General features: G+C 53.6%; 4 protein-coding genes across 4 annotated transcripts; 3 read left to right on the forward strand and 1 right to left on the reverse strand.

Annotated features, from left to right (window-relative positions):
* Positions 1 to 21,240: 21,240 nt before the first annotated feature.
* PLICBS_000070 (uncharacterized protein) lies at positions 21,241 to 22,578 on the forward strand (the record flags this gene model as incomplete). The annotated part of the gene is made up of 3 exons (XM_065599504.1): positions 21,241 to 21,372; positions 21,420 to 21,616; positions 21,666 to 22,578. 3 exons carry the CDS (start codon positions 21,241 to 21,243, stop codon positions 22,576 to 22,578), a joined length of 1,242 nt encoding a protein of 413 aa, XP_065455576.1.
* A 10,516-nt stretch (positions 22,579 to 33,094) lies between these two features.
* On the forward strand, positions 33,095 to 34,045 carry PLICBS_000071 (uncharacterized protein; the record flags this gene model as incomplete). The annotated part of the gene is made up of 1 exon (XM_065599505.1): positions 33,095 to 34,045. The coding sequence occupies one exon, from the start codon at positions 33,095 to 33,097 to the stop codon at positions 34,043 to 34,045; it is 951 nt and encodes a 316-aa protein (XP_065455577.1).
* Positions 34,046 to 34,359: 314 nt separating this feature from the next.
* PLICBS_000072 (uncharacterized protein) lies at positions 34,360 to 36,175 on the reverse strand (the record flags this gene model as incomplete). Its single annotated transcript, XM_065599506.1, has 3 exons — positions 34,360 to 35,081; positions 35,475 to 35,910; positions 35,963 to 36,175. The coding sequence occupies 3 exons, from the start codon at positions 36,173 to 36,175 to the stop codon at positions 34,360 to 34,362; spliced, it is 1,371 nt and encodes a 456-aa protein (XP_065455578.1).
* Positions 36,176 to 36,668: 493 nt separating this feature from the next.
* PLICBS_000073 (uncharacterized protein) lies at positions 36,669 to 37,735 on the forward strand (the record flags this gene model as incomplete). Its single annotated transcript, XM_065599507.1, has 4 exons — positions 36,669 to 36,926; positions 36,987 to 37,110; positions 37,183 to 37,371; positions 37,422 to 37,735. The coding sequence occupies 4 exons, from the start codon at positions 36,669 to 36,671 to the stop codon at positions 37,733 to 37,735; spliced, it is 885 nt and encodes a 294-aa protein (XP_065455579.1).
* Positions 37,736 to 71,377: the final 33,642 nt, after the last annotated feature.

Here is a 71,377-nt window from a genome sequence, read left to right on the forward strand (position 1 = left end):
ACACCGTGCAGAGGCCGACCAATGCATTCGCTACCTCTACTCGACTAGGCACCTGGCCATCGTCTATGACGGATCATATACTGGGGAGGCGCTAGTGGTTGCAAGCGACGCATCGTTCGCCGACGACATTGAGACCCGCCGATCGTCGCAGGGATACGTCATGATGCTGTTTAACGGACCTGTCGTGTGGAAGGCTGGCCTTCAGGATACAGTTACGACCTCAACAACTGAAGCAGAAATCCTGAGCCTTGAAAGAGCCGCCAAGGAGAGCTACGCGTTGGATCGACTCCTCCGAGATATCTCCGTCGACCTTGGTCCTCTGAAAATATACTGCGACAATTTGCAGTCCATCCGACTCGTGGTTGAAGAAAACCAGCGGATCACGACCAAGCTACGACACGTCGACGTGCAGAACATGTGGCTAAAGCAAGAATTTAAGAAGGGTAGGTTCCTAGTGGAGTATCTGAGGACTGATCAAATGCCAGCCGACGGCTTGACGAAAGCGCTACCGAGATCGACCTTCGAGCGCTTCCGAGGCATGTTGAACCTAATCGACATCAAAAGGCAGACGGATCTGGAAAGATGACCAACCAATGGTGATAAGGACAACAAAATAGCGTGCTAGTAATGCTGTCGCTCGCTGTGGCGCTCCAAGCAGCGTTGACCTGATCATTCAACGCTGGGGGGTGTGTCGCACAGAGAGCCAGCCTTATGTCACATACGGCCCGCGCCCTGTAGTTGTTCGCGGAAGCGCGATCCTATAACGCGGGTATTAAGGTCGAGCGCCTGCATGACTGCATGGTGCTTGGACCCCGTTGGGGTCAAAGCACACCAGCAGCCTCGGCTACACGGAATTTGCACCACAAAAGCAAAAGCTTTCCTTTGTGTATAAAGAGCAGCGCACTGTCGTGCGCTTACAGACAGCTCTTCAAGATAATTCTCATCAATTGACTGCATGCCAAATATGGATGACGTGGGCACGATCGTCTGACACAATGGGCAGGCCGCCAAGCGGGCCACCTGGTAACGGGGAACCATCCAAGAAACCGGTGCCGTCGTCGCCATCACTAGAGCTTAGCACGTCTTTAGCAGGCCCGCTCTGAGGGAGGTTATTGCCGTTGCCGCCGCCGATGACGCCGGGCAGGCCGCTGAGCGGGCCACCCGGGAACGGCGGACTACCCAAGAAATCAATACCGCCACCACCACCAGGGCCTGGCACGTCTTTGGCAGGCCGAGGGAAATTATTGTCGATACCGCTGTCGATGCTACCGGGCAGGCCGATGGGGAGGCCCCCTGGGAACAGAGCACCGCCGACGCCACCGCCAATATCATTGACATCTGCGCCGCCACCGCCGCCTCCACCTTCCCTTACATATTCAAATTGCCGTGGTTCAAGGTGGTTCGGCGGCGGAGAGCAATCATCGCCGGTAGAGCTACCACGTGGTGCTCCGTCGACTTGCACTGCTGTCAAGCCCAGAATGATTGCCACGATGCACTTCATGATTGCCTCTGCTATCTTGAGTGATAGAATAGCCTTGTGTGTGCTTTCGGTGTGTGTGCTTTCGGTGACGAGACAAGTTCAGAACAAAGGCGAAGACTTTTTTGAGCCGTAAAAAAGATGTAGAATGTACGTCGATGATGTTTTGACAGAACGGAGTGAGACGGAGTAGCGAGTTATCGGGGCCTCGATCGGACCGGGCATTGGCGATGTTAAATCCTCAAAATCTGGGGGTTCCATATGTATTATGGGCGCAAATTACGACCCTGATCCGCCGCAAAATAAGAACCTAGGTGTGACAACGAAACATAGCGTCGTTTCACTTCACGGGCGCGTTACGTCCAGCGTACATGCCCACACTATCTGCCGATGGCTGGATGCGAGACAAACAGGAAATCCCGCCATGACGCTTAGATAATGGGCTAATGTTAACTTCGAGGTCCAAACGTGGGTTTTGGATGAGGAGAATGAACCGCCGGGGACGCCGTGATATCGCTCCATCGGAAAAAAAACGAGGGCTCCTGGCCGTTGGGACAGCCGTTGAGTCCGAAATTTGTACATGCAGAAATGTACCGTCTTGACGCAGCGCCTTGGGTGAGTTCTTCGACCCAATATAAACAGCTTCAGACCCGGGGATGGCGTCCAGAGGGAACCGTAAGGCCATGCATCAACATTTTCGGTTGTGCTCACATGTATGATATCCCTTTCAGGACGCGGACTCCGTAGAGATGTGAAACGCGAGTTCCCAAGCTCCACACGGGACACCTCAGGCGCGATAACCCCATGTGGGCGGCGTGTGTGAGGGGCAAGCGCGAAAGACAAGAGCTGCTAGTACAATGTACCGGCTTGCCAAGGCCCGGAGCATTGGGCCGTAGCTGTCCTTGGAGCTGGACTCGAAACGATTGGATCAATTGTACGCCTCGCTCGATAGCATTGCCATTAGCAGAAACGGAATTCTTAGGCGAGGAAAAAGATCCAAAGGACGATTGCTGTCGATTATTTTGCTGTGGTGTTGAACCTAATCTTGCACAATGACGGGTTCCACTGAGGGGGACGTTGAGTCGGCGGGGGCGGCGGGGCCGGCGGGGCGAGCGGGGCGAGCGGGGTTCGCGACACCAAGACGATCATCTCGTCTGGCGATGCCGAGTGAGAAGGGGAGCTTGGGAGGGGATGAGGCGGCTCGAGACGCGGTGAGGGCAACGAACAAGCGTGTCAGGCGATCTTCATCTACCGGTTCCGAGCCGGGATCGACATTCGTCGTCAGGGGCGAAACCGCGGACGAGGAAAGCGAAAGGGCATTGCTATGCAAGGTACTGGAAAAACTGCAAGATCTCGAGAATGGGTCAATTAACCAACAGCGATTGATCCACAAATTGGAACAGGAGGTAGTCGACACCAAGGAAGAGCTGCAGAAGGTCCGGCAACAGCTGCAGACCCTCCAGGCGTCTGTGAACCCAACGGTAAACAGCCAAGTGCAAAGCGGCCCGCGGGCGTCTTACGCAGACGCCGTGCGAACACCACCAAACAGTCAGCCTACGAGCCCGCGGTCGCTTTCGTCGATGCGCACCAACACGCCCTCCTCCACCGACACTCTGCACTGTACGATTGACACGTCCAGGGTTGAGGAGCAAAACCAGGTCGGGGCGCAGGTAGGCAACATCCGACGAGCAATCGAAACAGAAGTCAAGGTGAGGGAAGGTCACGAGGCATGGAGGTGCGCAGCAGTGATCAATGACACCAGAAACGCACAATGGGTGAAGATAGTGGGTCGCGATGAAGCGGAATTGCGGCCGGTGAAGGAGGCGGCGGAAAAGGTCGTGGTGCCGGGGGCGCGTGTCCTGAGGGATCAACTCTACCCGGTCAAAGTCGACAGCGTCAATCGATCGGCGGTGCTGGACAGCGACGGAAATGTCCAGACGGGAGCTGCCGAAGCCTTCGGCAAGGAGAACGACGTCACGATTGCCAAGATTTCATGGCTCAGCAAGAAAGACTGCGGCAAGGCCTACGGATCCATGGTGATTTACGTGACCAAGGGAAGCGATGCGAAACGACTGCTCGACGGCACGTATTTCGACCTGGCCGGCGAGTCTGCCTACACTAACGTGTTTGAGCCGCGAGTCGGACCGGTGCAGTGCTACAACTGCCAGGAGCTGGGGCACAAGGCCTTCTCGTGCAAGAAGCCAAGGGCTTGCGGAAGGTGTGCGCAGCCGGGGCATGGTCACGGGCAGTGCCGGGCCGTAGAATCCAAGTGCGTCCTGTGCAACGGACCCCACGAGTCGTCCAGTCCAAGCTGCCGAGTACGCAACCCGCCGAAGAATGCATAGGGACCTGCGCATCTTCCAATTGAACGTGCGCAAGCGGGACACGGTGCAGCTAGGGGTGATGAACGATGCGGACTTGAGCGACTATGCAGTCCTCTCGCTGACAGAGCCGTACGCGCGGCTGATTGACGGCGCGGTGGTGACGGCCCCAATGAGCCACAGCAACTGGACGAAGATGGTGCCGAGCGTCGCCAATCCGGTGGGATGGCCGATCCGGAGCATGCTCTGGGTGCGACGAGACTTGGAGTCAGAGCAAGTGGCCGTGTCGTCTCCCGATCTGACTGCAGCCGTCCTCCGTCTCCAGGGCAGGCAAGTCCTGGTGGTCTCGGTCTACGTGCAATGCAACGGCGCGTCGGCCTTGCTGGCTGCGGTGCGAGAGGTCAGTAACCTGATCTCACGCTTTCGCAGTGGCACAGGCGAGCGAACGGATGTGGTGGTGGCGGGGGATTTCAACCGTCATGATGTGCTATGGGGAGGTGAAGGCACGATAACGAGACGACAAGGAGAAGGCCAGCCGATCATCGACCTTATGAACGATCATGGCCTCCAGAGCCTCCTGCCGCGCGGTACCAAGACGTGGCAGGGACCGAAGCCTGGCCTGGAAAGCACAATTGACCTGGTGCTGGTTACGGAAGAGCTGGCAGAGGAAAGGGTCAAATGCGCGATACACCCGACCGAATATGGATCAGACCACCGGCCCATCCAGACGGTATTTGGCATTGACGTGCCCTGCCGGGATGTCGAGCCGCGGTTCCTGTTCAAGAACGCCCCCTGGAAGGCGATCCGCGACAGGATCTCGAGGGAGCTGAAGCTGGTGTGCTGGCCGGCCTGGGGTCTGCAAGGACAGACTGACCGGTTCATGCGCATTGTCAGCGAGGCAATACAAGACCTGACACCAAGGGCGCGGCCAAGTCCATACGCCAAGCGGTGGTGGACAGTGGACTTGACCCGGCTCCGGCAGATCTACACGTTCTGGAGGAACCAGGCCAGATCCCGAAGGAGGGCGGGCTCGCCAGCGCCGGAGCTGGAGAAGCAAGCCAAGGAGGCGGCCAAGCAATACCATGACGCTGTGCGGAAGCAGAAATCGCAGCATTGGGAAGAGTTCCTGGCCGAGGACGGCAACATCTGGAAAGCGTCCAAATACCTGGGGATGAGGGGATCCGCGAGCGTGGAAGAAAAGGTACCGCCTCTCAAGAAGGAGGACGGAACGACAACGATAGGCCGGCAGGATCAGGCAGAGGAGCTTCTCCGCACCTTCTTCCCGCCGCTGCCGACGCAAATCGAGGCCGAGCCCGAGGGGTCGCAACGACCACCGGTGGCGTGGCCGGAACTGACCATGGAAGAGGTGGAGAGGAAGGTGATGGCCGCCAAGCCGTGGAAGGCGCCCGGGGACGATGGCCTGCCGGCGATGGTGTGGAAAGAGCTGTGGCCGGTGGTCAAGGAACGCGTGCTGCACCTGTTCCGACTATCGCTCGGAAGCGGCGAGCTGCCTGAGCAGTGGAGGAGCGCGAGGATCATCCCGCTAAGGAAACCCGACAAGGATGACTACACCGTGGCAAGAGCCTGGCGACCAATCTCCTTGCTCTCAACGCTGGGCAAGGTGCTAGAGGCGGTGGTGGCGGAGCGAGTATCATATGCGGTCGAGACGCATGGCTTGCTACCGGCCAACCACTTCGGCGCGAGAAAGAGGCGGTCGGCGGAACAAGCGCTCATGCTCTTGCAAGAGAACATTTACAGAGCGTGGAGGATGGGCAAGGTGCTCAGCCTGGTGAGCTTTGATGTCAAGGGAGCATACAACGGCGTGTTCAAGGAGAGGCTGCTGCGGAGGCTAGCGGCGAGAGGTCTGCCTGGGGAGCTGGTTCGGTGGGTGGATGCATTCTGCTCCGAGCGGACGGCCAGCATTGAGGTCAACGGGTACCGCTCCCCCCAGAAACTACTTCCACAGGCGGGCCTGCCGCAGGGGTCTCCGCTGTCGCCAATTCTCTTTCTCTTCTTCAACGCGGATCTTGTGCAGACGAGCATCAGCACGACGGAGGGCGCGATCGCCTTCGTGGACGACTACTCGGCCTGGGTGACGGGGAAGTCAGCGGCGGCGAACCGGGCCGGGATCGAGGCCATCATCGAACGAGCCCTGGCCTGGGCCAGGCGGAGCGGTGCGACTTTCGAGAGCAACAAGACAGCCGTTATCCATTTCACCAGAACGGCTGGACGGGGCAGCCAGGGCAGCTTCGTGGTTGATGGACAGACTGTGCAACCGAAGGACACCGCCAAGGTGCTGGGAGTGGTGCTGGACGCGGAGCTCAGGTACAAACAGCACATCGCCGAGGCAGCTGCCAAGGGCCTATCTGTCGCCATGCAGTTGAAGAGACTCCGAGGCTTGTCGCCGCGGGTGGCCAGACAGCTGTTCACAGCTGCCGTGGCGCCGGCCATGGACTACGCCTCCAACGTGTGGACACACGCTTGCGGGGAGAGGGAGACGGTCTGGTTGAGCCAAGCACAAGCAGTCGGAGCGCAGGCCGTGACAGGAGCGTTTGGAAGCGTCGCCACGGTCGTGGCTGAGGCAGAGGCGAACGTTGAGCCAGTGCTGCAGCGACATACCAGGGCTGCCGCCAAGACGTGGATTTGCCTACGCACCCTTCCGAGGGAACACCCGCTGGCGAGGCTGAGCATGAGGATATGTCAACGGTTCACGTCGCCGATGCAGAAGATGGCCATGCGGTATAGGGACGAAACAGGGGAACGGCTGGAAAAGATACAAGAGTACGCCGTGGCACCGTGGGAGAGCCGGATCCGCGTCGCGTGCGATTTGGACCGAGACGAAGCAGCGGAGGCTGCAAGCGCGGTCCGCGGCGTGGTGATCTCGACGAGCTCTTCGGAGAGGCGAGGAATGGTGGGTATGGGGGGCTACGTGGAATATGTGACCGCAAAGGGCAAGAGGGATATGTTGGCCCGGTTCTCTGTCACGCTAGGCCCACGTGAGGATCTGAACCCGTACACGGCCGAGCTGGAGGCAATGACGTGGGCATTTCGGTACGTGCCGGTGAAGCTGCCGCACAGGAACGTGGTCATCGTCAGCAGCAACAGGGCAGCCGTTCAAGTGGTGGGACAGCCTCGACAGCAATCCGGGCAGCGCGCAATCCAAGAGCTGTACAGACTGGCGAGGCTGCCACGTCTGCAGGATGTGCCTGTGTCCGTGCTCTGGGTGCCGGCAGGCCATGAAGGCTTCCGCCCGGGTGCGGTGGCCAAGGAGGCGGCCCGCGAGGCTACGGAGGAAGGGTGCGTTCGGGAAAGAGCAAGCTATCAAGCACGAGCCACGAGAACGAGGCTGCTGCTCGGCCAACAGCAACAGCAGCGGCCAGGAATACCCATCGGGGTAGGACGGTATTCGCAACGTATTGACACAGCGCTTCCGGGCCAGCACACGCGGGCCATCTACGACACTCTCAACGCCAAGGAGTCCAGGATACTGATACAGCTACGAACAGGAAAGTGCAGGCTCAACAGGTACCTGCACAGCATCAGGGCTACAGGGACGGACCAATGCAGCTGCGGCCAAGCACCGGAGACAGTCGAGCATTTCCTATTTCGCTGCAGGCGCTGGAACTCGGAAAGAGAAGGCATGATACGGTACAATCGGACTAAGATGGGGAACTTGTCTTTCTTCCTGGGAGGCAAGTCTGGATCGGATGGCGAGCGATGGCAGCCTGACATGGCGGCTGTCCGAACGACGATCAAGTTTGCAATGGCAACAGGAAGGCTGGATGCAGACATGTGAACAGGCGGATCTGCGATGAATTGGACAAATGGACGGGAATCAAGCGCGAAACATCCTAGTCGCGTAGCCTCGCACTGACCGACCGAGCTCCAGCTGCCGATGATGGGACGCTGGGCACTCGGGGGGAATGACCTCAGGGCAGGACAGTCAGATCGCGGAATGAGGCTGCAGGCGCCAAGGAAGGAAACAATTGTTGGGCTTTAGGTGTACGGCTTTATGGCAGAATGAGCAAATAGCCTCTCGTTATGGCCCTTTAGGGATAATCCCTCCGGGCGTAAATAAAGTACATTACATTACATTCCCATCCGAAATCGCTCCACATCAGCGCGACTCGTGATGGCTGCCAAGTTGTGGGTCGATAAGTCGACATTAATGCGGAAAGGACGCCGGCCTGAAACAATAATGCCGCTCGCATCTGTTCATGCAAAAGAGAAATCAATTCCAGCCATGCATCGTCAGGCTACAGTGCTCTTATACCATGCCAGGGCTCTTTCGAAGGCCCCTATCTCCCGGACACCTCTCTCTGCCAGTATCATGAAAAAGCTCTACATAAACGATAGTCCGCCTACTTTTTGTTTTCGTTATCCCTGGCATAATGCGCATAAGCGACATCCTGAGCTACCTTTATGTCGTTTTCTTTGGACAATGTCTGGCTACACCGTTTGTCAGTCCATCTTCGGAAGCTTGCTGCTGCTGCGATATCAGTAGGAACGTCATCTCATGCACACCATCGATAAGAAGGGCGGAATGCGTATGCGCGGCCGTGATCTGCCCTCCCAGTGCACCCAGTGTTGTACATGGGTCCCAGCCAACTGCTGGCACAAAGATCTCCGTCTACTGCTCAACTAATCCAACGCCTCCACCTCAATATTCTCCAATACTGCCGCCTCCACTGCTGGCCAAAGAGTACCCGGGTTGGGCTTATCGCGCCGCCGCCACCGTCACCGTTGAAGGTACTACTTAAGGCATCGCTACGTCTGGACTTGCGCTGAGCACTCTTGGTTGGTGTTGCAATGATACACGGAAGTGTTGCACGACTGATTTTCAGCAACGAATAGTCGTCCGCGGTTGATTGCCTGTGGGGAAATTGTGACAGGGAGCGTAGGGCTGCTCTGAAAATACGCGTGCTGAAACAGAACTCGATCGACATCGACATCACGTCATGAAAGGCGAGACCCCCGGATTGCGGACTAGGCATTTGTGACTGGGTCCTACGTGGATTTAAATTGGTCAAGGAAAGCAAACGTCTTGAGGTTCTGTCGATCATGTCTGGGGTATAAATCGATTTTTTAATATAAAAAAAGACAAAAGAGGAAAAGAAGAAACATACACCTGGCAATTTGTGTAAGTGCGGGAAGGAAGGGACCATCAACCGCGACAGTTAGCCCGCCAGATATTGAAAAGATATAAATTTCTGATACATAATATGCCGTGACAATGATAAAAATGCTTCACATCGTTCCGTGGGTGCGCCGTCGAAGTAAGGTTGGGCTATACAAAACCCGGCGACCCGGCCAAGATTCAATGCTGTCGCTCGATTGCTGCACGTCAAGTAAAGCCATCCATGTGACAGAAAGCAGAGCATGTTCATGTATGCTCGGGAGCTAGATTCTTGTTCGCTCTGTAGATCCATTGACCAATCATGGGAACGCCGATATAACATCGTCCTAAAATGAGCGACAAGAATGAGCCACTTCCGTCTCAACATGAAAACTACAGGTTTCCTGTATCCTACCATCTGGTGCTTGTAGGTACAAGCCCCAGGTGATCTTGTAAATATAAACCATAGCCGCTTACTTGATCGAGAACGGCCTGTATTGGGATTCTCCGGCCTCAGAAGCCCAGACCTTGCTCAGGGCGAGAGAGGCTTTCTCCAACGCAGCTTGATAAGCGACGCACGACCGCAGAATATCACCGTCACCACGCGAGCGGTGCTTTTCTGGCTGTCCTCTTCCAGGCCTTGGGTGAGGCTCTGCTCGTCGGTAGGGATAAGCTTGTTGTCATCGGAGGGCTCGTCTGCGAAGCATGGTGTATTCATGGAAGACTGATCAAGCACCTGACGGGAAGCGGTGCTGGGCGCCCTACTCAGATCTTGTAGTGGGTCTCGCTGGTTCGATCCGGTCGTAGCGCGGAGGGCACTCTTGTCTGGCACGGGCGGAGCACCCCGCGGATCATCAGGGCGACGGCGTGGCAAGCATCCCCTCGGTCCGCGACAATGATGGCATGCCATAACACAGCTGGCGCTAGCGGAAGGTTTTGCTTGTGATAGACCGATACTTCTCGTGCTCCAGTTTAAGAGGAAGGGGTGATCCATTCTGCACAAGCCGATGCTTAGTGGCGAGGTGCAGATAGGCTATAGTCTTGTTAAACGTGATCTTGAGCCGTCGTTGGGATTAGCTACTAGGGTTCTCTTCTTATATTGCAGTGTCAGCCGGGAAGTCGGTGCTGTGAGGCGTTGGCTAAGAGATGGTGGAAATTGGCGTGAGAAGGGTGAGACCGATGAATATTGTAAGAAGAGCGAGCAAACTGTGCCTGTCTATAGGCTGAGTGGTCGAGTTGGAGCCAGTATAGCCACGGAATCATGGTCTTTATGTGCTTCTATTTGTACTTGCTTTCTTCAATGCGCCGTAAACCGTGCAGTGTGGGCGGCGTCGACTGTCTTCGGTGCCTTAGTTTGCTCGGTCTCGACATTGCGGTGTGGGGCCGAGGTGCAGAGGAGAACGCTGAAGGGGGGTACGACAGCTTTCACGGAGGTACCGCACGGTCGGCCTTTGTTTTGGATTGCAACTTAAGTTCACAAAACGATGACAGACGGTTCCTTTCAGCGACCCTGGCGGGCACTGGCCTAATTAGGCATTCATGCACTGGACAAAACAGCGTGTCACCAAGAAGTTACACAGAAGCCCGCGACTAATCGGAACGTATTGAAACTGGGCCAAGGACAAGAAAACGCACACTGTAGCTTAACAATCATACTACGTAGGGTTGAAACCATTCTTTCACCTAACCCTCACATGCCGTATACATGCGTTGGCATTCACAAGATTCCACTCGCTGGTACGGGCAAGGCTCAAATACTAGTTCGCTGATGAACATTGAATGAAAAGCGAATGAAAAGCCTGTACACCCGCTATTCCGATCCATGCATATCAAGTACCTGTTTGATGAAGCTTGTACGCATGTTCACTTCTACGGAAACCTGAATGGGTCATCTGAAACCCAACTGTGTCTGATACACTCTGATATGCGGTTCACACTGGGATATTTGGTTCGATGACCATTTACCCACCCGTTCGCCGTGTCAGGGACGGCAATAGAGTATGGCCAGCTTTCGCTTTGCACCCAGGATTTGTCAGCGCCCTTGGGCAACGTTGTGTGTATAAGTCTTGTCATAAAATAGTACGAAGCTGCAAATTACTGTAAGCAATGGCCAACTGATGCCAGGATTGATGCCCATGTCCGACCGTGCGGCGGCAATGTGAAACGCAGCGTCGAAAGAGGGAGGGGGGCTGCCGTGTAAATCGAATTAGACAAGCTGCCAAGACACAATGCCGGTACTGCGAAAGTCCCAGGCCTGTTGGTTGTCTCGAAAGGCACATCGAGCTGCCAGTACTGGACGTGAACCATCAAGTTTAGACAATCGGCGACCGGTTTCTGTTATTCGTTCGTCATACTTCGGTTAAATTACGTCCTCTACTGTACAGTACTGTGCAGCGACATAATGGACAGTGATTGGCCGATCAATCAGCTTAGCCGCTGTACAATACTGCTATATTGTGTATTATCCAGTACGCACAGTGCAGCTATCCGCATGGCAGGCCTGCGACGTAGCTTAGCGTATAGCGATCTTGTCGTTCTGCATGACACTGTTGCATGATCAGGAGTCGCAATGGTCATGTACTGTATTGAGTTGACTTTTGAGAAGCTCCTCTCGTGTCGCATTCCCAAGGAAGGAAGGATCGCGAGTCGCCCCTCCATAAAAGTCCCAAGGGCCATGTTCCGGCTAGTTGTCAGATTGTGTGAAGAATGAATCTTGCGAACTTTACGAATCTCAACGACAAGTTTCGAACAACAGTCTCCATACATCCGAGTATCTAGATTTCAGGATAAAAGCTTCTCAGACCCTTTTATTATCTCTTGACGCTTTGACTACCTCGGCCCCAACTTTTGGACACCGCGGTGCAGTCCAGAGTGACTGCCATGCATGCAGTGAGAGATGTGTTATTAAACTCCTACCTCTTCCCTATACGTTACATATCCCTTCTATCGTTGGATGCATGACTTACACAGCGTTCTGGGTCGGGATCTCCACCCAAGCTTTGTTCGGTTACACAGGCATTCCTGCCTTGCACGGGGTTGTCTTCGGCCCCTGGCTCGGACCGCACTTTGGGACGCGGTTAAGATAATTTAATACAGAAGACAAAGAGTCAATGTCCACCGTCACACCGTCTGATGAGTGGCAGGGCTAACAGATATCACCGATCAATTCCCATCCGATACGATACGATACGATAACTATTTAACATCTGGGAGCTACAGTGATAGCTAAAAGTCCCTATTGGGGTAAAGGACGTGCTAGACTGCTGATTCTAATGTACAAAGATGCTGCTGGATCAAGACGTATGGCAGTTAGTTGGCTAGTTAGTTGTAGTTGGGGTTTATTACGCCTGGTGGCCGCGGGCCAATAAGGCAACTATCTGCTTATGGACATGCGTATTTCTCAATCTTTGGCATGGTATACTGAAAGCCTATAAAGTACACGTCCTAACAGTGTAGGTTCGACGAAGTTTCCATCACTCTCCTAGGGTTCGGACGGTTAATACTGTTCCGGGCAGGCGATCAGGGTCCTATCTTCAGCGGCTGAAGCGATGCCTGCGACCTGTGACCGAGCCCAAAGCGCGAGAGTTAGCTAGTAAGAAGAGAAGAAAAAGGGGGGTGGGTTCAATCCGTTTTCAGTATCGAGTCCTGGTGAGCCGTCCTGTCGCCATCGCAAAGCGTATTGTTGAACGAAAAGGCTCCCTGTTAGGTGACCACGCCGCGTCGTCCGAGGGTGGCTTCCCTCCCAAATGAGACGAAAGATCTCCTTGCCGGGTCCCGGTGCCTTGCATCATCTCGTGTCGGTGCGTTGCCCATTGTCTGCACTGGAATAGAAAATGCGCCGCCGTCTCGGGCGCTTGCCCACACGCGCATTGCGGCGATGCCGCCAATCTGAGGTTATACAGGTACCCATTTAGTCCACCAATGCCCGTCCTAAGCTGCGCCAGCACGCTAGCTTCATCTCTCGACAAGTCATCGTATAGACGTCTAGTGTGCTTTCCCGGAAATGCAGTATCGACCATTCTGATGCGCTTGCCCAGGTGATCTGGAATGCTTTTGTCTATGTGCTGGATTGCACGAGCCCTAGTCAACGTTGTGGATCGCATTCGCGGTGCTGTACCGGATGGGGTGGCCCCTTTGGCGGTTGCTTTTCGCGCCTCTTCCTTCGCGGCCTTTAAGAGCTCATGCTCTGCGCTGGCAGGTATCCAGGCAAAGGTCACAGTCTTTCTATCGTCCTTCAGAGACTCAATGCAGTTGTAAATGTGCCTAAGATGCTCCTGCCCCGACTGCTGACGGGGGTTACCGAGGGAGAGAACGGCAGCTTTTTTGGTCGACATGCACACGATGTGCTGGTGGTCGAGCGCAGGTAGGTGCTGCAACGCACAGGCAATGGCTGCCAGCTCTCCCGAGAACGGATTCTTTTACTTCCGCATGCCGATAGTTGACGAGAATCGCTCGACCCTGGCGGGCCCGTCCGTCGGTGCTGGTATCTCAACGATGCCACCGATCCCGACAACATCGTTTCTTGCTGAACAACTCGATGCGATGCGTACCACTCCGTCACTGCCAGCTCCAGGCGTTTCTGACCCAGTTTCATCGGCATTGTTGTTCGAGCGAGCTCGACCCACGGTGCTAGCGTGAAGGGATTGATCGTTACAATGGAGCGGACGGTGGACCCAGAGTTAGCTGTGCGATCGATATCGGCGGCACATATGATCACATCTACAATCTGACGGTCTCATACATCGCAGACAGCGTTTGGCAAGGGGTCCTTATTGACTACATCATGGGCGGCACATACGAAATTGGGACCCGGGCACTTCCCAAATCGGCAGGAAAGCTAATACCGTCAGAGGGCGGGTTTCTTGAGTATTATTTCTACAGCAGAGCCGATGGTCCAGATTGCTCGAGGCAGCCCAGAACGTCTGTGACATTCTACAGCCCTTGGGTCGAGGCAGTTCTTTGCGGTGGCCTGAAGCAACCGCATGATTATGGCGATTGCAGAGGGCAAGAGAGCTTCCACGCTTTTAGTGCTGCAGACGGCTACACTATACATTACGGCAACCAATATCTCCAAAATGCCCTAACCCGTTGCGCTGAACGAAGCCTTTGGCGCTACGACGAATATTGGGCATGAATCGGGGACTGGGCTGGCTTGTTTGGGGATATATATTCTTTAATCATACACTTCTGTTGCAGAGCGCCGGTTGGAACGGAGCTCTGCCTCACTGAGGCCTCTAGGTCCGCGAGTTTCCCTCGACAAACCTCTATAAACCTTGTATTAGCACATAGGATATTTCATGGTAGTTCACAGTCTGGCAATAAGGTCGTGTGTAGTACCGCAGCCATACTTGGCAGCCATAGCGTGGTCGTATGCCGACGTGTGACGGAGCTAAAGAGCCTGAAAGTTTGCTGTTGCTTCGCAGCATGCCGGATCTGCCAAACACTATATCTATAAAGACTTTCATGAAGCAGGCTGTTATTTTAGATCTTATTCATACCAGGCTTTGAAACTGATCGTACAGCTCGATCAAGGCAAATTCCTAAAGTCACTTTGCCTATCAATTCCAATACCTGCAAGACATACCTTGGTATTTTATTTAACCGTAACACCTGTGAGGGCAGACCAAATGGTGAGGGTGCCGGAGTAAGTCGTCAAAGGAGACAATGCACTGGCTTTTGTGGATTCACCTGAAGCACGGTTGTGTAGGCAAGCACTATCTTGTACCCAGTTCACAATACAACACTGTACTGCACAGTACTGTATTAACCGCCCGTCTGGTGTGTGCCCCTTGCGTGTGCGGGCACGAGTATTCATAGCATAGTACAACATTGTACAGTACAATACCGTACCATTGTAGGCCGGACAATTAGCAGGCGCAGCACTGTACTACTGTGTTGCGATACGATGCATACGCAGACGCGAAAACGTTCTACGGCCTTATGCGGAAAACAAACCGAGACGGTGCATTTAATACGATATCCCTTCTTATGGCATAAACCTCCTACTCATACGACCTATTCTCATGACACATGTCTACTGTACAATTAGTGCCATACAGTGCATTATTAATGGTCCTACTGTAAGATTAGTCATGTTTTTTACTTCGTGAGTTTAGCGAAGTCTACTGTCTCGGATTGTGAACTGACAGCCGGCCCCAACAGCTAATGAACTGAAACTTTAACGCCTGGCCGCGCCCCACTCACGTCCTCCGGCTTTTGAGGGGTTGAATGACGAAACTGGGAAGGTGCTCGTGTGTCGCATTATGCATTTGCAGAACGCCAACCAACAGCCGAGGAATCGATCGGAAGCGACTCATCCGTTTTCAGGCATCCAACATGGTACTTCAGGCGGACTGCCATCAACTGTCCCGTGCCATTGCCATTTTGCGATAGTGTTATGCAACCCTTAGGTTTAAATTACTCTGCCGATCCGCCGATGGAACAATTAGCCAGCGTAGTGAACAAACCGAGAATATCATCCGCCAGGGCTGGCTCCAAATACAGATCGAGACCTGTAAGTAGCTTCGCCCATTCCAGCGGCCATGTTCTGAACCCGTATATATTGATATTCTTTGCAGCCAGATACTAGTAGTGGCTCGTCCACACCGGTACATTGGAACTTTGGGCGAAGCCGACCGCTACCATTACCATATCCGTCATGTTTGGCGCAGTACATGATAATACACTGAGAGGACTAACCTCCAGTGAGCGTGACAGTCTGACTAAGGTGCCAAGACAGGCCCATGGGATCTCAGGCCCATTGGGTCAGGCTCTAGCCCGGACAGCCCCGGGTGATTCGATGCGCGAAAATGGGCAGCCTCATGGGGTGCCAGATGATTGCCTTGCTTTTGGTAGTGACTCCCCTTCCCAGTCGTAGGTCTACTTCCCCACCCCCCTCAATTCGTCTTAACGCTAACACAATTTCCTTAAGTTCAACCTCCCACAACGATCCATGCAGGGTGTCACAAAGTCCTTACCCTGCAATGAGCGTATCGCAAGCACTTCGGGAACTAGATCTGCTTACGGCTCGGCTAATGCGGGTAATAATCGAGCCCGACGCGCCTCATCCTGCATCTTCGACTGCCATAGAGCTCCTCAGTCGAGCAACGGTGCATCAAAACATGCTTGATGAAGACGAAATGACGATCTGTCCCATTTGTCTTGAGAACGTTAGCGGAGGAGATTCAATCCTATCAATTCCCTGCAACCACATATTTCACGACAGGTGCATAGCCGCGTGGTTTGGGGACCACTGCACATGTCCAGTGTGTCGGAGGTCTGTGGAGGACCAGGGCAGCGGAAGTGATTTTATTGTACAAAGAGCGGCAGTATCAGATGGCTGACCATTTTGAGGATAATGTGAGGCCTACAAGGATCACGGATCCGCAGTAGGGTAATAAAGCTACTTAGTTTGTGGAAGTGTAGATCATGTCAAAGAACGTGCAAGAAGGAACGGAATGTAAACGTCGCGTTCATCACATTCAATGGGTCAGAGTAAACACGAAGGCGAGGAATCGATTGTATAAATCAACTGGAATCCCTTATCGATCGATATATATCGATCACGACCTCCAGTCGATTGATATTGATCAATCCGAGCACCAAATGGAATTGATCGACTATCGATTGATTGATTGATTGATTAATTCATAGACTTACCCAGCCGCCAATATGAGCAGCTATGCAGCGCACCGCTATAAATACAATCGCCCTGACCTTTTGCTTGCAGTGACGCCTTAATCCTGCAAAGAAATGCCCGGTCTCCAAGTAGTTTATTCCTCCACAGGGTGATGCCCATCTCTGCTCCGGCACGTTGCTCCCGCACTCATAGTCTTCGTTTCTGTTCTGTGTCTCCGACTTGTCAGGCCTTTCCTGGCCCTCCTCTGCTTCTGTCTACCTATAATCACTCGCTGCTATTGTATTGGAGTACTGCAGGTGGGATTGCTCGGAATTGCCCTAGCAACTCCGTCCGTATGACCATCTTTGCTGCTTGCGCTGCCATTGACGAGCTACAGAGAATGCGCTTGACGTCCACGCATGGATGCTTGCCTGCCCACATCTCGCGTCGTTCGTCCGCCCAGTCGCGGCATTCCAGAAGAATATGTCGCACTGTCTGTCTTCCATATCCGCAGGGGCATTGGTCGTTGTCGGCTTTGCTGATCCCATGGAGATAGTTCCAGAGACCGATTTTGCCTGTGCGCATTTGTGTGATTACTGAGCTTATCACTTTGTGTGTATCTGCATGGATCTTGAGCACGTCTTTTCCCGGTCGGACGCCGAGTCGGAAAAGCTCTCTGCCATGTTTGGCTGTTTCCCATGATTGCTTCCACTCTTCCATCATCGTCTTGCGTATGATGGACTTCGTCGTCGCAGTTAGGATTCGGAGCAGGGTCGGTTCTGGCAATGGCTCCGCAACAGTTCGTTTGTTGGGATCACGACCGGCTGCTTCCTTGGCCGCTGTGTCTGCTGCCTCGTTCCCTGACACTCCGGCGTGTGCCAGGATCCATCTGAACTGCACCTCCCCCCCTTGGTTCCGGAGGTTGTCGAGTGTTTGAATGACCTCTGTGAGGATATCCTGACCTGATGGGTGCTGGGGATTCCGTATCGCCTGGATAGCAGCCTGATTGTCGGTAAAGATGGCGGATTTTCCTCTGGTGATATCGGTTGCATGGACGTCAGGAGCTGTTTGTAGTGCTAGCACAAGGCCTTTGAGCTCTGCCGCATACACAGTGGAGGTGTCGGATGTGCCCATGTAGTGAGTCCGTTTTGTGCAAATGCCGTGAACCTGAAGAGCAGGCGCCACTGCGGATGCGCCGACGTGGCCATTAATGCCACTCCCGTCCGTGTAGATACGTATCACTGTTGGCTCTGTAGCGTCGCGTTCCTTGATTGCGTCCTCGGCGGATTCGTGTATACGTACGAATGGGGGAACTCACCACGATGGCACCACATGCGGTTGGCGTTTCTCGAGGCGGTCGAGCCGCACGTCGTACTTCTGTTTCAGGATGCTCGATAGTCGGTCCAGCGGGCTCCGATCGTCATTCCCTCGACGTGTTAGTCTTGGAGCGGCGCCGTCGCCCACAGATATGGCCATGTCGGCGTGTAGCGGGGAGGTCCTGATGCGCATTATGGCTTCTAGTGCTGTTTGCTCGAGCTGCTGTTGCACCGGAAGTAAATGTGCTTCTATGTCCACTGCTGCGCCAGCCGTTGTTCGGAATCCCCCTGTGATGATTTGCGCGGCACGTCTTTGAACCTTCTTGATGGTGTTGAGCATAGCACTCGCTTGTCGAACCTTTTCCAGGAACGTGCCATGCGGAGCACCCATAGAGCATTTGAGGTACGATCATTGCTCTATAAACCTGTCGGAGGTTCAGCATGCCCGTCCCCCACGTGGATGATGCCAAGGTGACAGTGCCGACAGTCGCTTTGTTGCGGCGACTGCTATCTTTTCGCGATGATAATCCCACCGAAGCCTTGAATCCAACTGAATCCCCAGGTATTTGCAAGATGCTGTGGCCATGATAGTTGCATGTGGCAGACGCAGGGGGTGCGTGGTGCTCGCCTTGGGGTCGCGAGTACAGTGTACAAGTACGTACGTTGTCGGCGAGAATTGAGATCCGTGCTTCCTAGCCCATTCCTGGGCCTTTCTGTGCATGGCCTTAAGGATCTTGCAGTTACGTGTAGCTGATGGGCCGATGGCGAGGATAGATACGTCGTCAATGTACCCAACCGACTCCGTCTCAGGTGTTTTCCAAGCTTCAATTAGGTCCGCATTGTAGAACAGATAGAGCATTGGAGAAACAGGTGAGTCTTGTGGGATCCCCGTTTCGATGGGGACCGAGGGTGCCGTGTATTCCTGGAGTTTGAGGGGCTTGCTTCGACCACTGAGGAATGATGCGACCCATCCAACAATTGTCTCGCTTATTCGCCGCTTGCGGAGGTTATGCAATAGTCGTTCTCGAGAGACGTTATCATAGGCCCCCGACATGTCTAGCAACAAGAGGGAAGCGACTTTGCCTTCGGACCACGCTTGATATATTCGCTGGAGTAGGAGGTGTATGGCGTGCTCCGTCGACGCGAGCTTCCCACCTCCCGTGTGCCGGCTAGGCAGGAGTTGGTGGACATCAGCAAGGTAGCAAGTCGGCCTGCTACAATGGCTTCCAGTATTTTTCCAAGGGTGTTGAGGAGTGCAATCGGTCTGTAAGCTTTGGGGTGAGCATAGTCCTATTCTCTTTACTTTGCTTGCGGAGGACTACGGTGATCGCCTTTTTGAAGTGCTGCGGGCAGTACCATAATTGAAGGCATGCGTTGAAGAGCTTATGGAGGCTTGGAAGGATAATATCGAGCGTTTGGCGCAGGATTCCGCTGGTGATGCTATCGACACCAGGGGCCTTGTTCGGTGTGGTTCTCCGCACAGCTCTCTCAATCTCTGAAAAGGTTATTTCCGGGCAATCCAATAGTGGGGGAGTTTTTGATTGTGTCGACCCTTCTTGTTTTGTGCCTGTCGGAAGGCTTCGTAGTCATCGTCTAGATTTGTCCGTTGCCACTGGCGACGGAGCCGTTGGGCCTCTGCACAGATATCTTTGCATTCTTGATCGAACCCCGGGATGGATCGTGGTGATGGGTCCGACCATGGAGTTGATGCATCAACCCCTGCGTCAAGAGCCTCGACGAGGGAGGAGACAAGCGCGTCAATGCCGGCCTTGTCCGTCAGTACCATGGTGTCGTACAAGACGGGAAGTCGGTCCTTGACTGTCTGCCGGAGTATCGGCGTGTTCGTTTTGGACCAGAGGCGCTTCTTCGTCCTCGGTGCTGCTTTCCACTCCCATTCGAGGGCAACGCCAATCGGGAGGCGGCCGGAGTCACAATCCAGTTTTCTGTCAACCTTGCACTGGATTATGCGGCTCGCTAGGTCCTCGGATGCGAATGTGAGCTCGATTGTCGATTCGCCATCCTTCCACCGGTGGGTGGGAACGCCTGATTTTGTGAGCAGCTCCAACTGGAAATCCTCGATGATTGTTAGGAGTTGCTGAGCACTTGGTACATCGCCTAGGCGTCGGTGCGTGCTTGACCATAGCGGGTGGTGAAGGTTGAAATCCCCAAGTATTACGGTTTCGATAAGGTGGCCCAATCCACCAAGAGATTCCGCCAGTGTAGCGAGTGTGTCGGTGCCCACTTCGTTGTACACGTTGAAAATGTCGATTTTTCCGCTGGAGTCGGGGCTTCGGATTGATAGGAGATGATTGTTACAAATCATGTTGTGTCAGACCGGCGATGGCACTTGTGAAAGCAAATGTGAATGTTTCGTCATCAAGACTGAAGTTATTATTGGTCTCTTCTTCAGATCCTCGAGATTCTTGAGGATTGTGTAGTTATCCTCATCTTTACGCTGGTTTTGTGCGTTGATGTGCAGCAAATGGCGGTGTGTGCGATATCCTTCACCACATTGCATAGGCCTCCATAAGCCTGTAGCCGTCAGGTTCGGCACACACCCAAGTACCCTCCAGGCACCCCTTTCCACCACTCTAACAGTATGAATACAAGCACAAAAGGCGTCCTCATCTAAAGATGGGGTGTATGAGCAGTTGCTCGAGTGTATTGATCGTGATCTTGATTGCTCCATCTCTGCCCATTTCTCGCGGCCATTTTGCTCGTGTGGACAAGTGAGACATGCAGCTCGCTTCACGGCCCCAGTATGCACTTATGCAGTTATCCGGTGCAACTGTAGTTTGATAGATTGACGCCCATGTGCAATTAAAACGGCGCTAAAGTATGCGGCAATCGGATACAAGGATAATTGGTTGGTGGTGGTTGGGCGTAGGGTAGAGCATCGACTCCCCCGCCCACAAGAACTTCAGGTTCAAGCAATAGAATCAACAGTTCTGGCCTCATCGTTGACTACGGGAACCCCATCGTGATTCGAGTGCTGCGTCGTCAATCTAACAGGTGTCTCAAGAATGTCCGCTTTCGGTTAAAGGATGCATCAACGACGATCTCCCAGTGGGCAATCCAACTGTGCGGGCTCCAGCACGAGCCAGTACGAATAAGTGTGGAACGAACCGTACAACTGCCTTGCCGATCGATTCCGCCCACATGTACCCCCAGTCCGGGGAGGCGGGCAGCAGGGGGGTGATCGCGCATCTGGGGTGGCGCACGGGCCATTGTATGGCCCGGCCGCACTTTGCACGCTGGTGGTGATCCCGCTCCGCCCTTCCCGGTTAAAACCGTTCCCAGAAGCCTTTTCCATAATCAAGAACACCTGCAGCTACTACCGGTTTCCCACGCTATTTCCTCGTGCATGGTGTAGACTCCAGAAGTATACAAACATGGCAAAAGAGTCCATTGTCATCGTCGGAACGGGCTGGGCGGGTTATACATTTCTTCAGGACGTCGATTCGGACAGGTTCGATGTAACTGTCATTTCGCCCGAGGCAACAAGTCCATACACGCCGCTGCTGGTGCGTTAACATTACCGTCGTTGAGCGGCCCGCTAACGGAGATTCAGGCAAGTGCCGCTTGCGGTTTGTTCGACTTTAGCCTGGCTGAAGAGCCGGTCCGACGCTACAGTCGTCGATTCAAGTACTTTCAAGCATTCGTTGACGATGTCGACTTCGCAGAGAAGCGCTGTTCTTGCAGTAGCGCCATCGAAGGGACATCGGAAAAGTTTTCCATTCAATACGATTATATCGTGCTAGCTCCAGGGTATGTCCCATCTTCTTCGTGTGAATTCGACACCAACTCTGCCTTCCAGATGCGTCACGAACACGTTCGGTACACCGGGTGCGGATGAGTTCGCCTTCTTCGTGCGAAATGTTTCCGACGCGAAAAAAGTGCAGCAGCGCGTGCAACAACTCTTGGAACGAGCATCTCTTCCTGGTGTGACTGTGTCAGAACAGAGGGCTCTTTTGCACATCGCCGTAATCGGCGGAGGGCCGACAGGAGTCGAAATTTCCGCCGAACTATCCGACTTGTTCAACAAGGACTTCGCCGCGCTATACCCGGACTTGGCGGGCAAGATGACCATTACAATCTATGATGCAGCTCACTTTATCTTGGGGGCGTTTGAGGAATCTCTACGCGATTACGCCATTGCCAGTTTTTCCAAAAGAAACGTACAGATTCTTGCCGATGCGAGAATCCTCAGGGTCAGCTCCGACACAATCACGGTCAAGGACCACGGAGATGTGCGCTGCGGGATGGTAATTTGGGTTACTGGCAACAAGCAATGCAGTCTTGTGGACAGGCTTGATGTGGCCAAGTCGGGTAGGCTTCCGCGAATACTGACGGACAACTCACTCCGCGCCCTGCAGCCAAACGGAAAACCCATGACCCAGGTCTTCGCCATTGGGGACGCTGCAGACATCAATAATGTTAGCCTCCCTACGACAGCAGAGGTTGCAGTCCAAAAGGCGAAGTTCCTAGCCGCGGCATTTAATGGGGCAGACTTCGACAAGGATTTCACGTACCAGCAAAAGGCCCTGGTTGCCTACATCGGCGGGCACGACGGTGTAGTTCAGGGAAAGGCCGGGTGGACGGGCCAGAGGGCATGGAGAGCATGGCGAGGCAAAAACTTGTTTTGGACCCGGAGCTGGAGGCGCAAGTATATGATTGTGGCAAATTGGGTGTGGAACTGGCTGGATGGTCGGGAGCTGGCAAGGGCATGAGCCGCAAATGGTTATCAAAAGAGGTTCAGGGGCGCGCCTTGGTTCAACAAATTCCGCACTATATCACCCCATACACAGTACTTTTGGATGGATTGTCAACGTAATACTCCAAATCAGGTCGGTGCGACACGAGACAGCAAAATATCGCATCATGCTACAGTAACAGGTCTCGCCGAATATCATTCATTCGATAGCTCCGACGCTCCTCTGGCAGGGAATGCAGGACCCTCCCAAGCGGACGAGGTACACTCACTGTCAGACAATTGGCTCCACAGGGATCACAGTTGGCATCGTGTAATTGATGAGAATTATCTTGAAGAGCTATCTGCAAGCGCACGACAGTGCGCTGCTCTTTATACACAAAGGAAATATTTGCTTTGTGGTGCAAAGTCCCTGTAATTGAAGCTGGTGTGCAAATATATGCAACCAGTGTTTGAGCTTTGACCTCAACCGAAGTCAAAGCACAACGCGTGCAGGCGCTCGACCTTAACACACGGATTATAGCATCGGCTTCCGCGGGCAAATATTCTCAGTGCAGATGTTATGCAATATGAAGCTTGCTCTATGTGCGACACACCCCCCAGCGTTGAGTGATCAAGTCAACGCTGCTCGGAATGCCACAACCAGCAAATCCGTCACATCATGCTACTTAGTTGTCATTTCTTTCAAGTCAACCTGCCGTTTGATATCAACCAGGTTCAGCATCGACCGAAAGCGCTCGAATTTCGACCTCGGTAGAGCTTTGGTCAAACCATCGGCTGGCATCTGATCAGTCTTCAAATATTCCACTGAGAACCTACCTTTCTTGAATTCTTGCTTCAGCCACATGTTCTGAATGTCGACATGTCGCAGCTTCGTAGTGATTCGTTGGTTCTCTTCCACCACAAGACGAATTGACTGAAGATTGTCGCAGTATATCCTGAGCGGACCAAGGTCGAGGGAGATATCTCTGAGTAGTCGGTCGAGAGCGTAGCTCTCCTTTGCGGTCTTTTCAAGGCTCAGGATTTCTGCTTCAGTCGTAGAAGTAGTGACTGTGTCCTGGAGTCCAGCCTTCCATGCGACTGGTCCGTTGAACAACATCATTACGTATCCTTGCGATGATCGGCGGCTCTCGACGTCGTCGGCGAATGACGCGTCGCTTGCAATGACAAGTGCTTCTCCTCCATGCAGTCCGTCATAGACTATGGCGAGATATCGCGTAGTGTAGAGATACTGAATGCACTGATTGGCAGCTGCGAGGTGTCCAGGTGATGGGTTTGTCAGAAACCTTGCGAGCTGGGCCGCCGCCCGCGCTATGTCCGGCCTGGTCATAACTGCGGCATATGTCAATGACCCAACGCGTTCCTGATACGCCTTGACTTCATCTTTGGAAGCCTGCCCGTTGTATCTCTTGAGAGGTACAGTTGTAATAGGAATTGTTGGAGGTCGGAGTTTCGAGTCGTCAAGTTGGAACTTGCGAGCGATCTTCTCAATATAAGCATCTTGGCAGAGGTAGATCTTCCGATTCGGTCGGTCCCTGACAACTCTGATGCCCAGGTACCATTGGAAATCTTCTTCGCGCATATCGTATTTGGACTGGAGATGCTTGACGAGGTCGTCTACAGCTGCCTTTTCTTGTCGAGGGCCGAGGACCAGGATATCATCGACGTAAACGAGGACAAGGATTTTGCCGTTGGTAAACACGCAGGGTTCTTCATCCGTACGATCAATCCCTGCTTCCCTGAGTGCCTGGGAAAACTCGTTGTACCACAGAAGTGGAGATTCTCGAAGACCATACAGTGCCTTCTCGAGTTCTGCGACCATAGTCGGCGTTTCTCCAGGCTTTAGGAAGCCTAGGTCAACGTAACCTTTTGGCAGTTGAACGTAGACGGGTTTCTCTTTACTAAGACCGCTGTAAAGAAACGCGTTTGCAACGTCAAATTGTCGAATGTCAAGATCGAATCGTGCGGCGGTTGCCATCATGACGCGAAACGTCTTTGCTGCGAGCGTGGCTGCGTACGTCTCAAGCCCGTCATCGTCTTCTTGGAGATCCCCACGCACGCATATGCGAGCCTTGCATCTCTGAAGATAGCCGTCCTGATCGAACTTGTAGTTGTAAACCCATTTTAGAGGAAATGGGGGCGCACGAGCCTTTTCTCGCTCAATCAGCCTCCAAGTGCCTCGTTGAAGAAGGTTTCTCAGTTCGTTCCTCATGGCTTCTTTGAACTCGATGCTCATTGGGTGATTGATTAAATCTTGATACCGCTTTGGCAGTCGTACCAGGTCATCTCGGTGGAATCGGTGGTCCCGCGCTGCCTTTGACACGGCTGCAAGAAAGATGCTGTGGAAAGTCTTGAGGCTTCCCTCAGGATGTTGATGTATTGGAAGTAGGGCAGTGAAGACGCTGTGGACGTCATCACCGTGCTTCCGTCTTGGTTTGGGTGTCCGACTGCTCTTGCGGGTCGGCTGGTCACCGTAGAGTTCCCGTTGGCTGCGGCGGGTGCGCGTTGCGCCGCGAGCTGCTTGGGGTTGTAGATCACTTGACGACTGAGTGTCCGGGTGCATGCTGTGACCGTCTGAGGAGGGTCGCCGGCGTGTTATCAGCGGTTTTACAACGATCGTGTCCAGAGTGATCTCGACAGGATTATGATCGCGTGACGCAGATGATCTGTGACTGGCAATGTTTGCATCGTGATCCTGCGGTCGGTTGTCTGCTGATCGTGATTGATCAAGCAGAGGTCGCGCCTGCGAGGTAGATGTGTCTATGTCATGTCCATCAGGTTCATTGTCTGAAGCGGCCAGAGACCGTTGTGCAGGGGAGCTCGATCCTGTTTGCAACGGGGTGTCTGGCGTTTGAATGTCCGAGTCGGTTGAACCGGAGGCTGGAGAGGCGTCCCTTCTGACCAGCTGCGGTGTTGGGTCCGGCGTCGGAAGAATGGAGGGTTCGCCCAGAGGTGTGAGAAGTCTTTGAGATAGAGGCTGTATAGGCTGTGACGTATCGTCAGCAGTTCCCGTGGTGGCTCTTATCGCATCTTCCACCCCCGAGTTCGAACCGTCTGGGTTGAAACCCAAGATGTTTTCATCGAACTCATAGAGAAATTCGTCCAGTATTGTGTCCCACTCTCGCTGAAGAAGTGGTTCAAGACCCTGTGGCGTTGGCCTGTACTCTACCGCTTGTTCAGTTTCGAGCTGTTCTTCTTTTCCTGGGTCGAAGAATTCGTCTTCGTTGAATCGCACATCTCGGGACAAGATGACTTGATTGAGCTTGGGGACCCAGATGCGGTAGATATTGCTGGCGTGGTAGCCAACCAGGTATCCGACGTGTGCTCGTGGGCCAAGCTTGAATTGGTTGATGTCCTTCCCGGCCTTGTAACGGCTGTCAAGGGGATATGCTTTGCATCCATAGGCATGAATCCCGTGCCATTCCGGTCGTAGGTCTTTCGTAGCATCAAAGTCGACGTTTGGTGGTCTGTACCATCGAAAGTGTTGGTGGAACCACCGGTCCATTTTCTCCTTGGGTGAGATCCAAGCGTTCCTGCGGCTGGGAAGAATGTTGTGTACCCAAACGGCTGCGCGGTAGAACTCTGGCCAAAGCTCTTGCGGAAGCCGGCCTGTCATGCATCGCATCCGTTCCTGATTGATCCCACCAGGTCGCTCGGCTCCGCCGGTCGGTTCTTTGGTGTGTGACGGCGGGAGCTCAATGTCTATTCCTGCCTCTGCGGCCCAAACTTGGAACTCGGAGTGTTTCTGATGTGGTAGGTTGATGATGGTTCTTTCGTTATCGATTCGTATCTTGCAAATCGACGCACCAGTGTGTCGTTTAATTCGTGCTTCAAAGTTCTTGATGATCCTGCTGACCTCCGCTTTCGAAGCCATGGACCAGGAGAACATCATTCCGCTAAACTCATCTGTCGCAAGCAGGACGTAGCGGTGTGTGTTGTATGCCGCAGGGAACTCGAAGATATCGAGGAATACCCGGTAAAACGGCTGTCTTGACCGGTTCGGTGATTCCCTGCGGGAGATAATCTCTGTCGCCTTGCCAGTGCCGCAGGCCGTGCACTGAACAGTAGTCGGTCCCTTGATCCGGACGCCTTTTGTCTGTAAGACTAATTGTTCTAGTGCTCGCGGCCCTGCGTGGCAAGCGCGAAGATGCCATAGTTCAGCAGTGTCTTGACGAGACGGAAGCGGAGCTCTTGAGATCGCCACTCCCTGTCGCTTCGGCTTATTGCCCTCTCGAAAAGGTGAGAACACATCTTGGAACGCGTTGAACACGGAGATCGGGGATTGTGGAAGAGTGAAGCAGGAGCGGGAAATGGGCTTGTATTCGACTACATCGAGGTCGTAATGATCTATGAGCTGACAGAGGATGTCGTTGTCCTCGTAGGTTCCCACTCGAAGCGTGTTGTCGACTCCGCAATGCCATAATCCTTTTCGTGCAAGTCTTCTTGCGCTGACGATGTTCGTGTGGAATCTCGGAACATACGCAACGTCAAGGAGGACAAGCGCGCGTGTGTTCCTTCCTTCTTCGCCGTCCAGTATGTTCTCCATTCTTCGGGTGCCTCGCGCTTCGACTTTCAGTGAGCCTTCACCGATCATGACGTAGTCACTTTCGGCAGTTTCACGGATGTCGGTAAGCAGACCTTTGTCGTTGACGATGTGCGTGGTCGCACCACAATCATAAATCGTCGAATTGTAGAGAGGGTGCTTTTCGCGCAGCGCCGCAAATACTGAGTCCTTGTTTCCGCTTGTCAGGCCGTTGGTGTCGATAGTCAAACCAACGAAGTCGCCGTGCTTGCGTGACCTTGGAATGGTGTTTTCGTTCTCATTCTGCTGATCAGACTTGGGTGCTGAGGCTTTGACCGTGTCAATCAGGCTCTTCCACTTGGCTTGCTTCAGAGCTTCCTTGCAGATCTTGACGCGGTTAGGCTTGACTCGTCTTCCGTCTTTGGAGTCACCATTGATCGCGATCTGCACAGCGGCGCAATCAACAGGCTTCCATCGGTGCTTGGACGAACACAATCCGCACGGGCAGTGGCTTTGTGTTGTGTCGGATACTGCAAACACACTGTCGGACAATCTACTTGTTACCCTGCTGCTTCGGACGTGTTCATGGAACAATTCGCCAAGGGCGCGGAGGTTGACATCCATCTTCAGGCCAAACTTCTTGCTGTTCATGATTTGAACCTTCTGCTGGCTTGCCCAGGTCGCGTCGAAGGTGGTGACCGCGGTGAGGAAATCGTTGATGGCAGATTGACCTTCGAGCTCGGCAATCTTGTGCTTTTCGCCTTCGAGCTTCGCTTTATTCCATACCACGAGCCAGTCCTCTGGTTTGATCCTTTTGGTTTGGAGCAGGACCTGGCGGTATCTCAACCGTGCGTCCTCCTTTTGTTCGTCTTCAGAGGGTGCCAGGCTCGACTTTAGGTCTCGGACGATAGTGCGAAGATCGGACTTGGAGGTGGTATTGCCCAAATAAGCCTTGTCAACTGTTGATCGGACCCAAATAGCGAGCTCAGCATAAGCGCGCTGTCGACTGGCGAATGTCGCAAGCTTGACCTTGTACTCCGCCTGGAGGCGACCGAGCCGGACCCACTGAGCATCAGTCAGATCAGCGGCCGGTTCAGGCCTTGGCCCAGCTGTCGTGGCATCCGAGTGCATAGCTACCGCCCAGAGATCATGCGCTGTCTTGTTGAGTCGCTCCAGCATTTCGTCAGAGGTCAAGGGCTCCATTGGTTCTTCGAGTGTAGGAGAATCCTTGTCGATATTGACGAAAGCGAAGATCTTTGAAGTCTCGGCCCTCGAAACAAAATCCTCGTACCAGGCAGTCCATTCTGATGGTCTGGAAAGCGTGACCTCAGATTTGGCAGCCATGTCGGGCTGGACCACCTAGCAAAGGGAAGCAATGATTGCGGAAGAACGTTGGGTGATTTGTGGAATAAGGCGCCGCGTGACTGTGTTGCGCGACGGTCGGAATCAGCAACGATTAGCTTCTGGAGTGGCTAACGGGCTCATAACTGTCAGACAATTGGCTCCACAGGGATCACAGTTGGCATCGTGTAATTGATGAGAATTATCTTGAAGAGCTATCTGCAAGCGCACGACAGTGCGCTGCTCTTTATACACAAAGGAAATATTTGCTTTGTGGTGCAAAGTCCCTGTAATTGAAGCTGGTGTGCAAATATATGCAACCAGTGTTTGAGCTTTGACCTCAACCGAAGTCAAAGCACAACGCGTGCAGGCGCTCGACCTTAACACACGGATTATAGCATCGGCTTCCGCGGGCAAATATTCTCAGTGCAGATGTTATGCAATATGAAGCTTGCTCTATGTGCGACACTCACCCACTAATTGATTACCCCCGGTCGCCGGCTAGCCAATAGAGCAGCTATCTTCTTAGTGTACATGTCAACTCCCAAGTATCGACTGGTCTCATGATTGCCCATACCGTCTCCATCAGTCAGCGCTACCCACCAATCAATCCATACCAATCAAGGAAGTCAAGTTTCAATCAAGTCGAGCTCACGTCTCCCAGTCAATCAATCAATCTTCCAAACCCCTTCGATTGAATCCGATTGACATGAATTCTTGATTATGTAATATACCTAGTAGCCAATCAGAATCAGGGATTAACTCAAATAGGAAGTAAGGAAGACAAATACTGCCATATTTAGATTAGCCCCGTTCTCCTCTTCATGCTGTAGGGTAGCTCAATCGCGTAAGCTGGGAAGGGATTGTTGCGCCCGACGCGTGTTACGCTCACCGCTACTCGTGATCCTCCCACCTCCGTGGGAACGCGTCGTCACGATCCACGGCCCCGACAACATTCTGTCGGGTTTCAGATGGCGTTGACGATTTTTGGATCTCGTCGTACAGCTAGCCTGGCCGCTCAATTCAATGCGTCCAGTGATTCAGCGACATCCGACAGCTTCGACGGCCTGCCCATTGCGACCTGGCGGGGTCGACGATTCGTCCAAGATGAGCTTCTCTGGAAGAAGGGTTCGCGGGCGCCAAAAACTTGGATAAAAGATCATGGAGTCTTCGTGAGGGAAATCAAGAGAGGCAATGCGTCTGGTATTGGACCTGATCATCATTATGTGATGCAACGTGCTGACCATGGCTCAGCCGAAAGGCTGTGGGTTTGCAGCATTTGCGACGAGCGACGCAAACTCGAGACAGTATACAGCACGAACGCAACCTCTGGTGCTATGAGCCATCTCCAAAACAGGCACCGAATATTCCCTCCCGATGGGCCATTGACCAGCTCCGATTGTGAGGATGCTCGGCCCCGCAAGCGACCGAGGACCTCCCCAATACCAAAGACACAATCGACGAAGGTGCAGGAGCTCGCCTGTGGCTTCATCGTTAATACGGACCAACCTTTCGGCGTCTTCGACGACCGTTATCTCCGAGAACTCTTGCAGCAGTTTGATCAAGACCTGTTTTCACAAATTCCATGGTCCCGGAGCAGCCAGCGAAGGCAGCTTGAGGTGGTGTTTGACAGCAAAAAGTGCCTCGTGCAACAGTCATTGCGCGAAGCCATAACGAAAATACATGTTGCCTTTGACCTTTGGACGTCCCCGAATCGATATGCAATTGTCGCTGTGTCAGGACACTTTCTCGACAAGGAAGGGCGTCAACAACAACGCCTGCTGGCGCTTACTCGCCAGCCTGGGTCTCATGCTGGTGAGAACATCGCACACACCCTTCGGAGGGTCGTGGAAGATTGGCAGATCGAAGACATGATCGGAACTTTGGTTTCTGATAATGCGACGAACGACGATACCTGTGCGGATCACTTCTTCCGCGCCATTGAACCTGCTTTGACGCACGGCGACCGTGTGGAGCGGCGCATGAGGTGTTACGGCCACATACTCAACCTTGTCGGCAGAGCTTTCCTATATGGCGAAGACAGCGAGACTTTCGAGCAAGAAAGTCAGCGTCTACTCGACGCCGACCTCATTGAAGACGACCTGCGACACTGGAGACGTCGTGGCCCCGTGGGCAGGCTGCGCAACATCATCAAGTTCATTCGAGTGTCGCCTCAACGAAGCGAGCGATTCCAGGCACTGGCTAATGAAGCCGATGATCAGGACGCCTGGTTGATCCACCAAGAATCGAGCAGAGAGTTGCAGCTGATCCTTAGCAATGAGACTCGGTGGAACTCTACATACCAAATGATCGAAAGGGCACTCAGGAAGCAGGGACATCTCCAGACCTTCTTGATAGAGAACCAGATGGAGGAAGATGCATCGAAGCGGCTGCCCGCTGAAGACGTTCTGCATCCCGAAGACTGGCGTCTTCTCGTTGAGCTTAAGGAGATCCTGGCCCCACTTTACTTCCAAACGATGAGATGTCAAGGCTGGGGCCAGCGAGGAAGCCATGGATACGTCTGGGAGATAATGACCGGAATGGAGTATCTTCTTGATCAACTGGAGGACTGGAAAGCCTACTTTAATGATCCGGCTGGCGGGGCGGTCGAGCAATACCGGGCTCTTCAACTCTACGATAGGTCAAGCCGGCGGAAAGGGCCTCAAGCAACACAGCCTGCCCCGATGAAGGGTGCGGAGGAACCATCGATGGACCACCTCCCACTCCATACAAGAGCCGACTTCATGTCGGGCCGAGCCGACCGACTTGCCTCGCTCCGCGAGGACTCGAAATGTTACATTCGTCTTTCCATAACCAACGCTTGGCAGAAGCTAAATGAGTATTATACCAAGCTGGGCAGTTCGCCGTTGTTTGCGGCTGCGGTAATTCTTCATCCAGGACGCAGCATCCGCTGGCTCGAAGATCGCTGGAGCAGCGACGAGCAGCAGGGCTGGCTTCGTGATGCGAAGGATGGTCTGGAGAGGTTTTGGACGGCCTGGTATCGCGACAACAGCGCAGAACCTGGCGCAGAGGGGTCACTGGATTATCCAGCGATCCCACGCCGCACCGACTATTCTGCCGGCCCGAGGCGGGAGGAGTCCGCATATGAGCAGTGGCTCAATAGCAGGACGGAACGACTTGCAGACGAGAGCACGGAGCTCGAGCGATATTTTCGCCTTGAGCTGCCTGTGCCAATAGACGACCCTATTCAATGGTGGATGGACCGCAGATTGTCATTCCCAACGCTGAGTCAACTGGCTCTGGATGTATTCGCTATTCCGGCGATGGCTGCCGATTGCGAGAGAGCCTTCAGTCTTGCCAAGCTCACATTGACAAGTCAGCGGCTCTCAATGGAGCCATCCACGCTAGAGAAAGTTCAATGTCTCAAGAACTGGATTCGACGGGATGCAGTCACGTTGGGTGGACTCTACTTCAACAATCGCGGAGCAATTGGCGAGGAGTAGTGTGGGATGGACCCTGAACCTACCTTAGCTAGGATGCACTTTCAAGTTGAATCAATCCGGCCAAGTCAATCAATCTGAGGCCGAGCGATGTGTCAATCATCCAATCGAGACCCCCTAGAATTGACTTGATTGAATTGAGAGCAGCGCTGCTCCATCTTCAGCTGCTCCGTCTTGCCTGTTCGTCATCGTGCCCCAATCCGCGTGTGTGATTTTATTAACAAGCAATCTTGAAGGCTATTCTCCAAGTGTTTAAGAGTCCCATCTACGGCGGCTGAAATAGTGCCTGTTGTTGAGTACACGGGTGATGTTGTGCGTTGGGTTAATACGGAATGAACGGTCAGCCAATCAAGGGCCGGCCCATGAGTGTCGCATATTCTCAAGCAGTCCTGTTGCTATCGCGTAGCGTATCGCAGCGCAAACTGCTTCCATGTTTTGGGGCCCAGTTCGCATCGTCTGATCGTGGTTCGCCTCCCAAGTAAAACGTGGTGCGTCGTGTCCATGCTCTCGTGCCCTGGACGTGGGTCATGCACCACCGGATCCATTCGAAGTCGCGCAAAGTTAATTATGACGTGACGGTCCGGCGTAAAATTGGCAAGGTTTAGGGGCATTGCGAACCCCGGGACCCTGTGCGTCAATGCACTGTGCGTGGGTGCTCGGGGCTGTAGTTGTTTTCCATCGCCAGAAGTTCGAGACCTGTTTCGCGGCGAGAGCGAGCCGAAGTGTCCTCGCTGCGGGTTTAGCGACCGCTCCGGCGAATGGTAGGCAGGCACTCTGGTATCGCGCCATTGGTAGATTGGCTTCACTGCAACCTAAACTTTGTTACCATGGCGACGGAAACTCCCTGAATCAGTATCCCAACTTAAACTTCACCCTGACCAGGGGTGGCGCTTGGCAAGTGCGTGACACACGATAACGCTCGAAGGAGGAGATGACAACATGGTGCAACTCTAGGTTTGTGGGCTTCAAACTATTCCTTCTCGTTCATGCAGGTGCTAGCGGAAAGCCCACAGGACACTCGCTCGCGGGGTAATTTGGCGAACATGCCTCTTCTGCAACTGATCGTTTGGGGGAAGTGGGGGGCGGGGCGGATTTTGTGTGGGATAGAAATTCGCCCAATGCCCTCGCATGGTCCGACGTTACTGTAAAGCCCGAAAAGACAGGCATTCACCCTCCTGTACTTGGAATACTCGACTCTTCCCAATACAACCATGACGCTTAAGACTCTTGTTGCCTTAGATGTTGGCCTCAGCCGCCCAGTGGCTGGCAAGACATTCGAAGAAATTATCTCCCAAGGTCAGGTTCTCAATGTTGATATGGGCAATGGTGCCATTATCCCCATCCTGACCGATGCCACGCACCTGACATTGCCGGATGGCGTTGCCTACTGCAAGTCATCGCAACGTTTGTTCGTCACGAACATGGGCGTCCCTCCCAAGAACGATGGAAGTGTCATTTCCATGCGCGTGGATGGAACCGATCCTCGCGTGATCTTGCAAAAAGGCCAGGTACACACGCCAAAACAACTGGCCGTGGACGCGGTAAACAACAAGCTCTACGTCGCGGACAGAGAAGGAATGCGCATCTTACGCTGCAATCTGGATGGGTCTGATCTCGAGACATTAGTCCGAACCGGCGACAAAACGGATGCTAGGGACCAAACGACATGGTGTGTCGGCATTGCGGTGTCCCCAAAAGCTGGCGTTTTCTACTGGACGCAGAAGGGACCGTCCAAGGGAGGATTGGGCAGGATATTCTGCGCACTCATGGAATCCGGAGAGGCGAGGCCGCGGGAGCCTCAGTGTCTTCTCGATGGTCTCCCTGAACCGATTGACTTGGACATTGACGAGTCGACGAACACACTGTATTGGACCGACCGTGGTGAGCTTCCATACGGTAACACGTTCAATCGCGCTCAGTTGGACGCTCGCGGGTTTGCGCTTGCGCGCGAACAAGCAGACCAAACGACTGGCTTGAAGCACGAAATCGTGGCGCAGAACCTGGACGAGGCCATCGGTCTCGCTTTTGATGAAGACGATGGCCGATGGTACATATCAGATATGGGTGGGACCATCTGGTCATTTGATCGCAGTGGCCAAGACAAGAAAGTAGTATGTAGGGACAAGGAGCGCGCTTTCACCGGCATCGCCTTAGTCAAATGATCATCGACCGTAATTCTACTGTTCTGTTTTGATGGAAACTGTGTGTAGTAAACCCGATTTAAGACGTAGTTCGCGCCGTTTTGACATACTTCTCCGGGTGATGTGCTTATGTTTGTGCACGTGGGGAAACACATTGTCGACATCGCCGGGCTCTTGGGGAAGAGCGAGACATAGATCTTGCGGCTGAGCGACTTTCACTTGCAGCGTTAGCGGTTACCTCAGTATTTCTGTAGGTTGATAACCTTTCGACGCATATTCGAGCAACGAGATCAAAACTTCTCGATATCCGATATAGTAACTAGGGAGCCGCGCTTTCAGGTCCAAACCGTGTTCTCCTCGCTGCAGTAGGGTACAGGCCCGTGAGACCAGCGGGGGGTTGCGGCGCCATTCTCATACTGAACAATAGGAGATAAAATGGAATGATCTTTCCCCCATGCTGTTTTGGAAAAATTAACCATATATCCGTCTCTAGACAGGACGTCAGACCGTTTACCCCACGCATCCCCGAGAACGTAGAGCAGCTCTTCGACGTGGAGATCAGGCGTCATTTTGCCGAATTGATAAGCGTCTTGGATCTTTTGAACAATTTCCGGTGAATACAAGCCCACCTCCTCTTCCAGCTGCACAGCATCAATGGCGGTGAGGGCCACTGTGGCGTGATAGGAACCGCCCTGTTGTGCCCTGGAACGAAGCGCCAGCATCGTGCCAATAACGCCAACAGCGCCAGAGAGCATATCCGCGATGGGTAGGGACGGGAGGACCGCCGTGCCCTCTTCAAACCCGTAAGCTTTTCCGCAGACGTAGGAGCATCCAGATGCGGCGTCGGCAATTTGTTGGAAGCCTGGACGTTCGGCATAATACCCATCTGGCCCGTAGCAGTTGAGGTCAACGTACACAATGCCCTTGCGGCGCTTATTCGCCATGTTCAGGATATCTTCCAAGCCAAATCCTTTGCGCTCCAAGGACCGCAAGCGGAATGCTTGGATGATGACGTCGGCCTCCTCAATCAACTCGCGGAGTTCTTGCTTGCCGGATTCTGTGGTGAGATCGAGTGAACGAGTTCGCTTACCCGCCGTGAGTGAAACGCTGAGAGGCTGCCTGATGTTAGCGGGCCTGCAGGTATGAGGAAGAAAGCCAGTGTTACTACTGACCTGTAGGTCGGGAAGGTTGGGACTCTGCACTTTGATAACATCCGCACCCAGTGCGGCCAAGGCGGCACCCATTGCGGGGCCGGCAATTACCCTAGCAAGCTCGATCACCCTGATGCCAGCCAGCGGTCTCTGGTCACCGCCCGACGGGAAAGGAACAGGCGGCAAGTCTGAAGTCTGGCAAACCCGACGGTAGTTGACAATTGGGTGATCCCGCAGGCGCCGGCCCATTGTCGTTTCACGCCATTGAGCCGGGGTGTAACATGTCTGGCCACAAAAACCATGTTCCATGTTCTTCTGTTCAAGTTCGGCGGCGGAATACTTGGACATTTCTGTCCGTATGAGTGCATAAGCCTCATCCCTCGAGGACGCCGCTGCGTTGGGGTCTAGGCCGTACGCCGTCAAGAAACCCGGAGGATCCAGGTTGCCCATAACCTGGTACCAGATCTGGGGGTCTTTGGTGGGGTAGATAGCCCACGATCGAAAATGCATGCTGTTCTTATTGAGGACCCCTTTGTCCAGGTCCTTTCCCACTTTGAAGAGCGTACGATCCTTCTGGATTTCCGCGATTCCTTTTCCTTCGATGAATACCAATGCCGGAGTTGCGGGATAAAGGCCGGACTTGTCGACGTCGATGGAGATTTTCCCGGTCTCAACTCCTTTCATGGCGCATATTTCTTTGCCAACGATGCCAATCATGGCATGATAGACGGCAGACTGCGAAATGTCACTTTAGTGCAAGTCACGACAACTACTGGATAAGGCGTACCATTGCCTGGGCTTTGAGTGGTCCCGGGATGATCGGAAGTTCATGGCCGTGGAAGTCAACGGCGTCGAGTTCCGCCTGATCTGGAGTAAATCCAGGAGAGACGCGGGCAAAGTACTCGAGCAGTCGCTTGCATTCAGCAACGAGGGGAGTGTACTCCAAATCGACGAATGTGCCTGGACCATAAACGTCCCTGAGAGTCTTTCGGCTTCCCATGGCGGAGGTGTTTCGAGGATTCCTGTGTTTCGTTTGTATCAATAGGTAGGGGACAGTTGTCGACGAATGCCTCACTCGTGCAGTGGTACACCACTCTTATAACGCGAGCTGCCTTCATGACCGTGGACAGGACCATCACGACCATAAATCATGGGCAAGCCACTAGACTAATCGGAGTGGGGCTACCCGCATGAACGAGACTCAGCACCGGCCTACCTCCGCACGGATCGGCCGGAGGATCCGACTGATCTCGAAGTGGGGAAACCTAGATCGCAACTCGCACTGTCTGACCCAGATAACGTCACTGCGCGGAGGCTCGCTCGATGGCTCGCATCCTGATGATGACAAGGTCCGGTACTGTATAAACTCGAGGCGAGTCGCTCTCTGTACGTCGTTCCTCCCCACTCGCTGGTCACCATATTTTGCAGCACAGACACGACCAACACACCTCTTGAGAGCTCACTTGAAACCATTCTTCCTTCCATAATCCAACATGACAATCAAGACCGTTGGCGTCGTCGGCACGGGTGTCATTGGGGCATCTTGGACCGGATTGTTTCTGGCCCACGGCCTGCACGTGCTTGTGTCAGACCCTGCTCCTGGAGCTGAGAAGAAACTTGCGGACTATCTCAAAAGCATTTGGCCAACACTTGAGGGGGTCGGCCTCGCGCGCAACGCATCTCTTTCTAACTACAAGTTCGTCGGATCCAGCCTTGAAGAGCACTACGCAGAGGTCGACTTTGTCCAGGAGGTGAGGCCGATCCACCTTGATTCAAGACGCGGGCCATGACCATACTGATCATTCAAATAGAACGCTCCAGAAAGACCTGGTCTCAAGACTAAGCTGATCGGCGAGATCGATGCCGGCACGAGGTCAGACGTCGTTATTGCGTCGTCGTCGTCCGGAATTCCAAGCTCGCAGTTCATCTCAGAATGTAAAACAGACGCTGGGCGTGTGTTGATTGGGCATCCTTTTAACCCTCCGCATTTGATGCCTCTTGTCGAAGTCGTTCCACATCCTAGAACCCATCAGGCACGAATTCAGGAGGCCATCGACTTCTACAAATCCCTCGGACGACACCCAGTTCATATCAAACAGGAGATTCCCGGCTTTGTGGCGAATCGCCTCCAAGCTGTACTCTGCAACGAGGCCTACAGTCTAGTTAGCAGGGGAGTCCTGTCCGCAGAAGACTTGGGTCAGTGTAATCCGTCTCGCCAAAACACTTGTGGGCTAATCAATACACAGACGCCTGCATGACGACCAGCCTTGGGCCTCGCTGGGCCGTTACTGGACCGTTATTGGCGAATGCCATGGGCGGTGGTGGTGGGAGTGATGGCTTCAGGCACCTGCTCGAGCATTTGGGCCCGGCGTCGCAAGAATGGATGAAGGATGTAACTGCCCACTCATTCAAGTGGGACCAGAAGAGCATCGACTCTCTGTCTGCTAGCGTGGGTCGGGAACTGAAGGACTCGGATATCAGAGCTCTTGAGAGCGAGCGCGACAACCTGTTGGTCCAGTTCTTCCGTTTAAAAAACCGAAGCCAATCAGGTGCAGCATAGCGGCTCATGCACACCATTAAGCCTGTCGTATCAAGCTACATTCTCGCCAGTCGAAAAAGTGTGTTGTGACGGAGAACTAGACAGCAAGAGTGGCTGGGACAATACTGTATCATCCCCACCTGCGTTCCTAGCTACTGGGGCCCAAAACGCGATAGTAGTTGTAATACATGGGCTTCGGCACACTTGTTAAGCCGAGTGGCCATGGGGATTGTCCGGTCGCTGGGCGTAGAGTTTTGAGCCGACTGCCGCCGGAGAAGCGCCGCGGGCTGTATGAGGGTTATCCTTTCAGTGGAACTTGACGCGATGGCATTATGGGCGGCCGGGCGGTCCGGGTTTAACCTTCGCAATTTTCCATCGGTTCTGACTAATAGTTTCGCGGCGGCCGGAAACAAGTCTCCACTCACCATCCAAGTAGCGCCGTGAGTATATGCGTGAGTCTCTGCGCGGGACGGACGGGTAAGGCAGCTGCTACTGTACAGTCCCTACTGATCGCGACCGACAGGCCCGTCGCAGCAAATTGCCGTACACTGTATCACGCACGTACTGTACCAGCCAGTCCGCCTCTGTGAAACGTCGGGGTTGTTGGGGTGAGGCCAATCCCTTTGTCACGCCATTCCAAAGGCTCGGCAGTTGGTGGCGGGTCCATGTGGCCAGATCCAATCTCGTTCATGCGGGATTTAACGCCAATGGGTATGGTGCGATCTTTCTGATCTTCAGGCTGGGGACGCCACATGTTAGTCCCGTTGCGGTTCCAACAAACCCCCCCCCCCCCCCCGGGACTGAACACTTTCACGTCATGGCCATCCTTCGCCTTGTGCCCATGTCTCACCATCCGCACGCTGCTGCCCTTGGTGGTGACGTCCCGGCCAGTAACTGCAGCCCATCCTCGCCGCCGTCTGGTCCATCCAATCTTTGACAGACATGTAGGCTTTCTGCGGTGCCCCCTCTCGGACTCCCCCCAAGAGTGTGTCTGTTAATATCGTTGTTGAGATACCTAATACCGTTCCCGCAATCGGTAGGGCCAAGTCTGTCGTCACCATCGTCATCAGACTCATCACACTACACAACGCGCCACTTGTATTTTCCCTCTAGGAGACACTCGCACGTCTCTTTGCCTCTGCCTGGGGGAACTGGGGAAATAAAAACTCTGTCGATGCGTATCCGGCTGCTGCTGGCCCTCTTGGCCTTGTCGCTGCTGTTGTATAACGACCACCTCTCTCAGCTAGGTGAGGTCGCCCGCACGTACGCTACCTTCCACAGCCTCCTGCGGCAGCATCCCGAGCTGCTCTACAGATATCCCACGCCCGCCGGCGACGAGTCACAACAATCTCAAAACGATTCGACGACAACAAGCGGCAGCACAAACAATGATGCGCAAGATGCGCTCAAAACGGATGATTCAGCAACAAGGACAGCGACGACGATACCGCGCATCATGCATCAAGTCGCTCTGGGACGCACCAACACGTCCAAATACGCCGCCGCCATGGTTTAGCTGCCGTGACATGCACCCAACCTGGGAGTACCAGTGTGGATAACAGACCGACCGATCCAGACCAACCCCTTCGGTCTGTCGGTCTGGGTTCGTCGAGGTTCCCGGTCTGTCGGTCTGGGTTCGTCGAGGTTCCCGGTCTGTCAGTCTGGGTCCGTCTGGCTTCAGCAGCCCGGTGTGTCTTGGTCTGACAGTCCGATCCCGATGTTCTACCGTATTGCCGAAAGTGACTCACTACGTGATGCCGGGACAACCTGAAAGCAGCGCTCTCCCCAAACACGAAGATTCATTACTACACTACAAAACCCCTCATGAGCCAGTGCTTTTGCAGTTGATCTGCCTCGATCACCTTTGGTGCTAGTCGGTTGCGCTCGTCTGTGATCATCTTCTTTGTCTGACTGAACACCCTCTCGCATTCAGCACTCATGCCAGGAATGGGGAACAAGTCGAAAGCCATCTCATTAGCGATTAGATACGAGGGATTACTCATCAGCTCAACCTCTTCAACTCAGTGCGATCAACTCAATTCGAGGACGGGGTTGAGGAGGTGGTTCAACTCCACGGGCAAAATGCCGAGTAAGCCCGTCGACGCAACTCAATGTCGGTGCCAAATTGATGGGATTGGAATTGATGACCACCCTGATCTCTAGCTACAGAAAGGAGTGGAAGGATTCGTCTCATATAGACGAAGCTGACAAATGTCGCCAGAGTCACGGAACCTTCTAGAAGCATCCGTCCAACACAATCATTCCCCTTTGCAAATAGCACTACTCTCAATCAATTGCCTTCGTCAATTTGGTCAACCCGGTTGAATAACGTTGAGTGGTTCGTATCCTTGTTTCCTAGTCCATGTGTACAGACAACACTTATACGCCCGTCGATTCGGATTCATGGCAAGCACCGGAATGAAGGAGCTTGTACGAGAATTCATCCCCTGCCTTAAGAGGCATTTGAAAACCAATAGTGTCTGCTGCGCTTGGGTAGTTTGTTCCATGACCATCTGTCGAGACGTCTGCAGTATCGGCGACGGCAATGAGGCCATACTTTCCGCCTTGAATCCAAACTTCGTCGGTGCTCTTCGGTAGCGTTATGTGTATGAGTCCGGTTGTGAATAGGACGAACCTGCAGATTCAGTATTACGCAACTGACGTAGCAAGTGCGTCTACTTACTGCCGTGCGGGTGCGGTATGAATCCCACCATCAAACCAAGGGGGAATCACTGTGTAGGTGGCATTGGAAAGTTCGCCAAGGAACAAAGCCGCTGCACCAGAAGTTCCAGGCCTGTTGGACGTCTCGAAAGGCGCGTCAAGCTGCCAGCACTCGAGTGTCGACATACCTCGTGAAGCTGCGATAGCCGTGACATTGAGTGTCGATAAGTTCATTGCGCCTGACTGATCGAGAGCTCCTCAATCTGTTCCAGGGATAGTGCCAGACTAATGAAACGGAATCGAAAGCTGTTGTGCAGTCAGATAATGACACGCTACTGATGTATGTGAGAGTCATGAAGCTCGTCCTCAAGGCCAGTAAAAATATGAGTTCTGCGAACGTGACCTTCCGGGACGGCAACAGACCCGGCCCTGGATTAGAATGTGGCGTGGCCTGGAAGTGCTTTGACAGCGTTCGCCGTGCAGTGTGCGATGATTAAGCGGCACCTTTTCGGCCAAATGTTGTGTCGGCTGAGCTTGTGTCATGCTGTATGAGCCCTGCACAGTACGATTCGATCGTTTCAGGTCTCGCGAACGGTGTACCACAGCACTGTGCATTGCGATAAGAGTTAAAAGCATGACAAAATGTCCAGCGACGGGATCGGCCCACTTCAAGTTCGACAATCATTACTTTCCATATGATAGCGCTTAATCGAACGCAAGCTTTAGGCGGTACTCACGGGCACAGTGGTACATTATTGGACACACGCAAAGGACGCGAAGGTTTCAACGTCGTTCATTATACTCTACCATGCGGCATTCATGTAGTAAACCAACTGTCATAATTGGTGACACGCAATAGTTGCGGAAGTACCATCTGCTGGAGTAAATTCTGGGATATGAGACCAACGTCCACGAGCTCCAGGACGACATGCAGGTTCCCATGTGCTCCAAATTACCTTGGCGTGTGTGGTCAAATGTAATGTGTTCCGTCAATTTTCTATGCAATATCTGTTCCTGTTAACGTCTTCTCCGCTTCGGCAGGGGCCGCAGCAATACCAAGCCCCGCAGCACCTTTCCCCTTATCAGTAGTTGAGTCAGTTTCCTGCACGCTAATAGCCTCTTTACTAATATCTAGGTGGTCCGACCACTGTATAATGCATAAGTCTGTCATACCATGGCCAAGCGCTTCTTTCTTCCAGCAAGATTTTCTCATTGGACCGTGGGCTGTGACGAAGTGGTGATTTAGTTCCTGAGAAGCCATTGCGCGACTTGAGCATGTTCCTCTTATGCTATTTGGTAGACCACGATCAGCAGATGAAGGCGGCACTGGAAAGTGTAACGGGCTACGCCCAGCTGGACAAGGCAGCCCCTCGTCAGTCGTCAGAGCGCCGTTGCCTGAGCAACGGCGGAGTGTATTTGCGGCTGAATTTCTGTCCTTCTTTCTTTTCTTGCCCTTCTTCTTTCCTCAACTGGAATGTAAACCCTTCACAGAAAGCCAGTATCCCGTCAGCCAGTAACAGATTTGTATCAACGCGAACGTTCTCCTTCATGCCAAACGCAAATGGAAGAACAGAAACAACGCTGCGGCGGGGATGGTAATAATAATGCAAGGCTGCCTTCGGCGGATATGGAAGCTGTGCTCGCCCTGGACAGACAAGAGAGCCAAACCAGAGCAACCTCGCTGCGCCAGTGCCCCACACCTACCGTGGTGTCCTCGAACTGTGGAAATTCATAGCATTTGCGGAGACAAAGGACGAGCATGAAAATTCTTGGGCGCACCTCTGCGACGAGTACACGACCAGCAGACAATCCTTATGTACCTTTACAAGACATACTTGCCCATACGGGCGCACTGGGCACAATGCTTCATCAGGAGTTTCCGCAACTTCGGGGTTCGTGTGACATCTGTCGCCGAAGCCAGTAACAATAGCGTCAAGAGTTACCTGCTCAATGGGATGGGCCATTCGCACTCGCTTGTGGGGGCAATCGAGACTATGCTGGCCGACCAAGACCGGGAGTTCATCGTCAACTGCTCGCAAGATTGGGTTTTGACCTGCCATACATACTCCGGTTCCAGCTCGGAGTATCAGGGAGAGCTTCGCACAGTGATGTCTGAGCTGGGACTCAAACTCATTGCCAAAGAGCATCGGCAAGCTTCGAGATCGATACTAAGCAGGTCAAGTCCTTTGCCAGAGCCGGTCGGGGACTGCAACGAGGACTCGTGGCAGCTAGGGATTCCTTGCTCCATAGAATTTTCAGCAAATTAGGAGCGGGCATGCCCTTGACGAAATGGGACGTTCACCCTCGTTGGCACCTCCGGGAGCCAAACTCGCACAATCTCTACCACCTTACGCCATTCGGCGTACTTGAAAGGGGGCATCACTTCCTTTACTGTACTGTGACTGTGATGTTTTGATGGTTCTTGAGGCTCAGTGGTCGGTTTCGGCGCGTCGGTGATTTGGCGGAAGAAGGACGGTCGCGTCGCTGAGTTCCTAGCAGCACTCGGAGACAGCATAGCTGTCTCATAGCGAGTCTCCAGCCGGAAAACGCGCCGTCGCGCCGTCGGGGGCAGCTTTGCAATGGAATATGAAGCTCTCCAAAAGTTCTTCCATTGCGCTGTGAAGGTGGCGATGAGCTCCGACGGCAAGGTGTGTGTCAGACAATTGGCTCCACAGCTAGCATCGTAGTAATTGATGAGAATTATCTTTGAGCTTTCTGTAAGCGCACGGCAGTGCGCTGCTCTTTATACACAAATGAGAGTTTTGCTTGTTTAGGCAGTAGTAGCTGCCTGTCCAGGACCGCAACTGAAGGCAGATGAGACATGCGACATCTGGCTCTTTGTGCGACAGTGTGTGGTGAGATCGCCCATAAGCGCTTCTGTAACGGGCTGGGCCTGTGTGGGTCTCGGCTCCGCTCTCGACCGGGATCCACACCAGCTCCGGAGCTCCGCTCAAAAGCTCGTGCTCCTTTCTGCAACTTTCTCTTCTTTTCTTTCTTCTTTCCTTTTTCCTTAGCTTTAGGATACTCGTTGCAGTCGCTTAGCTAGTTGACAACACACTCAGTTGAGACCGTTACAGCTTCCCCCACTAACGAAGTACTAACAGCACTAAGTGGGGGGAAGTGTTTACAGGGTAGAGTTTTCGGTTTCCAATCGATCTATACGATCGATTCCCAGCCCTGGCTGAAGCATTTTGAAGATTCCAAGGTAGTGTCCAATTGAGGTTTGAAGCACACGCGGGGCTAAATAGCAGAAAACGTGAGCAATCATCATCTCATCCACTCGATCCACAGGGGCTGGTTTATACTTGATAAATACCACTTCAGGACCGATGAAACACCTGTGTATTCCGCGACATTACTTCTCCATCCATCGAAATGGCTGAAATACCTCCGCCAGAACTGGTACACCAATTGGCATGATGGAGCGACCAGCAAAACCAGGCAGTTCTGGAGTCAATACAGGGTCCACAGGGTGGCCTAGCACGTCCTTTGCCCCGATAGGGGCTTTAGCTTAATAGCTTCCCGGACGTTGAATAATATCCGTTTCCGCAGCACACTCTCCGGCGATTGTCCCACCCACGGCGATCACGGCCACTTGTGGCCGCTTGCCAGTTTCCATGCTGCCAACAATTAAACCACTGAGTCGTGGCCTGTGCCCGGATCAGAGATTTCTGGTGCGTAATTGTTACCCGAGCTTCGTGTTTGGTCACTTAGGTGGAGCTAGAGCGGCAACCGCGGTGGTCTACATCAACCAAGAGGCGCCCAATGCGAGTGCGGGCTTAAGGTGGACGTCGCGGTACCTCATGATTGCAAGGCGAAGGGCCGTGGGCATATGGATATAGCGACTCTCCCCTGCGCAGCACATACGTGCTGCAATTCGCTGCTACACTTGCAACGTCCTTGACAGGGTTTCGTCGTATCCCTTCCTTAGATCCGGCGCAGCTCATACATGACGCTGGTGCTAAGCTGCCAAAGACATCATCGGGGCTTCGTACAGCGAGCCCAGCGGGCATGTCGCCGTTTGACCAGGGCCGCCGCAGCCGTCGCAAAGTTCCCCAGGCAGTTCCCGCCAGGCCAGACCCGCTGGTCATCCAGGGCAGCCGCATCCACCTGCGACAAGCGTCTTTAGTTGGCTTTTTGACGTTGCCCGTTTCACTTGTAGCCTCGCCCCTGTCTCATGCGCCGAGAGGCATACACCTTCTGTCAGACAATTGGCTCCACAGGGATCACAGTTGGCATCGTGTAAATTGATGAGAATTATCTTGAAGAGCTATCTGTAAGCGCACGACAGTGCGCTGCTCTTTATACACAAAGGAAATATTTGCTTTGTGGTGCAAAGTCCCGGTAATTGAAGCTGGTGTGCAAATATATGCAACCAGTGTTTGAGCTTTGACCTCAACCGAAGTCAAAGCACAACGCGTGCAGGCGCTCGACCTTAACACACGGATTATAGCATCGGCTTCCGCGGGCAAATATTCTCAGTGCAGATGTTATGCAATATGAAGCTTGCTCTATGCGACACAAACTCGGCATCGACCGGAGCCGCATCCCGCAAGCCCAACCTTGCAAAACCGGATGGGCCATCCGCGCTGCTGACTTGGCAACCAGGGATCTTCTGACTGAGCGACAAACCGAATGGGCTCCTGACATCTCCACAGAGATCGTTGAGAAGCGACAGGAGTGGTACAAGTACGCAGTGCAAGGCTACCCGCGCCGCCTCAACGACATTTTTGGCGAAGCCATTAACGACGTGAATGCGATCCGAGATGAAGTCGCCACGCAAACGGGCCAAACTCCAGTGACGGTGATAACCGATTGCCGTCAGATCAACCCGTTTAGTCAGGCGCAGTAGAACATTAAGTCACGCTTATTCTGTTGAGTCCTCATATGAGCCCTATATTCAGACGTGTAGAAATGCCAACAAATCGATTGATCTCTGGTTTTCGTTGCATCTATTTTTCCTCAGCCTCTACTACTGGCCGGGTCTGCATTCCAACGAAATTCCGAAGATGTCGATCCAGGTACCCCTGCTAAACCCAGACTTCTCTTCTGGCACAATGCCCTTCTGCAAGCTAGTCGAATCCGCTGCTCATACCAGCCTTTCAAAGCATTTGGGGTGATGATCTGAGGCGACAATCGAAAATAGCGGTCGGGTTGGCTATAGCTCATGCACGTCCAGGCAGGCTTTCTCATTTGCGAATGAGCGTAGTGAGTCTGGACGATGTGAGAACTGTGCGAATTCCGGTCTGTTGTGCGCCTCGCAGAAGGCCCGGGTCCCACAGGCTTTTTCAGTATAAGTCCACCCGTCGAAGCCGCAAGACTCAGGACAGTCGCGACTGACTTCCCTCTTCGAACAGTGTGCAGCACGAGGCTTGGTCACCGGGGGAGGTGGGAGCCAGGGAAGCTTAGGTCCTGGCTCATGAGCATCGAAACATTCCTGTGCATCCTTGAAAAAGCCGAGCCTTCTCTCGTTGGGCTCGAGGTCCTTGGTCGGGTCGACAATTAGATCGAACGCTGCGCAAAACCTTCGAGTTCCACAGTTCCCGTCGGAAATGATGGAGTTGCACTGCCAAGATCTTCTGAAATCACTGATCCAAGGCAGCTTCCTTCTTGGTTTGGGTGTCGTGTCGAGAGCATTGCTTGCAATGAGATCGGTGGTGTTAGGTGCATTGTGGGGTACTCGGACCCTGGACTTTGTGGAGAGCTCCCTCAAACGAGATATCACCTTTTCCGGCTGGCTTATACCTTCGAGTGCCATGATATACGCGGCCAGGCCGGCAACGTAAGGGGTAGCGGCATTCAAGTTAACTTCTGAATAATTAGTGACGGTTGAGTGTAGAGACACTATACCTTGGCTCGTTCCACTTCGCGTGGCGGTATCGTCGTCAGACCGATAATATGCGCTTTGCACCCCCACGCCAGGAGCATAAATATCAACGGCGGATCCATAGTTTGAGTTCTCCCAACGTTCGTCATTTCTGTGGTCAATTGCGGCGACAGTGATGACGCTAGGCTCTCTAGCTGGAGACTGATTCCCGGCATCTTCCTATAGTGGGTTGATAAGATATCCATGGTCGGGGTTTTCCACGTTCCGAAACTTACGTTGCTATTGCCAGCACTCACAACACACACGATGCCAGAGTCCACGACATGCTTGAACTTTCTGTCGACGACATCAGAGGTACCTTTGTCATCAACGTGCATCGACATGCTGATGACAGCTTTGCCCTGGAGACGCTTTCTTGAGACGTCTTCGAGAACGAAATCCAGAGCCTTAATGATTTGGGACTCCTTGGCCTCGATTTCCACAGATACGATGTTGACTTTCTTGGCAACGCCGTACGTTTTGCCGCCAATTATGCCGGCAACATGCGTACCGTGCGCTTCTCGATCTGAAATCTTGAGACCGTGTGAGATCAATGGACTCTTCGTAGAGAATTGGCAACCCAATTTGTCTCACCATCTGATGGTTGGCAGTGAAATCCGTATACTCGGTGAAATTTGCGCCAAACGTCGCCCGACCCTCGAACTCCCGATGAGTCAAACGTATACCCCCGTCGAGGACGTAGACAGTAATCCCACGTCCAGCTGAGTCGTCGTACTCGTATGTCGTAGCGTTACTCACATCGTTATGTGATAGGCGCACAAGGTGTCCAGGAGCCCTTTCTTGAGAGACCAAATGCGCGCCCGCCACCGCGCACAGCAGCAGAAAAGCCTCGGCAAGCTTCCAATTCAACCTCATATTTTCCAGTACTGTATCCGAAGTAGTCAAAGTGAATATGTCTCAAGGTAGGTACATACACGGGTGCAGAGAGAAGGGTTTGCTTCCGGGTTTATATGTGGCTTGGGGTGTTCAGAAGGGGCATCCGGCCAGGTCCGACATTCGGTGCGGGGCAGATGGCCTCGCCCACCTAGACTTTCCATCTTTAGATGTACGTGGGCCTTCTGATAGGCGAGCTCGAAGTCTGCACTGTGCATGAACATTGGCAGCCACTCAACAGCAGAGTGCCTGATCAACAACCCGTGGGTACAACTCAACTGCAGCCATGCTTCATTTATTTGGCAACGGCCCAGCTCTGATGTCCTGTTTAATTGGGGTTGGACCCCTCTGGCTCCTATTCGCTTCATCGTATACAGTTGAAAGCTCAGTGCCGTTTGGAGGACTTACAGTTAAGTTGTAATCACCCTAAGATGTCCAGGTGGTATCTACTGTACTGTACGGCGCAATTTTGTATTGAATGATTAACCAGTGAGTGACATTCTATTGGGATCAGTATCTTTACAGTATCGCAATGTACCGTACCGTGCTGTTCCTGATACTTTCGGCGCTTACTCTTGTACTGTAGGCCCCGCCCATGCGAGGCATTTTGCTAGCTCACCGAAGGCTCGTACTACTATATGCATGCAGTACAGTGTGTGATTTACTTGGCATCCCCTGGTGGGTAGGATGTAGCGGTTAGCGAGTACAGTCAGACTTGTCTAGTACATCAAAGAGAATTGTAGGAAGGAAGACCGTGTCTGACATAACTAACATTTTCTGTCGGTGGGACAATGGCCATGAACGGCCCCCGGCATCGTAAACCTTTCCCTGCATATGTCTGGTGAGAGCGCCGCCTGCGAAATCTGGACTAGCATGACGGAACATGATCATGGCTTGATTAGGAGGCGATTCACCCGTGGACAGGCATAATTCGGTAGTCCGGACGTGCAATAAGACTGTGGTTCGGGACATGATCGTGACTGCATCACAGGGGATAGACGGGCCGAATCGCTCGGCGCGGTTGAATTCACAACAAGGGAGGATCAGCCGATGTTTAGGCTTGACTCGTGCGGGTCTGGGCAGTTGCTTTTGAATACCGTAACATTCGCTCGAAGTCCCGAGCCCAGCTCAGGAGCTGCGACCTTCGCATGTCTCCTTACTTTCCTTCCTCCCTCGATGCGACGTAGGTGCAGTTGAGCCGACTTGGCGCTTATTAACGAGATCAGCTGAGTCTGAAATGGCCCGATAGCAGTTTATGCGCATCGCACATACGGTGTTGTCAATCTGTTCTCCGTCGGAACCAAAGCCCTCGTAGCGTCTATAGAATCCTAAGCTGTCTCTCTTCCTCCGATCCTTCCTAGTACAAGTTGCCTATCGGCCTGTGTATTTGAGTACCAGACCTGGTAGGCTGCGCATTTTGATTGACTCATATTTTGCTACTGTGCTTCTGGTAGATGTCGAGGCAGTCGTCGTTGACAGAGAAGCGGAGTGTGACAGGATTTCACGTTTCATCGGGCCCTTTGCATTGCGACCCAAGGTTTCGATCCTTCGAACAGGAATGCCGAAGAAAACATAATGTAGCCTAGTTTCTCTGAGTACGAGACCCAGTGGGCGGCGCCTCGTAAATATCCGTCACCAATGGCATGTCATCCAGCCCTGCACAGCCCGCATTGTTTGCAGGGAAATTTGATCGGGCTTGTCAAGCTGAACGTCGGGTAGCGTCTGAAATCAGACTCAAAAGGCAGACAGCCACCCTTCACGTCTTGTTTCTAGCCAGACATTGTCGCCAAGCTTCCACCCCTTTCAAATTTGCATCATTTCTGCCCACACTGCGTCGCAATGAAAGCAACTACCTTTCTGATTATGGCTATCTGCGCTTCTGCCTCTGCTGCCGCAGTCGCAGAACGGCAGGATGCGACGGATTGCCGTCAATACCTTGGGAAGTGCAGCGTTGATTCGGATTGCTGCGCGCACTTGCAGTGCCATTCGAGCTATCGCTGGTGTGTTTGGGTAAATACGCTCCGAGCAGCTTAATTGGAAGAAGGAACTGGCTAACTCAAGCAGGATGGATCTGTCAGTTAGGATAGCACTGCCACCGGCTTGGTGACATAGCAGAGTTCGGCGGAGATATTAGGTGGGGCTTGCCGAGTCGACTGGAGGTTGGTAGCTTCTTTGTATGGAGTTCTCTGTAGAATTCCTCGCGCAGTCGGCCACGGGCATCGTCATTTGTTTCCAAACATGGGTGAAGTCTTCGCCTTGAGTGCCCCTGCAGTGACATAGTTAGCAGAGTATATTGAACTTGTACCTCTGGCACGTCGTAGCTCGTACGCCTACGCGTAAAAGTACGCGTGACACCATTGCCCCCAGCTCCTTATGGACCCATCTGGTCAGATTCGTCGCGACACTACTACTCTAAAAGTCCGGCTTCGAGGGGTCCTAGGCGTCAAGCATGCTGATCCTGTATGTGGGTAATACTTCCGACATACGTGAAGGATGGATGTTTGGAGGGTGCTTGGTTGTCTTACCGCGATTATGCGGTAGCAGACGGGCGCTTGTCCTTCATGGAATATAACTTTCAAACACAGGACAGCATATAATACGGGTGGTCTGGTGCAAATCTCATCCTGTTGAGAGTATCGGAGGTAGCATGTTCCGTGCCAAGTCAGGTGAACCGCTAGGCTAGACTCGGGGACCTGGCCCGGCGCAGATGAAATGGTTTCGAGCACCTTGGAAGGTCTGAGGCGGACCACTTAGCCCTAGATCCCAAAGTGGGCTGGGCAAGTAGCTTAGCCAGGCACTTACTCACGTAGCTTGCTTCCATGGCTCGTTTGATGACCACAATGTTCCACTGGGATGTACAATGGTCCGCCCTCCACGCCGGCCCGCGCACATCATCTTGGATCGAACACACTGTTTGTTCCCACTAGCAAGCGTCTATATCACGGATTTGATGTTCTATCGTCAACATCATATTAATGCCGCACGCACGCCAAGGCCGAGGGCGGCTCGTGGGTGGCGTGACCAGGTCTGATGACCCACCAGTGGTTTGTGATGACCCAGCTAGATATTAAACGCAATCAAGTCCCCTTTTCCTATGAAGCCGAGCCAGCAATACGATAAGCCTGCTACGCACTCACCCAATCATCCTGTTCTTCCTTTTCTCTAGGCCAACGTACCATCATGCGCGTTCTTCATCTCACCATGACAGCTCTCCTTGGCTTAGGCTTCGCGAACCCCGTCGACAGGGAAGTGATGCTCGAAAAGCGTTGTCTTGGTGCTGGCGCTGTAGGGTGCGCCAAAACCCCTTGCTGCTCCGGATCACACTGTGTTGATATTGACATGCCCCCCCAGGTTGAACTTGTTCAAACTGTAAATCTAAGAGAGAATCAAGGCGCGAGAGAGTGTGTTCTGCGACCTTAGTCGCTGTGTCAATATCAAGCCGCTCATTCACGTAGACCGTTACCAGCACTGCTACCTACTATCGGTGGCGATAGCTTCAGGCAACCCGGCTTCTGCCTGCCGTGTCTCAGATGCCTGCCTCAATCAGCACGGATATAAATCACCGACTAAAGTCAATCATTAGATAGAAGAATCAAGAGTCTTTTGTTGCCCAATTCGCTGGGGACCTTCTACTCGGTCGTCAGTTAGTCATGCACACGTGCAGTGCGACAGATGGTGCTCGCTCCCTTTCTTTCCTTTGTGTCTTCTCAGATTCACCACCCGTCCAGGCGGAGAGTGTTGGTGTTGCAAGAACGAGCCTCAGGTGTCAAAGGCCAACAGCTGCGAATGGCTTCAGGCTGCACAAGTGCCGCCTGTAGGCACGATCCTGTTGCCTACAATGAGTCATGGCCATGGCCTCAATGGCACAGGTATAAAAGCAACAGATTCGTGCCAGTATCAGATAGAGAATCAAGCATTCCTTTGCCCACGGTTTTCCTACCTAAGTGTGTGACAGATACGCCGAAGGGAGACGTTGTCGGCAAAGCCTTGCCATGTTACACACGAGTCGCCATGGAGTCACCAAATTGGTTTTATTTTAGGGGTAAGAAAGAACCACTGGAAGGAGAAAGGGGCAATTTCCATGCCGAAGACAACAGTCAGATCTGATCCACGTTAACAGCAAACTTCGTTACACCCCCCTCTCCCGAGTCCCACGGCATGTTGGAACCGTATTCGTCGTATTTCCATCTCAATTCACTTACAAGTCACTCGGAGACTAGCTGACGGCCAACTTGTCCTTAAAAGATTCAAAAACCAGGCGTGACGCCTTCATTTGAGCGACATGATTCCGTCTTCGAAGCTCAAGAAGCTGACCTGGAGATGATGCATTCCCGGCCACCTTGACTGATGATTCTTCCATGATCACCGATAGCGTCTAATGCAATATATGCCTATTCCAGCACTAGTCTTCACACTGATCGTAGACCTCATCGCTCTCCATGATACATCTTTCGGCCGATTCGCCGCGGTTGATGCATTTTGTGTAGGAATTATTCACCATAACTCAGCAAGGCTTCATGCCTTTCCCATCTTTGTCTTAGGTTTGCTTCTGCGACACGGTGCTTGGCGCGGGATTTCCCGCAGAATTTTCCTGGACGTTAAGCATGCCGTCTTCTTGAGCCGCTGAGTTGTGTAGTTCTGGCGTGTTGTATTGGTGCTTTTGCTTCTTCTCGCAGTCAAAAAGCTCGTGGCTATTCTTGAGGCAAGCAGAGTCCTCTCCACCGCCTGCCATGCACGTCTTGTAGTGGTTTATGAGTCCATCGTAGCAAGCCTCATAGGATCCCTCTAAGGCTTTGGATTGCACCTCCTGCGTCCCGTTAGGTTTTGATGCTGTGGTATCCAAAACCTTGTCTGGTATCGTGAAAGGCCCGGCGTTAGTCGTTTCCTGACCAATAGACTTCGGTCAGACGTCCGCATTGCTCGGTATTGCACTCACCTGCCGCCGTGGGAGCCGTGCCCGATGATCGGCTCCGATCGTGGTTCACAGGTGCAGGGCACGACAGTACAGTTGGCGATGATACTGTATCACTCGTCGTAACGTTCCACTCGCCGCTGCCCTTGGCCCCGACTTCCCGCTTAGGTAATTCTGGGGTTGCCCTCAGCAGAGACGCAGGCGTAGCGAGAGCACAGCCTGAAAAGAACGCGAAAACCAAGGTATATTTCATGTTAGATGGTGTTCTTTTTGAAGTCGATTCAACGCGTTCAAGTTTAGCTCAGTAACAGGGCTGAGTGCAGATATTTGTTTGCAAACAATCCGTTAGCGACAAAAGCCGACTTTTATATATGGGCACCGACGGCTCTGGCTCCGTAATTGTGGTGCCAAGATAGCCCAACCTCGACGAATGCATAAATTCATGCGCACACATCATTCATGAAGGTTGTGTTTGAACCTGGCACAGGACAACTTTGAGTTACTGTATCCGGTGCTGAGTACTGCACAGTCTAATTTCTCATACTGAGGTGCGGTTCTGTACCGTATCATGGTCTATGCTCAATCAGGGGCTGGCATTCATTAGTACTGTCTGTACTCACCCATGACTAGTTGATTGCGCCCGGTGGCAGCTTGGCCAATGGGCTACCATCTGCTCATTCGACATTCTTGTTATGCAGAGGACTGTACTCCACTGTGTCCCAAAGTGGCCTGATTCTGGCGGAGCTTGGTCATGCATTAAAGCTCCACTCATGCAGCTTTAAAAATATGTGTGACTCGTTCACATATAATGTGTCAATATTAAGCCGCTCATTCACGTAGGACGTTAACAACACCTGCTGCCTGCCATCGGTGGCGATAGCTTCAGGCAACCCGGCTTCTGCCTGCCGTGTCTCAGATGCCTGCCTCAATCAGCACGGGTATAAATCACCGACTAAAGTCAATCATTAGATAGAAGAATCAAGAGTTTTTCGCTGCCCAAATACACTGGGGACCTTCTGCCCGGTCGTCCAGTTATGCACACGTGCCGTGCGACATAATGTGTCCAAGTGTTGCACTACTACTACTACTACTACTGGTTGATTGCGCTCGGTGACAACTATCTGCTTATTTGACATTCTTATTGCCCCGTCTTTGCGTGGCTGCCGGAGCATCCCTGTCACGTGCAATTTCGTCTTTGCTTCTGTCCCTTGTTTGCTGCATTTCCGTCGCACTACGGGGTCTCGTGGGGTTGTATTATCAGCAAGCAAACTTGAAGGCTATTCTTCAAGTGTTCAGAGTCCTATCTATGGCGACTGAAGCGGTGCCTGCTGTTTATAGCACGTGGTGTTGGGTGTGAATTAAGTTAGCAAAGAAGGATGGGTGGCGGCCGTGGCCTGTTCAATCTCGTTTGTTGTCAAGCCGTCCTGTGGCCAACGTAAATCGAATTGTCGCCCGAACTGCCGTCATGTTTGGCGTCCATTTTGCGTCGTCCGACAGTGACTTTCCGCCGAGGCAAAAGGAGAGTGTCAGACAATTGGCTCCACAGGGATCACAGTTGGTATCGTGTAATTGATGAGAATTATCTAAGGAGCAAGAGCTCCACGAAAAGCTGCACGGCTCCCGTGCAACTCTTATACACAAATGAAAGCTTTGCCGGTTTAGGCAGTGGCAGCTGCCTACTAGGCAGCTGCAGCTACTGTAGGCAGGCTGGATATGCGACACATGGCTTAGGGTAAGTGGCCGGCCATCGTAAGTGATATCAGATATATCAGATCGTGAGCCGTGTGAATCTGATCTGATTGATCTGATAAAAATCCGTATCTGAATTGAATTGATTGATCTGACCGATATATCTGATTGTTAATCTGATCTGATGGCAGCGCTGCAGCGCACTGAAATCCTACGAAGCACTGAGGCGCAACGGGGCAACCTCTCCTTTTGCCTCGGCGGAAAGTCACTGTCGGACGACGCAAAATGGACGCCAAACATGACGGCAGTTCGGGCGACAATTCGATTTACGTTGGCCACAGGACGGCTTGACAACAAACGAGATTGAACAGGCCACGGCCGCCACCCATCCTTCTTTGCTAACTTAATTCACACCCAACACCACGTGCTATAAACAGCAGGCACCGCTTCAGTCGCCATAGATAGGACTCTGAACACTTGAAGAATAGCCTTCAAGTTTGCTTGCTGATAATACAACCCCACGAGACCCCGTAGTGCGACGGAAATGCAGCAAACAAGGGACAGAAGCAAAGACGAAATTGCACGTGACAGGGATGCTCCGGCAGCCACGCAAAGACGGGGCAATAAGAATGTCAAATAAGCAGATAGTAACCCTATTGGCCAAGTTGCCACCGGGCTTAATCAACCAGTAGTAGTAGTAGTGCAACAAGTAGTCAGCAAAGGATAGTGGTAACGTCGTAGTACTTTTTGACCCTTGCCAGTCTTTAATCATTTATTTGTGTACAAGGCTGACGTCATATAAAACCATCAATGTACACGTCAGCATACTGCAAGTCGTGCTGGTCTCTGGCATGTCTTGTTCATGAATGCACCATTTGTTATGTCCCATTGTGCCAAGCGATGGTTCTGTGACACAACGTCTATTGGTCCCTGGGCCACAGTGAGTACTGAAGTGAAGCGCCCCAAATTTTTAACATTAAATTGGCGGGTGTTCAGTACTGTATATGATGTAAAACCAATACGACTGGGGCCTACATTTGCCGTAGGCTCGGGACACCTTTTATTGTTGACGTCTAAGAATAGCATGACGAGCTCGTGATTTTAACCAAGCCGGTTTTACGAGACCCAAAGTCTGCAAAACGACCACTACCCTAGCCTGCAGCTTGGTCAGGCACCCTAATTTTCGCAGTTGCACATTAATACATTCCTATATAGTTATTAAATCGCTGCGGCTCGGAGCTCATGCAAGTAGTGTAAAGGAGACTGCCGGCATCCAAAGCGAAATAAACACGCGAGCGGAAGCAGTCACAGCAACTTTGGGGCTCTGCATGGCAGTCCAGAACAGTGTGGATCCTACTCACTGCACTGATCTTTTCAGACAGTAGTGATAATATTGCTCCGTTTCGGCAGTGTACAATGTGGGACCAAATTCAGTTTATTGGATCATTTGCAGATTTTGCTTGTCTGTCGTCCACAAAAATGAGTATAAGGGAATATGCCTCGCCTTACAGTCTCAAACCTTGCTCCTCCTCCTTCCTAGTTCATGTCAGCTTTCGCTCCAAATCTCACGCGCGCGACCAAACCAACACTGGCAGCTCTTTCTACGCCATGCCTGGCAAAGCGCAATCTGAACCCGCCCCTGACGTGCTCCCTGAATTGTCAGTGAGAGAAGCACTCCACCTCGCACGCGAAAACCCAGAAGGCGTCTCACTTTCAAACGTCGATCATGTGCTGGAGCAGGCTATAGCTCAAATCTGGAATCAGATAAAGGCTGAGCCAAATACCTATGTCATGTCAAGGGACGAGTTTGCTATCTTCAATTACTTTCAACATCGCTTTGTCGGAGAGCTAGATGCCAGGAGTGCAGTAAAGCGCTATTGGGACAATCGCCAGCTTGAATGCAAGAGCTGTACAACAAATGGAGCGGAAGGGTTGGGAGGAGACAAGTAAGAGGCGCGGTATTACAGCAATCACTTGGTGCCGCAGTGAAGGCATCGTAGACACGTAGATCAAGTAGACCGTTCACAGTATCACTGTTTTTCCATGGTGGGAATAAATTCACGCAACTCTGCTTCTGCCTGCCATGTCTCAGATGCCTACGGCCAACAGCGCATCAACCAGTATAGGTATAAATTACCGACCACGGTCGTTCATTAGGTAGAAGAAATCAAGCATTCCTTTGCCCGCGGTTTTCCTACCCAAGTGTGTGACATCTAGTCCATCAATGCCCAACATACCGCTTACCTCGCCAGGAAACAGGGCAGAGTAATAATCGACAGACCCGTGTCGATTGTGGTCTCGTGTCAGATGTACGGCGTGGATACCAGCGCTGTTGGATCCGCGACGGGAATTGTGAAGGCTCACACAACGTTATGAAGGCAATCGAATCATCGCCATCATCAAGACTGAAGCTATTTTTGGCCTGCTCTTGGGGTCGGCTCATGCTCTTGAGGGTTGTGTATCTCTCCTGTTAGACCCGTGATGGCGCTTTTGAAGGCAAATGTGAATGTTTTGTAGTAAAGACTGAGGTTATTATCGTCTTCTCGTCAGATTCTGGGGCATCATAGCGCACTGCAGGTTGCAACTTGTCGTGCTCCAACCTTGGCGGCTTTTCAACAGGAAGAGGCTAGGGAGTATCGGGAACCACCGCCAATCATGACAGGTGTAGCACACAACACGAAGAAAAAGCAGATTGCCCAACCGAAGACTTCTATGTTTTGACAAAGATGCAACTGTCTGCGCTATCAGCCACCGAATGCAAGGCTTCTTGCTCTCGGCTGTCCTTCTCTATCCTCTGCCATATCTCCTTCACACCCCTTCTCGCGTTCGCTAGGGGATTGTCTCCCATCTCCTCCGCGACCTGGGCTTCCACCCATTCGTCTTCTGCTTTACTCCAATCTAAATATGCCATCATCTCTTCTTTAGTCCAGCTTCTTCGCCCTGTCGAGGTAACGCGAAGCGCAGACATTTGTTTGTAGTCCAAACACCATTCATAGCTCTGTTTGTCATATCTTTGTGGAAGAGCCATCGCCTTGCGATATTGTTGGTTGGTCTTGATACTACCTGTGGGCTGTGCGTCATACCATGCCTGTCGTGACGCAATGTATCTTGCATAGGGGAAAACTGCGCCCGGGCGCCAGTGTATCAGTCGCCCCCCATGGGGCACGGGACTCTATCGATACAGGTAGTGGTGTGTCTCAGAGAAATTACCTCCTCGCGTCCCTCCTGTCGCACGGCACTAATGCATAATGTAACGGTCTCAACTCAGTGTATTGACAACTAGCTGAGCGACTGCAACGAGTATCCTAAAGCTGAGGAGAAAGGAAAGGAAGAAGAAAAAGAAGAAAGTTCGAGAACAGAACACGAGCTTTTAAAGGGAGCTCCGGAGCCGATGTGGATCCCCGGTCGAGAGCGGAGCCGAGACCCACACGGGCCCAGCCCGTTACAGGATACCATGAACGATGACTCCGTAGGTTGGTACAACGAGCTCCGCGTGCACTCCGAGACATTTGACCCACCCTGGGTTCTGTTTGAGCTGAGCGGCCTCTGCTGTGGTGCTGGCGAATATCTGTATGTCCCCTCTCTTGAGCTGGTGCGCCGCGACCACTTTGATTACTTTGGTAGCTGTGTTGTCGTGTATCGAGATCTGTCTTGCTGTCTGATCCAGGCTGCGGTGTGTGCTCGGAATCGCTGGGCGACGCCATGGTCCTTGAGCTTGACTGTGACCACGCGGTCCTTGTATGCAGTGACTGCGGGAGGTGCCTTTGCGATGGTTATTCCATGCGCTGCTGGCGGCGGCGGCGTTGCGCCTTTGACTTGCGCTGCCACCTGCGCCCACGTCGCAGCGGTGTTTCCAGTTCCGCTGAAGTTGGCTCTATTATATTAAGCGGAGTCGTGCTCAATCCTACGGAGTTCTTGATGAGGGTCACGTCTTTCTGAATGCTCTGTGTGCATCGTGTTGCAAGAACGAGCCTCAGGTGTCAAGGCCAATAGCTGCGAATGGCTTTAGGCTGCACAAGTGCCGCCTGTAGGCACGACTCTGTTGCCTACAATGAGTCATGGCCATTTCCTCAATGGCACAGGTATAAGAGCAACAGATTCGTCCCAGTATCAGGTAGAGAATGAGGCATTCCTTTGCCCACGGATTTCCTACCTAAGTGTGTGACACCTCGGGCCGTGTCAATATCAAGCCGCTCATTCGCGTATACCGTTACCAGCACTGCTGCCTACTATCGGTGGCGATAGCTTCAGGCAACCTGACTTCTGCCTGCCGTGTCTCATATGCCTGCCTCAATCAGCACAGGTATAAAATACCGATTACAGTCAATCGTTAGATAGAAGAATCAAGAGTCTTTTGTTGCCCAATTCGCTGGGGACCTTCTACTCGGTCGTCAGTTAGTCATGCACACGTGCAGTGCGACAAGGCCGCGTCCTGGACGTGCTGGAGGATCTCGCCCATGCCAGGTTGTCGCAGGACCTTGCCGATGAGCGCGAGGGTCGATGCCAGGTACGGCTGTACGATGTTCCATGGCACCTGGTTCTGCTGGCCTCTGTCGACCGCTTGCAATTGGTTGCATGCTTCTCTGAGGTATGTGGCGTGCTCATTGATATGTTCGGGACCATTGTTTACATGTGCCAATTTGGGCGTCATCGCGTCGATTTCGACGCGTTCTCATGCGTTAATCGACGCAAATGCCCTCCAGGACACAGGTAATGTACAAAATTCGCAAGATATGACGCATTTTCAAAAATTTGTTCTGAGCCGGTGGTGGTGTTTTAATAGATTTAGATCTGATTTATTTGTTTGCAAGTCTGCCCCAATCAATTGCCTCTGAATTTAGACAAAAGGTTTGCCCTACATTTCTAGATGGCCACCACCCCTTGGAGAAGGTCTAAAGCGGCTCTCGGTGAGCCTCACGCGATGCTCCCATTAACACAATCGCAAGCCTTCCCGATGGCACTCCAGTCAATCTCCATACCCGAACCCCAGGGCTCGCTGTACTCCTTCACACAGGTGGCAGAAATGAGCAGCCAATCTTCAATGTCACCCCCGGTCGGTCCGTTCTTGAGTGAGCAGTAGGCTGACATGTGGTCCTTGTTATCGTGGAAAGTTGCCAGCATAGTGCCATAGCACTTGTCGTCCTTGCAGGCCGAGTCATCTTCTGAGGCACATTTGCACTGCTTTGCGATGGTCTGGCTATTGATAGGACGCCGAATCGAGCCTGACGGGTCAATTTCGAGTGCTTTATCGGCACAGTCCGTCGTCATGTCGTCAATAGGCCGCTGAGAAAAATGGACTGATGTCGAGTAGAGCTTGCAATAGGCAGCTACCGAGTCCACATCACCACTGAAAGCGTTCTTGATGCCATCGTAACATGCATTGGCTTGGCAATTTGGGACTAGTGGCCTTGAACTGTTATTGAGTTCTCGGGCGGCATAGCATCCACTGGCGGTGCAGAGGATGATGCTGGCGACGTGTCCCTTCATTTTAGGAGTGTCCAACAAATTGATTGAGAAAAGCTGTATCGATTGGGGCTGCTGCTACCAAACCCAGTTGGGTGATTGGAAAAATTGATGTGTATGACTGAAGCCTTTATACACCTGGATCTTGCAACCTTGAAGGGTTACACCCCATTTCCAAATGGACCTGTCGGTTGTGCTATTTGTCGATACCGGCTTCAAAGACCGCAAGGCCAAGAGTGGCAGGAAAGTCAGCCCCACTAACACCCTTAGGTAACAAACAGTGCGACATTCACCACACCGTGTACTATATTCATGCTGAAGGGAGGCATTAAAGGTTATATCGTGAGAATAGCCGACCAGAGGCATTTATGCACAATCGACTGATCCTTAAATGAGGTCACGCACGACCACTGAAATAGTGGAAACTTTAGTGTAATACGATTGGCTCCACTGGAAACACGGTTGGCCGTGCGTTAATTGATGATGAGAATAACAGGACGTGCTAGGCGGTGGAGCAAGACAATGCGCCGCTCTTTATACACACCACAAGGGGGCTATTTTGTGGTTCAGGCTCCTTGCAATTGAGTGTGCTGGTCCGATTTATGCAACCAGTGTTTGAGCTTCGACCTCATCGTAGTCAAAAAGAACGCATGCAGGCTCTCGACCTCACTACGCGGACTATAGCATTTGCTTCCGTGGACGGGCGTAATAAAATCCATCCATCCGTAGTGGGGCATGTCTCTGACCCTGGGTCACCACGGATGGTTGTTTCCTGAGGTTTGAGCCAGTGACCCCTATAGCCTGCCGCAGCGCTGCTGGAGCATATTGGATGATCTCAACAGGGTGTGTTGGTAGCTAGCTAGCTGCGCGGCTGCAACTGGTATCATAGAGCCACGCGAAAGAAGGGGGGGGGGGGGCAAAAGACAAATATCGTTTTAAGGGCGACAAACTCAGAGCTCTGTGAGGTCCCGTGGAGTTGCGTCAAGAGCGAATGATGAGACACACTCAGGCCCAGCCGGAAACGGTGTGCATGGAACGGAACTGCACTGTGCATGTACGCAATAGCAGGACTTCCTGGGAATTAGCGACTTCGATGGACCCCCGACGGGCCAAGCAATCTTTACTAACCACCTCGCGCATCGCCCGTACATTCAACAACAGGACCGCCCCGGCCACCGTACATAGGACTCTGGACGGGAATGTAATGTAATGTAATGTAGTTTATTTACGCCCGGAGGGATTATCCCTAAAGGGCCATAACGAGAGGCTATTTGCTCATTCTGCCATAAAAGCCGTACACCTAAGGCCCAACAATTGTTTCCTTCCTTGGCGCCTGCAGCCTCATTCCGCGATCTGACTGTCCTGCCCTGAGGTCATTCCCCCCGAGTGCCCAGCGTCCCATCCTCGGCAGCTGGAGCTTGGTCGGTCAGTGCGAGGCTGCGCGACTAGGATGTTACGCGCTTGGTTCCTGTCCAGTTGTCCAATTCATCGCAGATCCGCCTGTTCACATGTCTGCATCCAGCCTTCCTGTTGCCATTGCAAACTTGATCGTCGTTCGGACAGCCGCCATGTCTGGACGGGAATGTAATGTAATGTACTTTATTTACGCCCGGAGGGATTATCCCTAAAGGGCCATAACGAGAGGCTATTTGCTCATTCTGCCATAAAAGCCGTACACCTAAAGCCCAACAATTGTTTCCTTCCTTGCCCCCTGCAGCCTCATTCCGCGATCTGACTGTCCTGCCCTGAGGTCATTCCCCCCGAGTGCCCAGCATCCCATCGTCGGCAGCTGGAGCTTGGTCGGTCAGTGCGAGGCTGCGCGGCTAGGATGTTACGCGCTTGCTTCTCGTCCATTTGTCCAATTCATCGCAGATTCGTCTGTTCAAATGTCCGCATCCAGTCTTCCTGTTGCCATTGCAAATTTAATCGTCGCTCGGACAGCAGCCATGTCAGGCTGCCATCGCTCGCCATCCGATCCAGACTTGCCTCCCAGGAAGAAAGATAAGTTTCCGATCTTAGTCCGCTTGTACCGTATCATGCCCTCTCTTTCCGAGTTCCATCGTGTGCAACGGAACAGGAAATGCTCGACTGTCTCAGCTGCTTGGCCGCAGCTGCATTGGTCCGTCCCCACAGCCCTGATGCTGTGCAGGTATCTGTTGAGCCTGCACTTTCCTGTTCGCAGCTGTATCAGTATCCTGGACTCCTTGGCATTGAGAGTGTCGTAGATGGCCCGCGTGTGCTGGCCCGGAAGCGCTGTGTCAATACGTTGCGAATACCGTCCTACCCCGATGGGTATTCTTGGCCGCTGCTGTTGCTGTTGGCCGAGCAGTAGCCTCGTCCTCGTCGCTCGTGCTTGATAAGTTGCTCTTTCCCGATCGCACCCTTCCTCTGTAGCCTCGCGGGCTGCTGCCTTGGCCGCCGCACACGGCCGGAAGCCTTCATGCCCTGCCGGCACCCACAAAACGGACACCGCAACGTCTTGCAGATGCGGCAGCCTCGCCTGTCTGTACACGTCCTGGACTGCGCGTTGTCCGGATTGCTGTCGAGGTTGTCCTACCACCTGAACGGCTGCCCTGCTGCTGCTGACGATGACCACGTTCCTGTGCGGCAGCTTCGTCGGCACATATCGAAATGCCCATGCCATTGCTTCAAGCTCGGCCACGTACGGATTCACATCCTCACGCGGTCCCAGCGTGACCGAGAACCGGGCCAACACATCTCTCTTGCCCTTTGCCGTCACATACTCCACGTAGCCCCCCATACCGACCATTCCTCGCCTCTCTGAAGAGCTCGTCGAGATCACCACGCCGCGGGCCGCTCTTGCAGCCTCCGCTGCTTCGTCTCGGTCCAAATCGCACGCGACGCGGATCCGGCTCTCCCACGGTGCCATGGCGTACTCTTGTATCTTTTCCAGCCGTTCACCTGTTGCGTCCCTATACCGCATGGCCATCTTCTGCATCGGCGACGTAAACCGTTGACATATCCTCATGTTCAGCCTCGCCAGCGGGTGCTCCCTCGGAAGGGTGCGCAGGCTAATCCACGTCTTGGCGGCAGCCCTGCCATGTCGTTGAAGCACTGGCTCAATGTTCGCCTCTGCCTCAGCCACGGCCGTGGCGACGCTCCCAAACGCTCCAGTCACGGCCTGCGCTCCGACTGCTTGTGCTTGGCTCAACCAGACCGTCTCCCTCTCACCACAAGCGTGTGTCCATACATTGGAGGCATAGTCCATGGCCGGCGCCACTGCCGCTGTGAACAGCTGCCTGGCCACCCGCGGCGACAAGCCCCGGAGTCTCTTCAGCTGCATGGCGACAGATAAGCCCTTGGCAGCTGCCTCGGCGATGTGCTCTTTGTATCTGAGCTCGGCGTCGAGCACCACTCCCAGCACCTTGGCGGCGTCCTTTGGTTGCACAGTCTGTCCATCAACCACGAAGCTGCCCTGGCTGCGCCTTCTAGCCGATCTCGTGAAGTGGATAACGGCTGTCTTGTTGCTCTCGAAAGTCGCACCGCTCCGCCTGGCCCAGGCCAGGGCTCGTTCGATGACGGCCTCGATCCCGGCCCGGTTCGCCGCCGCTGATTCCCCTGTCACCCAGGCCGAGTAGTCGTCCACGAAGGCAATCGCACCCTCCGTCGTGCTGATGCTCGTCTGCACAAGATCCGCGTTGAAGAAGAGGAAGAGAATTGGCGACAGCGGAGACCCCTGCGGCAGGCCCGCCTGTGGAAGTGGTCTCTGGGGGGAGCGGTACCCGTTGACCTCAATGCTGGCCGTCCGTTCGGAGCAGAACACGTCTACCCACCGAACCAGCTCCCCAGGCAGACCTCTCGCCGCTAGCCTCTGTAGCAGCCTCTCCTTGAACACGCCGTTGTATGCTCCCTTGACATCAAAGCTCACGAGGCTGAGCACCTTGCCCATCCTCCACGCTCTGTAAATGTTCTCTTGCAGGAGGAGGAGCGCTTGTTCCGCCGAGCGCCTCTTCCTCGCGCCGAAGTGGTTGGCCGGTAGCAAGCCGTGCGCCTCGACCGCATACGATATTCGCTCCGCCACCACCGCCTCCAGCACCTTGCCCAGCGTGGAGAGCAAGGAGATTGGTCGCCAGGCTCTCGCCGCCGTGTAGTCATCCTTGTCGGGTTTCTTCAGTGGGATGATCCTCGCGCTCCTCCACTGCTCAGGTAGCTCGCCGCTTCCGAGTGACAGTCGGAACAGGTGCAGCACGCGTTCCTTGACCACCGGCCACAGCTCTTTCCACGCCATCGCCGGCAGGCCATCGTCCCCAGGCGCCTTCCACGGCTTGGCGGCCATCACCTTCCTCTCCACCTCTTCCATGGTCAGTTCCGGCCACGCCACCGGTGGTCGTTGCGACCCCTCGGGCTCGGCCTCGATTTGCGGCGGCAGCGGCGGGAAGAAGGTGCGGAGAAGCTCCTCTGCCTGATCCTGCCGGCCCATCGTCGTCGTTCCGTCCTCCTTCCTGAGAGGCGGTACCTTTTCCTCCACGCTCGCGGATCCCCTCGTCCCCAGGTATTTGGACGCTGTCCAGATGTTGCCGTCCTCGGCCAGGAACTCTTCCCAATGCTGCCGTTTCTGCTTCCGCACAGCGTCATGGTATTCCTTGGCCGCGTCCTTGGCTTGCTTCTCCAGCTCCGGCGCTGGCGACCCCGCCCTCCTTCGGGCCCTGGCCTGGTTCCTCCAGAACGTGTAGATCTGCCGAAGCCGGGTCAGGTCCACTGTCCACCACCGTTTCGCATATGGGCTTGGCCGTGCTCGCGGTGTAAGGTCTTGTATTGCCTCGCTCACAATGCGCATGAACCGGTCAGTCTGTCCTTGCAGACCCCAGGCCGGCCAGCACACCAACTTCAGCTCCCCCGAAATCCTGTCGCGGATCGCCTTCCAGGGTGCGTTCTTGAACAGGAACCGCGGCTCGACATCCCGGCTGGGCACGTCAATGCCAAATACCGTCTGGATGGGCCGGTGGTCCGATCCATATTCGGTCGGGTGTATCGCGCATTTGACCCTCTCCTCTGCCAGCTCTTCCGTAACCAGCACCAGGTCAATTGTGCTTTCCAGGCCAGGCTTCGGTCCCTGCCACGTCTTGGTACCGCGCGGCAGGAGGCTCTGGAGGCCATGATCGTTCATAAGGTCGATGATCGGCTGGCCTTCTCCTTGTCGTCTCGTTATCGTGCCTTCACCTCCCCATAGCACATCATGGCGGTTGAAATCTCCCGCCACCATTACATCCGTCCGCTCGCCTGTGCCATCGCGAAACTGAGAAATCAGGCTACTCACCTCTCGGACCGCTTCCAGCAGGGCCGATACGTCGTTGCATTGCACGTAGACCGAGACCACCAGGACTTGCCTGCCCTGGAGACGGAGGACGGCTGCAGTCAGATCAGGAGACGACACCGCCACTTGCTCTGATTCCAAGTCTCGCCGCACCCAGAGCATGCTCCGGATCGGCCACCCCACCGGATTGGCGACGCTCGGCACCATCTTCGTCCAGTTGCTGTGGCTCATCGGGGCCGTCACCACCGCGCCGTCAATCAGCCGCGCGTACGGCTCTGTCAGCGAGAGGACCGCATAGTCGCTCAAGTCCGCATCGTTCATCACCCCGAGCTGCACCGTGTCCCGCTTGCGCACGTTCAGCTGGAAGATGCGCAGGTCCCTATGCATTGTTTGGCGGGTTGCGTACTCGGCAGTTTGGACTGGACGACTCGTGGGGTCCGTTGCACAGGACGCACTTGGGTTCTACGGCCCGGCACTGCCCGTGACCGTGCCCCGGCTGCGCACACTTTCCGCAAGCCCTTGGCTTCTTGCACGAGAAGGCCTTGTGGCCGAGCTCCTGGCAGTTGTAGCACTGCACCGGTCCGACTCGCGGCTCAAACACGTTAGTGTAGGCAGACTCGCCGGCCAGGTCGAAATACGTGCCGTCGAGCAGTCGTTTCGCATCGCTTCCCTTGGTCACGTAAATCACCATGGACCCGTACGCCTTGCCGCAGTCTCTCTTGCTGAGCCATGAAATCTTGGCAATCGTGACGTTGTTCTCCTTGCCGAGAGCTTCGGCAGCTCCCGTCAGAACATTCCCGTCGCTGTCCAGCACCGCCGATCGATTGACGCTGTCGACTTTGACCGGGTAGAGTTGATCCCTCAGGACACGCGCCCCCGGCACCACGACCTTTTCCGCCGCCTCCTTCACCCGCCGCAATTCCGCTTCATCACGACACACTATCCTCACCCGGTTTGTGTTCCTGGGGTCCTTGATCACTGCTGCGCATCTCCACGCCTCGTGACCTTCCCTCACCTTGACTTCTGTTTCGATTGCTCGTCGGATGTTGCCTACCTGCGCCTCGACCTGGTTTTGCTCCTCAACCCTGGACGTGTCAATCGTACAGTGCAGAGTGTCGGTGGATGAGGACGTGGTGGTGCGCATCGAAGAAAGCGACCGTGGGCTCGTAGGCTGGCTCGTTGGCGGTGTTCGCACGGCGTCTGCGTAAGACGCCCGCGGACCGCTTTGCGCTTGGCTGTTTATCGTTGGGTTCACAGACGCCTGGAGGGTCTGCAGCTGTTGCCGGACCTTCTGCAGCTCTTCCTTGGTGTCGACTACCTCTTGTTCCAATTTGTGGATCAATCGCTGTTGGTTAATTGACCCATTTTCGAGATCTTGCAGTTTTCCCAGTACCTTGGATAGCAATGACCTTTCGCTTTCCTCGTCCGCGGTTTCGCTCCTGACGACGAATGTCGACCCCGGCTCGGAACCGGTAGATGAAGATCGCCTGACACGCTTGTTCGTTGCTCTCACCGCGTCTCGGGCCGCCTCATCCCCTCCCAAGCTCCCCTTCTCACTCGGCATCGCCAGACGAGATGATCGTCTTGGTGTCGCGAACCCCGCTCGCCCCGCTTGCCCCGCCAGCCCCGCCGACTCAACGTCCCCCTCAGTGGAACCCGTCATTGTGCAAGATTAGGTTCAACACCACAGCAAAATAATCGACAGCAATCGTCCAAAGAAGGCAATCTGACTTTTAACAAACGGGAATTCTGAATAAGGGAATTCTCCTAGACAAGGGAATTGCTATACGGGCATGACGTTTTGGCTACACGGGCATGAGTCTTACACGGGCATGACTTTTGTGACATCTGATTGGATATGTCCCACTTTTGTTAGTGCATCTGGATTCCAGCAATGTGTTCATCCGTACCCGCGTCTAAGAGCATCCCTTGCCCAGAAAACAATGCGACGCGATCTAGTAGTCCACATCTGATGGTTACAAGCCTGGCAAACGATCCGAACCTTGGTGGTAGATACTATTACTATGCCTCAATCCTATCTTCGCACCGCTTCATGGCGCAATTCAAGAAAACGAGCACGAACACCTAGCCCAAGGGAGGAACCGCGTCCTCCAAAACGACGGCGGCACTCACGACAGAGCACTCGCAGCCCATCAACGACTGTGGATAGCCCGCAGTCGGCTGCTAGTGCCGCAAGTATTGGCCAGTACTATGGATTAGGCGACGAAGATGCGCTCGGAAATCTTTTTGCATCTTATCCGCAGTCGTTCACAACCGCGCCGCACCCCCACGGGTCGCAGGGGCTCCATGAGTCGTGGTGGGAGCTCCGTTTCGACCATGATATATATCTTTCGAACGATTTCCTGCCCGCACTGCCGCGATCACAGCGAGTTAGAATCCCTATACCTGGGCCTGAAACCGATCCATTTGCGTCCGACTCTCCGCCGCACTCCGCTGCAAGCCCCCCGCACGCGACGGGGGCTGGGTTCAAATCAGCCTTGCAGTTAGCACGTGAGGTTATCGGCGAAGGGAAAACACTGACCACAGAACTTGCTCGGTCCTATGAACGCGTACGCCAATGGCGAGAGAGGTGGGGTTGGTCACCACTCACGTCCGATGCATACGAATCGCCGCCGCCGTACTCCCCGCCTCGAGTCCCTCGACCAAGATTATCCACTCAGTCTCCCGAGGCACCATCGACCCCACGGCTGGTCGAACACTCTCAATCTCAGCAATCATCGTCGCCCACTCCTGATCCTATCCCAAATCCACCAATCCCAGGCGATCCAGCGCCGTCGGCCGAAGTGCTCTTCGACAGGGTGAATGACTTCGCAAAGGCCCATGGATTTGGTATTGTTCGACGGCATGCCTACTCACATAAATGTCGGAAGATCAGATACTCAATCCAGTGCGACCGATTCGGGAATCCTCGAGCTACTGAAGGCGCAGGGATCCGGCAACGCAGATCCCGTAAGTGTGGTTGTCGGTGGATGATAATTGCCGAGGCAAAAGAAGAGGGCAAGTGGCTTTTGCGAGAGCACGCAAACCCTGAACACAGCCAGCACAACCACGGCCGCAGCATCGGGCCATCAGCACATCCTTCCCATAGGAGGCTCACTGCAGCCATTAGGGCTACCGTTGAATCAACAAGCCGCAGAGTTGGGATCCGGGCCCGAGATGTACGGGCCGTCGTCCAGGAGCAACATCCCGAGACTGTTTTCACGCGGAAAGATATCTACAACGCCAGAGCCTTCATAAACTGCGACAAACTCGATGGTTATACGCCTACCGCGGCTCTCATTAAGCTCTTTGACGAGAAGAAAATTCCCTACCTTGTTAAGTGGGCCGACGATAATTCGAACCGCCTTCTCGGTATTGTGTGGACATTCCCCTACTGCCTCAAAATGTGGCAACGATTCCCGGAGGTTATGAGCTTCGATAATACGTACAACACGAACCGCTTTAAGCTTCCGCTGTTCCAAACGACCGGGCAGACTTGCTTAGGATCGGTCTACAATGCTGCATTCGGCTTGATCGACAACGAGCGACGGGAAGGATTCCAGTTTCTGTCCGAAAGCATTCGGCAATTGACAGAGCGGCACCTAATCCGACCCCCGGACGTTATCATCACCGACTTCGACGACGCAATGAAAGCCGCCCTAAATGACCAGTTCCCAGAGGCACAACAGCAGCTGTGTATCCATCACATCATTTCTAACGTCCTGCTTAAGGCGAAGCAGAAGTGGGTCGCAGACGCCGAGTCTGACAGTAGTAGTAGCAGTGATGATGCCCGCGATGAGAAAACGGCCTCTGCACAAGCGCACGCAAAGCTCAGCCCCAAAGACCGACGGTTCATCCATGAGCCAGTGCCGGAGGATATCCCTCATAGCTACCGTGGCGTGCTCATGATGTGGAAGCATGTCATGTTCGCTGAGACGCAAGAAGCTCACGAGAAGGCGTGGTCCGAGCTATGCCGGGAGTTTGATGACCAGCGGGCTATCCTACGTTACCTCCATGGAACGTACATGCCCGTTAGGGCTCAGTGGGCGCGTTGCTTCATCCGCAAATATCGCAACTTTGGCATCCGTGTCACCTCTGGTACAGAAGCGAGCAATAACAACGTCAAGAGCTACCTTCTGAATGGCATGAGCAACCTCTATCGGCTGGTTGAGGCGATCCAGGACATGCTAAGCGACCAGGAGCGTGACTTCGCTCACGCTAGCGCAGAGGACGAGGTGTTGACTGCCCGCAGGTATCTCGGCCCAAGCTCAGAGTACCTGGGTGATTTGCCAACCACGATCTCGTCCAAGGCAATTGGGCTGATCGCAAGACAACATCGGACAGCAGAGAAAGCAATGTCGACAGGAAATAATCCATTTCCTATGTCATTGGGAGAGTGTAATGAGGACTGCTCAATTTCGGTAGAGCTTGGCATCCCTTGCTGTCACAAGATTTATGCCAAGATGGGAGAGGGAACATCTTTCAGTAAGTGGGACGTTCATCCGCGGTGGCACTTAAGAGAGTCGAACTCTCGAGATCGGTACCGGCGAATCCTCGACCCCAAGATTACCACTGCTCTTCGCGGAAGGCCCAAGAACACTTCACAGGCTGTCCCGGCGCGGCTGGATATCGGGACGGGCAGCCAGACTGGCATGGCTCATACGCGACCCAGGCACTCTAAACGGCCAAAGCAAGGTGCAGGGATTCAGCACGGCACGACACGGGCCAGGCATGCTGTGACCCAGCAAGCCAGCGGTCAGGCCACTCAACAAGCGACACACCCATCCCAGCGCCAGACACGCAGACAGTCCTCTGTGCTGGGAACGGGAAGAACAACAGGAGTGCGTGCGAGCGGACGCAGGACACAGCCAAGCATACGAAGAAGAAAGAATCAATGGGAGCTGTTGGGCAGTGACAGCGATGACGAGGTTCTTCCTTCTATAGTTGTCAGACAATAGAAAAACAGAGAGTTGCCTGGTTGAGTCATGGAGCCAATTTTACACGACCTTCTTGAAGCGCTGCGCGGTCGAAATTTGGATAGGCGAGTTGTCCGAAACCGTCAAAAACCAGTTTGCTAAGGTTTCAGGTACTCATTCTTTGTCAAGAATGTACCTGGCGGGCTGTCCAATTAGATGTCACAAAAGTCATGCCCGTGTAAGACTCATGCCCGTGTAGCCAAAACGTCATGCCCGTATAGCAATTCCCGTCCAGAGAGGAGAATTCCCTTATTCAGAATTCCCGTTTGTTAAAAGTCAGATTGCCTTCTTTGGACGATTGCTGTCGATTATTTTGCTGTGGTGTTGAACCTAATCTTGCACAATGACGGGTTCCACTGAGGGGGACGTTGAGTCGGCGGGGCTGGCGGGGCAAGCGGGGCGAGCGGGGTTCGCGACACCAAGACGATCATCTCGTCTGGCGATGCCGAGTGAGAAGGGGAGCTTGGGAGGGGATGAGGCGGCCCGAGACGCGGTGAGAGCAACGAACAAGCGTGTCAGGCGATCTTCATCTACCGGTTCCGAGCCGGGGTCGACATTCGTCGTCAGGAGCGAAACCGCGGACGAGGAAAGCGAAAGGTCATTGCTATCCAAGGTACTGGGAAAACTGCAAGATCTCGAAAATGGGTCAATTAACCAACAGCGATTGATCCACAAATTGGAACAAGAGGTAGTCGACACCAAGGAAGAGCTGCAGAAGGTCCGGCAACAGCTGCAGACCCTCCAGGCGTCTGTGAACCCAACGATAAACAGCCAAGCGCAAAGCGGTCCGCGGGCGTCTTACGCAGACGCCGTGCGAACACCGCCAACGAGCCAGCCTACGAGCCCACGGTCGCTTTCTTCGATGCGCACCACCACGTCCTCATCCACCGACACTCTGCACTGTACGATTGACACGTCCAGGGTTGAGGAGCAAAACCAGGTCGAGGCGCAGGTAGGCAACATCCGACGAGCAATCGAAACAGAAGTCAAGGTGAGGGAAGGTCACGAGGCGTGGAGATGCGCAGCAGTGATCAAGGACCCCAGGAACACAAACCGGGTGAGGATAGTGTGTCGTGATGAAGCGGAATTGCGGCGGGTGAAGGAGGCGGCGGAAAAGGTCGTGGTGCCGGGGGCGCGTGTCCTGAGGGATCAACTCTACCCGGTCAAAGTCGACAGCGTCAATCGATCGGCGGTGCTGGACAGCGACGGGAATGTTCTGACGGGAGCTGCCGAAGCTCTCGGCAAGGAGAACAACGTCACGATTGCCAAGATTTCATGGCTCAGCAAGAGAGACTGCGGCAAGGCGTACGGGTCCATGGTGATTTACGTGACCAAGGGAAGCGATGCGAAACGACTGCTCGACGGCACGTATTTCGACCTGGCCGGCGAGTCTGCCTACACTAACGTGTTTGAGCCGCGAGTCGGACCGGTGCAGTGCTACAACTGCCAGGAGCTCGGCCACAAGGCCTTCTCGTGCAAGAAGCCAAGGGCTTGCGGAAAGTGTGCGCAGCCGGGGCACGGTCACGGGCAGTGCCGGGCCGTAGAACCCAAGTGCGTCCTGTGCAACGGACCCCACGAGTCGTCCAGTCCAAACTGCCGAGTACGCAACCCGCCAAACAATGCATAGGGACCTGCGCATCTTCCAGCTGAACGTGCGCAAGCGGGACACGGTGCAGCTCGGGGTGATGAACGATGCGGACTTGAGCGACTATGCGGTCCTCTCGCTGACAGAGCCGTACGCGCGGCTGATTGACGGCGCGGTGGTGACGGCCCCGATGAGCCACAGCAACTGGACGAAGATGGTGCCGAGCGTCGCCAATCCGGTGGGGTGGCCGATCCGGAGCATGCTCTGGGTGCGGCGAGACTTGGAATCAGAGCAAGTGGCGGTGTCGTCTCCTGATCTGACTGCAGCCGTCCTCCGTCTCCA

Source organism: Purpureocillium lilacinum (assembly GCF_023168085.1).
Source record: "Purpureocillium lilacinum CBS 284.36 DNA, scaffold_1, whole genome shotgun sequence".
Taxonomy (NCBI): domain Eukaryota; kingdom Fungi; phylum Ascomycota; class Sordariomycetes; order Hypocreales; family Ophiocordycipitaceae; genus Purpureocillium; species Purpureocillium lilacinum.